The sequence below is a fragment of the Malus domestica genome, chromosome 16, assembly GCF_042453785.1.
Source record: "Malus domestica chromosome 16, GDT2T_hap1".
Lineage (NCBI taxonomy): Eukaryota > Viridiplantae > Streptophyta > Magnoliopsida > Rosales > Rosaceae > Malus > Malus domestica.
In genome coordinates this window covers 33,958,451-34,030,539 of record NC_091676.1, presented here as the reverse complement: position 1 = coordinate 34,030,539, position 72,089 = coordinate 33,958,451, and the positions used below count along the sequence as shown (strand labels likewise).

At 39.8% G+C, this 72,089-nt stretch overlaps 2 protein-coding genes, 1 long non-coding RNA gene and 1 pseudogene across 10 annotated transcripts; 2 read left to right on the top strand and 2 right to left on the bottom strand.

Annotated features, from left to right (window-relative positions):
• The first annotated feature begins 19,657 nt into the window (after nt 1-19,657).
• Nucleotides 19,658-37,910, top strand: LOC103404091 (pentatricopeptide repeat-containing protein At3g58590). 8 transcript variants are annotated; one of them, XR_011577547.1, is made up of 4 exons: nt 19,658-19,794; nt 21,526-23,808; nt 37,217-37,283; nt 37,772-37,910. XR_011577547.1 is itself a non-coding variant. In XM_070815897.1 (3 exons), exon 2 carries the CDS (start codon nt 21,702-21,704, stop codon nt 23,793-23,795), a length of 2,094 nt encoding a protein of 697 aa, XP_070671998.1. In that variant the 5' UTR covers nt 19,658-19,794; nt 21,526-21,701; the 3' UTR covers nt 23,796-23,808; nt 37,772-37,908. The 8 variants fall into 8 exon arrangements, 7 of the variants coding, with proteins under 7 accessions (XP_070671998.1, XP_070672001.1, XP_070671996.1 ...); XM_070815897.1 differs by lacking the exon at nt 37,217-37,283 and having other exon boundaries at nt 37,772-37,908; XM_070815900.1 differs by lacking the exon at nt 37,217-37,283 and having other exon boundaries at nt 21,526-23,804; nt 37,772-37,902.
• On the bottom strand, nt 25,088-37,688 carry LOC139192959 (uncharacterized). Its single transcript, XR_011577548.1, has 2 exons — nt 33,201-37,688; nt 25,088-25,194 (listed from the first exon to the last, which is right to left on the bottom strand). It is a non-coding gene; the product is annotated as an uncharacterized lncRNA (long non-coding RNA).
• LOC103404090 (uncharacterized) lies at nt 37,792-48,746 on the top strand (annotated as a pseudogene).
• A 6,029-nt stretch (nt 48,747-54,775) lies between these two features.
• LOC103404094 (methylesterase 10-like) lies at nt 54,776-55,209 on the bottom strand. The gene is made up of 2 exons (XM_008342952.1): nt 54,955-55,209; nt 54,776-54,892 (listed from the first exon to the last, which is right to left on the bottom strand). Exons 1-2 carry the CDS (start codon nt 55,207-55,209, stop codon nt 54,776-54,778), a joined length of 372 nt encoding a protein of 123 aa, XP_008341174.1.
• Between the last annotated feature and the right edge of the window lie 16,880 nt (nt 55,210-72,089).

The following is a 72,089-nucleotide window of genomic DNA, read 5'->3' as shown; positions in this document are numbered from 1 at the left end:
CAACACAATTGAAATAAGTTTCAAGAGAGATAGTGGGAGTTTAGGGACCATGACTATTGTAGTCAAAGGAGAAGTCAAATGAAGAAGATAAAATTAACTCCAAGGGAACAAACTTTCTTTATGAAAGGATGGACATTGGAAGAGGTATTTGCAAGAAATGTCTTGCAAGTGTCAAGAACACATCTTTCGAAGGTGTTGTAAATTGTTCTTGAATAGTTCAAAACAGTTGGTTCTTCTACTTGAATGCTTGATTCCGTATTAGTAACTATGTTTTACAATCGTTGTAAAAGTGTGACTAATAAGAAGTAGAAGATATATGAGAGAAGAAAAAGGTGCTTCACATTCGGAACGTGAATAAAATAAAGATCTCTATGAAAGCAGATAGTACTTACTTCCTCATATGAACTACCAAAGAAATTGGAAAAGCCAAATATTGTCTTTACATTCCAATTTTAAGGAACTTAATTCCGTCACTATAGTAGAGATGGATGAATGTTTTGTTTGACAAAACATTGTTCTTTATTAATCAATGATTGGATTATAGTAATCTAATTGATTGTCTCTATAGTAGAGATGATATGGTAGTGTTAACTGTTTAGAATACAATGATGCTTAAAACCCAAAAGGTTGCAAGGAAGTGACTAATCCCAACTGAGTTGAAATACCTCTAAAACATAAATTACGAGTTGGTCATAGATGGATGCTTTGGATCGTTAGATCCGGATCCAATACCTTCTTGTTAAAATTGTATAGAGGCGAAATGTTCGAATCTTTATTCTTTTGGAAAGAAGAAAGAATCACAAAGTTGTTGAGGTTAATTCACTTAGATGTTAGTGGCACTTGTCCACAACATAATACTACTCATGTTGGATGACATTCACCGAAGATCACCCTTGGTTGGACTATAGTTTATTTTAAATAAACACAAGTCCGAATACTTTGCAAAAGGTTTCAAAGAATTCAAGAAATGTAAGTTGATGAGTAAGATGTCTAAAGTATTTACCTCCTTAGATTTGATCCAAGGAAAAGAAACACTTTAGATGAGTCTCCTTGAAAGATATCAAGGAAAATAGCATCATAAGATAATGAATTTCTCCTTACGGAGAAGAACGAACTTGAATAAGATTTAGTTCATTGGATATTATCAAGTACCCATATATAGGATATATACTTCTAAGACAATATGATTGTCAATTAGAAGATCTTCCAAATTTTTCATGACTTGATGCGAAATATATAAGCACACAAATTAAACCCTCTTTTTATCAATTGTAGTAAAGTATGTAAGTAGGGATCGTTCTAGGCCGGGGATTATGAGGGATTGCTAAATCACTTGGAAACTGACTTGAAAACGTAAAACAAAGTTTAAAACACTAACTAGACTCAAAGAATGCAAAACTATACTTTAAAACACTAAAACAAACCAAAAGACTCAAAACAGCCCCTAAACACTCAAAACTACCTTAAACACACAATCTGGGAAGTTTTGGGACTCTAACACAAACTTGGACGAATTTTGGTTTTCTAATGAACTAAAACACTTAAAAACATAATCTAAGACAAGTTCTAATTAATATGACTCAAAGAAATAAGATGGGGTTGATTTTGGACGAAAATAATTAAATTAATACAAGAACAAAGTAAACAAATTCTTAGATAATTTAAGTGAATCAAAACAGATTGTAAAATGAATTTGAATGAAACTTATGGATGGAAGGCTAGCTAGGAGGTTCTTCTCCACACATGTCACATTTGCATACAAAACGATTTCCAGTTGCTTTTCGATAAGCTATGAATACTCAACGCCCCAAATTAACCGTGAATTGCACTAATTAACCCTCAGTTTTTCCACAAGTTATTGGATTGGATGATTGCATACGACAACCCAAAACATTCCCTACAAGTTCCCTCCATGAATTGCATAATAGAGATACAAGCAAGAATCATTAAGTTCTATGAAAAACATAAGCATTGACGAGGCACTCGTTACTATGATTTGCATAAAACTTATGCCAAGAATTTACTTAACGTGATTGTGACTAGCAACCTTCACTACTTGTGAATATAAGTTCATAACGATTAGGTGAAACTCCCTTATATTCTAGCGTTAAATTCATGCATGAAAATTAAGCGTGCACTCTCAACCAACATACACAAATCATTTTTTATACGATCGGATAAGTAAATTGAATTCACAACTTATGAATCACAACTGGATGTAATCAAATCATATTGCAAGTATGAACATGGTTTCGAATCACCCCCTAACTAAGAGGGGTTTAGTTCCTCATACTCACAAAGCAAAGATACATAAAATTAGACATTAAAATCAAAGGAAAGAAAACACCTAAAATGCTCCAACTTGGGTAGCAAGTGCATCCAAGAATTCTCCTTTGCTTGCTTGCGGCAGATTGCTTTGTGGACGGATTTTTGGGTAGTTTTATGATGTAGAATGGATGGGGAATGGTATGGAAAGGTTTAGGGTAAGTGTGGAGGAGTGTTTGAGGGTTGGAGGGTGGTGGAGAACTAGGCAAAGAGGGTGGAAGAAGGTGGAGTGGCTGTTATGTTTTCTAGGTGTTTTTGGGGTGTTTTGCTACCTAGGGTGAGTATGGACGAATTTCTGTGATGAATGGTGAATATGAGAGTGTGAACCCTTTGCCAAGGGGTGTAAACATGTATATATAGGCCCCAAAAACCTTAGAGAATCAGGTTAGGCTAGGGAGAATGCACGGCAAAGAGTGTATGTGGTGTGCAATGGTCCAAGGGTGAAAATGAAGTGATGATGCAAAGTGTGAAGGGTAAAATGGAGTGGTCTTGTAGCTAGGGAGCATGAATGATTGTGTACATTGCATAGAGATGGAAAGGGAGGTGAAAATGTGTCAATAAATAGGTCAAAGGTGCAGCAACATGTGGTACACAAGGCATGGGATTCCAAATGTGAATGATGGAGCATCAATTGGTGCATGTTATGGTTGTGAAAGTTGTATAAAATTTTGTGGGTGAAGGGAACAAGAGGTATCAAGCAATTAAGTGTAATAATTAAATGAATTGAAGCATGAAATCAGAAATTATGTAGGGGACAAGAGTGATCAAGCATGGCATTGGAATCCAAAGGGAATTCTATGTTGTTTTGCATGGCAATGAAGGCAAGTTGGGGTGACAAATTTTTGGGCTGAGTTCTTCATCTTTTGGACCATAATTCTTCACATTCTTGGCCTCTTTAGTTCTCAAATTCGTCCATCCACTTTGGCCCAAATATGTGACATGCATTCCAAGCTCCATTTTGCTCCAAAATGCATCTTCTTGCCTACTTTGTCCATAAAATCTGAAAACACACGAAAATGACTTTAAACATTAAAATAACTAAGGAAACACGACATAAATGCACAAGAACAAGCCAACTAAGTCGCATAAATATGCTCCTATAGAATGCCCCCACACTTAGCTTTTGCTAGTCCTCGAGCAAAACAAAGAGATAAAACGAAACAAAGTAAATAAAACACAACCTAAACCTTCCAACATTTGCCTCAGGGATTTCCAATGCACATGACATGTTAAAAATTATTATCCCCACAGATTTGAGTCATCTTCACACTTAAGCACGTACTTAATCATAGTCACCACTTACTTGTTCACAATTAATCGATTAAAATAATGTTTTTGATGTAGTAACATGCCTTAGAGAAATCACTCAATTCCTTACAAGATATGCACTCAATTTTCACTCAGATTTTCTAACTACACACCCTATACTAGTTATATGTGAGAAGATTGATGTAGATATGAAAACGAACGCTCACATATATGTATCACAAAGAAAGCAATTTCTGGAGTTAATAACCATGTTTTAGATATGATCTCATGAATGGAATGCTACTACTTAGATGCGAGAACCAGTGACACCATATGCTCATATCAATTTCAAACTCCACGTATTGAAACGCATGACACTCAAGATGAAGCTAAGGGTTGTAACGGGGCTTGGGGTGATGGCTAACAAATGAAGGATAAGGATAACAATGGTTCTTAAAGCAATAGCAAGTAAAGTAACGAAATTGAAACTTAGAATTCACTTAGATTGCAGAAATCAGCTTTTAGACACGAAGGGAAAATTCAAGCAATATTTAGGGCCGAATTCTATGTTTTGGACCCTTTCTTCAACAAGCAGCACTTTAAAACTCTTTTTCGCAGATTTTTCAACTCCTTTTTTTTTTTTTTTTTCTCAACTCTTCTTTTCTTTTCAACAAGCATAATAACTCACACTTCCCCCACACTTGTTTTCTGCCATACATTAATCAAAAGAAATTCAATTTGAATCATGCTTTACTATGCTTCAAGAATAAGGGTATGGATAGTCCTAAACTAGGCTAGGTAAGGATAATGTGGTTTAACAAAGAATGTAGGCTATCAAGGCTCAATGGGGTTAACTTAAACATATAACGATATGGGATACATGGCAGTTTGGCTTTGGTGGTGGTAACTACACAACTTCATCTTGAATATGTTTTATGCAAATCAATAGCATGCTTTGAATGAAATAGGCATGAGTTCTAGCATTTGGAACTAAATGATGAAACGCCTTCTAAGTAATAACCAAGCAAAGAATAATGAGATCATGCAACGACTTTAGAAAACAAGAATGCACAGATTTTAACTCTCCAAATAACCGTTTAAGCTCAAGTCTCACAAGGTTGTAGCGTTAGTTTGAGTTCTTTCCTTCAAGCATGTTACAAAAACTAATTTTTTCTTTTATGATTACATGTGATTTCATAAGTTATAACCACAACCACGCATAAATAAAGAGTAAATCAAACTTTCAACCATGTTTATAACTCTCTTTAACAGTCATGCAATTACAAACCGAATCCTCATCATTGTGTTGGAAGGTACCCTAAGACACAAATAAGCGCACAAAAACAACTCTTTTTTGGATTTTCAAAAACAATTTTTCAAATTTTTATGAATTTTCGGATTTTTATGTCAAAACACACTGAAACACTCCAAAACAGCTTAAAAAGACTTAAAACAACAAGGAACAACACTAGAAGTAATGGGTGATAAATTTCTACGAATTTCATGCAAAACAATGGTTACCCCCCACACTTAAATCAAACATTGTCCTCAATGTTTCAAGCATATACTCACACCAAAAACAAGCAAATAACAGACGACAAATAAACATGACAAATATGGCAAAGTAAAAACCAGACAGAGTAGAGTTTAAGAACGCAAATCTGGTTTTGGAGATAGTTGATCTTGTTGACTTTCCACAGCTTTGATCTTGAACTGGATTGGAATTGTACGGCGAAGCTTTGCTCTTTGGTGATGTTGCAATTCCTTATTTGTTCTCCAAGCAGATGTGGCAGCTTCTCTAGTTCTTCATCTCAGACTCCTTCTGCTGGGTTGATTGTGCAAGCTGCATTCTTCTCTGCTTGTTTCTTCTGCATGACGGGCAGGCACGAGGTAAAGGTGTTGGTCTGTTTCTTTCTTCAATCTTTCCAAGTGCCCACATCTTGCTTTCTTTCTCCTTGTCCCTAGTTGAGGATGAATCAGCACGTTGTCTCCACATGCTTCGAGGTATCATCTTCACTTCCCTTATACGTGAGAGACGAAGAGAAAACACAAGATGATGAGTACTCGAGAGCATGTGCTGGCTGGAGAAAGGACAGGGAGAAAGCATGATATGAGATACTTGTGCTCTCAACCTTTATGATATGAAATACTTGTGCTCTGGATGGGTTGTTTGCAGGGGTATCCCAGGGGATGAAAAATACAGAGTGACTCGAGAGGGTTTGTTGGAAAGCCATTTCAGAGAGGATGAAGGGTTAAGTGAGGCTGAAAGTTGGGTGAGACTGCTTCACTTTGAAGTTCAACATTTATAGAATTTTCTTAATGGCTGGGAATGCATTGTTCCATTACTCGTGTTGGCAAGCCTGGGATAATTTAACAGTAGTTTTCACGTGCATTCCGCTTCTCCAAAAATTTTCGACAGATTGCGCGTGATTTACGCAACGCAGATGTGCAAATTGACAGATGCTGACACGTCTCGATAAAGCAGAGGCCTCTTTAATGTTCGAAATTTACGCTTCGAGTTCTGAGCTTCGTTGAGGGCAGAGATTGCATGTGACAAGTGCTGACGAGGCTGAGAAAGACAGATGGTTGGAATCGGTGCTTCGACAGACTGCCCGTAATTTTCGCAAAGCTAAGTTGCGTGTGATGGGTGCTGACGAGGCTGAGACAGTTGACACTCTTCGGTATCTGGAATTGGTGGTTTGTGAGCAAGCCCAACTTTTGAGAAAGCTGGCGCCTCTTCGATCTCCGAATGACTTCTTCGATTTCTGAGCTCACCTCTTCGATCTCTGAAATCCCATCGCATGCTGATTTTTATAGAGGTATGCAGGACGTTCAAAGCACTCTTGAATTTCTGCCTGTAAAAACTCCTGTTTTGCACTTCTACGATCTTGACTTGTCCAATCTCCTCTTTCTTTAACACCTCTGAAAAATGTCTGGCCCTTCCGACCGTCGTTTTGACTTGAACCTTGGTGAAGGAGCAGCCTCTCCTTCTCCAGATAACATATGGCGCCCGTCCCTCATATCCCCTACTGGTCCTCGACCGTTGGGGATTCGATGATGAAAAATGACATGACCGCTGCGGTGGTGGCCCGGAACCTTGTCACCCCCAGAGATAACAGACTACTCGCTAGACGGTCTGATGAATTGGCGGTTAAGGAGTCTCTGGCTCTTAGCGTGCAGTGTGCGGGTTCTGTGTCCAACATGGCCCAACGCCTATTTGCTCGAACCCGTCACGTTGAATCGTTGGCGGCTAAAATACAGAGTCTCAAAGAGGAGATTAGAGGACTCAAGCATGAAAATAAACAATTGCACAAGCTTGCACACAATTATGCCACAAACATGAAGAGGAAAATTGACCAGCTGCAGGAAACTGATGGTCAGATTTTACTTGATCACCGGAGGTTTGTGGGTTTGTTCCAACAGCATCTGCCTTCGTCTTCTGGGGCGGCACCGCGTAGTGAAACTTCAACTGATCAACCTCCGATACCTCCTCCTTCCATGGCCCCACCGACTGCTGAGACTCCGCCGACTACTGCGACCTCTCCCAAGCAGCCTTTGTGAAGGCTCCCTCTTGTATTATGCTATGTTTCTTTATTTCCCAGTTTGCTGTTCATTTCCACGAAGTTTAATGTTAAAATCCTTTGCATATTTGTTAATGTTTCAAAATAGAAAGTCACAACCAAAAATAATTAAACAAGTAATAAAATTGACAATCAAGCAGAATAAATTGGTTGCCTCCCTTAAAGCGCTTGCTTTAACGTCTTCCAGCCGGACGATGAACACCTTGATCAACCTTCATGGGAACCCACGGCATAGTGGGTTGTCTCCTCCACATCTTGTTCTACAAAGCTCTCGTACATTGCATCCTTGAACGGAAATGGATAGTGATGTTTGTTGATGGGTGTGTTGTGTTGCCTAAGGTTCACGTTCTTGTGCCCACCGTCGAGGATCTGCTTGGGTATCTGCACCAAAGAAGGGAACCACTTATCAACTTTAATGGGAATTGGATTTGGATTAGGTGGCTTACCTATATGATGTGATGAAGTGGCAGTAATGTGAACATTCTTCCCCATGGTGCTTTCGGCCAATTTGAGCATTGTGAGGGCAGTGGCCGTATGGTCCTTGTACTCCACTCCAATTCCCTCGTCTTGCATGGTTGTTGATGCATCCTTTGTGCTTGGTGCTGAACAATCCAGTCCTATCTTTTCAATTTTATCAATGGCACAACAAGAATGAACAACATTAGGAGTCTCAATGGATTCAGAAATTTTAAAACTAATCATGTCACCACCAAATGCCATAGTGACTCCTTTGGCCACATCAATCTTCGTTTAATCCGTTTTCATGAATGGCCTTCCAAGGAGGATGGGCAATGAAGGGGCATGGTCCGATTCATCCATTTCGAGGACATAGAAATCTGCCGGGAAGATTAAATGATCAACCTGCACTAAAACGTCTTCCAAAACTCCCTTTGGATAAGCGTTAGATCTATCGGCCAATTGTATGATTACACCATCATTTTTCAATGCTCCTAAGTTCATAGATGCATAAATGGAATATGGCATAACATTTATAGAAGCACCTAAATCAAGCATGGCAGATTTGAAACGAGTATTACCAATGACACACGGAATTGTAAAACTCCCCGGATCTTTGCATTTAGGGGGTAGTTTATGTTGCAGGATGGCGGAGACATTCTCACTTACATGTACCACCTCTTTCTCCCGGACACGTTTCTTTGTTGTACAAAGCTTCTTTAAACACTTGGCATACTTCGGGATTTGCTTTATGGCATCAAGGAGGGGAATGTTGACATGCACCTTTCTAAATGTCTCTAGAACATCTTTTTCCTCCTCTTCGTTCTTTGATTGCAAAAATCTGCTAGGAAAGGGGACATTCAAAGGAAAAACATTAGTCGGAATTGAATTTAACACATTCTTACTCTTATTGGACAGATTTGAAGGTTTAGGGGCCATGGACACTTGCAGCATAGGTGTGTCCATCCTTGCCGTGGGTGCGCTTGATTCCTCCTCTTCCATTTGCAACATTTCATCCTCTTTGGGACCTGTTTTTGATGAAGAACCTACCCCAACCTCCTTACCACTTCTTAGGGTGATTGCTTTGGCTGATTCAAACCCTCCCTTTGGATTTGGAATGGTAGAACTAGGGAGCTTTCCTTGGTCTCTAATCTGCCCAAAAACCTCGGCAATCTGTCCCATTTGTTTCTCTAGTTGGTCCACCCTTTTGTTTTGATTTTCCTGCCCATTAGTCAAAGTGATTAGTAACTTAACTAGTGTATCATTATCCAAAGCATTACTTGAAGTATTTGGGGCAGATTGTGGTTGGAATTGAGAGGGTGCGTATGGTTTGTTGTAGAAGCCCGGGGGTTGTTGCCTAAAGCCTCCTTGTGGTTGGGCTTGTTGTGGCTCTCTCCATTTGAAGTTTGGATGGTCTCTCCACCCCGGATTATACGTGTTGGAATATGGATCATGTCTTGGCTGATTTTGGCTTTGAAACCCAATGGCATTAGCGCTCTCCCATCCACCATTCTCAATGAGTTGAGGACACTTTTCGGATGCATGTCCTTGGATAGAACATACGCCACACACCATGGGTCCTTGAATCTTCATTCCCTCGGCCATCTGTGAAACAAGAAAAGTAAGATTAGCTAACTGAGATTGAATATTGGAAGTGGAACTTAGCTCATGCACTTGTTGCCGTGGGGGTCCTCTTTGGCCTACACCCTCGTATTGTTGAGCGTTCAATGCTCGATTAGCAATCAAGATTTTTGCAACCATGGGCGTTTTGTCTACCAATGCTCCACTCGCCGAGGCATCAAGCATTTGACGTTCTAGTGGTAGGAGCCCTTCGTAGAAGTATTGCAAAAGCAATTCCTCCTTCATCTGATGCGGTGGACAAGAAGCAACAAGTGATTTAAATCGTTCATAATATGTAGGAAAAGACTCACATTTATCTTGTTGAATTCCTCTTATTTTTTTACGAAGAAGAATGATGCGAGAAGTTGGGAAAAACTTCTCCAGAAACGCCCTCTTTATACTCTCCCAAGATGTAACTGTACCGGGAGCCAACTCGTATAACCAATCCTTGGCTTTGTCCATTAAAGAGAATGGAAAAGCCTTCATCTTTAAAATACTTCCGTCAACGGTAACCGGAGTCATACTTGAGCACACCACTTCAAATTCTTTCAAATGTTTGTTCGGATCCTCCATGGACAGCCCATAGAACTTTGGAATGTGGTGGAGCAAACTTGACTTTAACTCGAACTCTTCGGTTTTACCTTGAGCAGCCATGAGATATTGGATACACAATGGTGCGGCATTATCCAAACCCGAGGCGGCAAGCTCCTTGAGCGTACGGTTGTCCATGGCTATACCTTCCTCTTCTCCACCCACTTGTGCCATGGCCTTCTCTTCAACCTCAACTTCTTGCTCTTCTAATTCAGGCTCGGGACTAGGAGGATTAGACTCTTGCAATTTCTTTTTCCTTCTCAAAGTCCTCTCAAAATCACCGTCAAAGTCGGAGATATGCTCACGAACAGGTTGTGAGCTACGGGAGTGTACCTAAAAACAAAGAAAACAAAACAAATCAGCAACTTAAACAGAAACTTAAACAAAATACAATAATTCGAAAGAAAACAATCCAAGAGATTAGCAAAGTTGCTAATCCCCGGCAACGGCGCCAAAAATTTGATGCGAAATATATAAGCACACAAATTAAACCCTCTTTTTATCAATTGTAGTAAAGTATGTAAGTAGGGATCGTTCTAGGCCGGGGATTATGAGGGATTGCTAAATCACTTGGAAACTGACTTGAAAACGTAAAAACAAAGTTTAAAACACTAACTAGACTCAAAGAATGCAAAACTATACTTTAAAACACTAAAACAAACCAAAAGACTCAAAACAGCCCCTAAACACTCAAAACTACCTTAAACACACAATCTGGGCAGTTTTGGAACTCTAACACAAACTTGGACGAATTTTGGTTTTCTAATGAACTAAAACACTTAAAAACATAATCTAAGACAAGTTCTAATTAATATGACTCAAAGAAATAAGATGGGGTTGATTTTGGACGAAAATAATTAAATTAAGACAAGAACAAAGTAAACAAATTCTTAGACAAATTTAAGTGAATCAAAACAGATTGTAAAATGAATTTGAATGAAACTTATGGATGGAAGGCTAGCTAGGAGGTTCTTCTCCACACATGTCACATTTGCATACAAAACGATTTCCAGTTGCTTTTCGATAAGCTATGAATACTCAACGCCCCAAATTAACCATGAATTGCACTAATTAACCCTCAGTTTTTCCATAAGTTATTGGATTGGATGATTGCATACGACAACCCAAAACATTCCCTACAAGTTCCCTCCATGAATTGCATAATAGAGATACAAGCAAGAATCATTAAGTTCTATGAAAAACATAAGCATTGACGAGGCACTCGTTACTATGATTTGCATAAAACTTATGCCAAGAATTTACTTAACGTGATTGTGACTAGCAACCTTCACTACTTGTGAATATAAGTTCATAACGATTAGGTGAAACTCCCTTATATTCTAGCGTTAAATTCATGCATGAAAATTAAGCGTGCACTCTCAACCAACATACACAAATCATTTTTTATACGATCGGATAAGTAAATTGAATTCACAACTTATGAATCACAACTGGATGTAATCAAATCATATTGCAAGTATGAACATGGTTTCGAATCACCCCCTAACTAAGAGGGGTTTAGTTCCTCATACTCACAAAGCAAAGATACATAAAATTAGACATTAAAATCAAAGGAAAGAAACACCTAAAATGCTCCAACTTGGGTAGCAAGTGCATCCAAGAATTCTCCTTTGCTTGCTTGCGGCAGATTGCTTTGTGGACGGATTTTTGGGTAGTTTTATGATGTAGAATGGATGGGGAATGGTATGGAAAGGTTTAGGGTAAGTGTGGAGGAGTGTTTGAGGGTTGGAGGGTGGTGGAGAACTAGGCAAAGAGGGTGGAAGAAGGTGGAGTGGCTGTTATGTTTTCTAGGTGTTTTTGGGGTGTTTTGCTACCTAGGGTGAGTATGGACGAATTTCTGTGATGAATGGTGAATATGAGAGTGTGAACCCTTTGCCAAGGGGTGTAAACATGTATATATAGGCCCCAAAAACCTTAGAGAATCAGGTTAGGCTAGGGAGAATGCACGGCAAAGAGTGTATGTGGTGTGCAATGGTCCAAGGGTGAAAATGAAGTGATGATGCAAAGTGTGAAGGGTAAAATGGAGTGGTCTTGTAGCTAGGGAGCATGAATGATTGTGTACATTGCATAGAGATGGAAAGGGAGGTGAAAATGTGTCAATAAATAGGTCAAAGGTGCAGCAACATGTGGTACACAAGGCATGGGATTCCAAATGTGAATGATGGAGCATCAATTGGTGCATGTTATGGTTGTGAAAGTTGTATAAAATTTTGTGGATGAAGGGAACAAGAGATATCAAGCAATTAAGTGTAATAATTAAATGAATTGAAGCATGAAATCAGAAATTATGTCGGGGACAAGAGTGATCAAGCAAGGCATGGGAATCCAAAGGGAATTCTATGTTGTTTTGCATGGCAATGAAGGCAAGTTGGGGTGACAAATTTTTGGGCTGAGTTCTTCATCTTTTGGACCATAATTCTTCACATTCTTGGCCTCTTTAGTTCTCAAATTCGTCCATCCACTTTGGCCCAAATATGTGACATGCATTCCAAGCTCCATTTTGCTCCAAAATGCTCCAAAATGCATCTTCTTGCCTACTTTGTCCATAAAATCTGAAAACACACGAAAATGACTTTAAACATTAAAATAACTAAGGAAACACGACATAAATGCACAAGAACAAGCCAACTAAGTCGCATAAATATGCTCCTATCATGACTCCATAAGATGTAGTTGGAAAGAAAGACAAATCTTAAGCATGTTAAGATTTGGGGTTGTGAGCAAATAAGCAATATTTGTTTGATAACAATCTTGTGGGATATCCTTAAATTAACTTTTGGATATCGCTTCTATAAACCAACTAACAAATGTTGTTTTATTGGGTAGTTCATTGTAATCCTACAATGTGATTTTCCTAAGAGCAAATGAACGAGAGATAGAACTCAAAGAATGGGTTCTTTGAGAGACAAGATGATAATCAACAAATATAAACAACCTAGTTCCTATACCACAAGCTCCAAGGTAGTCAAGAAGGATTTATAAACCGTCTCAGTTGAATGGTTTGAACTTTATGACTATGTCATAGAGTTGCACCTCTTAATTCGAAAGAAATAAGAATGAAAATCCTTATGACTACATTGAGTGTATATATGATATATACTCAAGAAAATGGTAAAGTACCATTTGACCCGAAATAATGAAACCCCCATAGCTAATTGGTAGCTTAAGGTGACTGCAATCAAAGAGAATGGTTGACTTTGAAGAAACCATCTTTGACATAGTCTTGGTTTCAATTAATTCGAAGATTGCTAGCTACAACTAAATGGTGATTCAATGTTTGGACATAATATGGGTTTCCGAAACCATTATTAAGATAGTCTTAATAATATATGTCTAAAACTATGAATCACAAGACATGTAAGTTGAAGAGATCCATCCATCATGAATCTAACCAAGCTAGTGGGAGCTATAAGCATCTTATGAGAAAAGGATCAAATCGTTTGATTTCTCATAAAGATGTAAATGAATCTTTTGTTTACTAGGTTTACAAAAGATTAGTGGGAGTTAATCATGTTCCTAAAATTTAAATATATATTTGATATATTAATTTTAGAAATGAAAAGAAAGCTTCTTCGTTAAAGTTATGACTTTAAACATTCTATAAAGATAGAATGTATATGGGAGACATAGTCTATAAACATGGGATGGAAATCTATAATGATAGATTTTAGGATATAATTGGATTATATCAAGCCCTAAATAATAGACAAGAGATGCTAGGAAGTTTCTCATATGATGATAAACTTCAATCAAAAGGACAACTCTAGTGAGACTAAGAAGTTGTTCTTCTCAAAGAGAACGTACTTTTTGACTCCCAAAGAAATAATGCGTAAATAGAATCCTTTATGCATACGCATAAAGGTGATTTATGTATTTCATATTGTATGAAAAACATTGATATGAGTTGTACCTAGAACGGTACAAGACGATATCAGTGCAAGCCCAGGATCAGAACCATGGCAACTGTCAAGGGAGTCCTTAAGTATTTAAGAAATACTAAAGGATAGATTCCTCAAAGAATGAGGAAGAATTAGAGTAACGTAATGGAAGCGTAAAAGTATTAGATTATGAATCTAATCCATCATTGGATGTTTCTTCATTATGAATGAAGAGATAAACGAATATCTCTTAATTATGACTAAAGAGATATTTGGATGGAAACATTAAAGTAATGACTTTAGTGTCTTCCATTATGAATGCAAAATATATTGCCATATAGAAGTTTACAACAATGTTGTTTGGATGAGAAAGTTCATTTATGAACTCTCTATTCGGTTCCAACCAGAAAGTGTATCTAGTGTACTGACACTATGACACTAATGGGGCGATAGCTCAAGCCAGGGAATCAAGGTCTCATCAAGGTCCGAACTCAAATGAGAGACTGAACCACATGATTGAGAATCATGTATAATGGTGACGTCGTTATTCTCAAGGTTGCTTCTATGGATAACATATAGATATCCATTGTCTAGGCCTACTATTCAGCCATTTATGAAATGACTACATAAGAGGTATCATCACTGATGACCAAGCTGATTGGCTCTAGTGCAAGTGGGAGATTGTTGGAAATGTGCCCTAAAGCCAATCATATGATGATACTTTACGGACATTTCGCATGTTAAACTAATCTAGTTTAACTATAAAGGGCAAAGATTATTGTTTGAGCCGTCTCATATAAATGTTATATGCTTAAACGATAAAGTCCAAGGAATATGTGATTGGGAGAATGCGATCTAAAGAAGTTAGATTCATGAGACCATTCTTTCGTAGACACATCCTAAATGTTCCTGATCATAGGATTGCCAATTGGGCATTGACAGTCCGTTAAGATCAGTACGTACTGTGTCTTCTCTCAGGGCGAGTGACTAGTCTCGAGTCATTGGTGTGTGTGACATCAAGATAAGTACGTAGGTGCTCAATAGAGAATGAGTTCACTGAACACGATCAACGAAGAGTTCTCATATTCATGTCACATGAGAACTCACGGTTGGGATAATGCAAAGTAGTCCTTTGACCTGAGGCATCACAGTTGTCTTGTGGTTAAGTCCTTGATCTTTGATTATGTCAAAGTCACCCCATCGGGGTGTCCACGGCATCATTGGGGTTAAGCCACTTAGTCATGGAGACAAGTGAATGCGCAACAAGGGATCTCTAACCTTCAAACCGTTTGAGGGAGAATACTCTATGATATGATTTAGAACCTCTGGCCAGAGTATGAATAAGATTTAGAAATGTCGTTCTAAATCACATTCAAGGTAATCATATAAGCACACGAATCACATTGGATAGTAGACATGAATAAGTAAACTATCAAACCAAACAATGTGGTCAAGAGTATTAGATTAGAGAAAGACCGTATTGCATTTGTAATCCTAAACTGAATAGGTTCTCCACCTCTTCTGATTAGCTTGGGTAACCATGATATGCTGCTAGGTGTCACTCATGGTTTGTGGAAGCCCTAAACGTGTATAATCACTAAAGGGAGAATTGAAAGTAAGTTTCAATTCACAATCGATGTAAAATGGTTTTAATCGCCCACTGCCTCACTAAAAGGAACCTAATGGATCGCACACCGTGTAAGGTGGAGATTGAAGAAACAATGGAGATGAGTAAGAATGATTAAATGGTTTAATTATTTATTTATAGCAAGGATTAATTAATATGTTAATTAATCAAACGAATAAGTTCGTTAAAGACCTCGGGATAGTTTTGGACCTTAAGGCCCAATGGGCTTCGAACGTCAAGTCCATTGACTTAAGTTGTATGACAACTTAATTCACTAAGACCCAAAAGCCCAAACAACACCCCATGGCCAGCCATTTAGAGGAAGGGTAGTGAACTTGCTTTAATTACAAGTTTGCCACTCAAATGAACAAAGGTATAAATATGACTTTATAGCCTTTTGTTCATTAGGGTTTGTTTTGGAGAAAATTGGAGAGAACATGTCTCTCCATTTCTCTCTAAAGAGGCCGGCCCCTTGGAGGGTGTATCTAACCATACTAACTACTCCAAGGTCACTCATTTCTTCTCCAATCTAACCTTGGTGAAGATACTTAGAGGTTCTCAATTTTGGGAACTTGGAGAAACCTTTTCATCCATCCAAATCCATAGATTTTAGATGCAAGGAATGAAGGCCCTCTCTCTGGGTGATTAGCATTTGCTTATGCAAAGAGGAATCTACAAAGGTATGATTTTAACTCACTTTGTTTTGAGTTGAGTTTTGGTTCACCAATCTACTAGGCTTTGAATTTCATGGGTAATGTTTTGTTTTTGAGTGCATGCAAGCATGATTCCGCCTTTAATTGTTAATTGTATGCTATATGATGTTGCTCAAATGAACATGTTTTCACAAAATCATCCTTCACCTTAATCTTTGGAAGTTAATCCGGATTTGATTTATGATGAGGAACCAGTGACTATCTTGGATTGGAAGGACAAGGTTCTAAGGAATAAAACAGTGAAGTTAGTGAAAGTTTTATAGAGGAATCATTTAGCAGAAGAAACTACTTAGGAGACAAAAGATCAAATGAGAGAGATGTGTTTCAGGTTGTTTTATGGATATTGATGGATTGTAAAGATTGTGTAAGTTTCGAGGACGAAATTTTTTTTAAGGTGGGTAGATTGTGACAGCTCGTCCCTGATTTTAAGAGTTTTTAAAGTTATAATAAAGGATTTGACAAAAATGCCCTTTGAGGCATGCGCATTATTCCAGGTTAATAGTTGTGTCGTGCCATCTAAGATTTGTTTTCTTGACATATCCTCATAGTACTCGTCGCTACGGAAGCGTGGGAGCAGATGGTTCGTGATTTGGAGTTATAACGAAAAAGATTTTAAAGTTTGAAGTTTGGGCATTTTATGAATTTTATTATAAAAATTTGGTGTGCCATTTTGATGGCCCAGATTAAAGGAAATCTGAAATGGATGGCTTAGATGTAAGGGAAAGAAAATAAAAAAATAAAAAGGAAGGTTTTGTGTGTGTATGTGTGTGTGCATGACTGGTGAAGAAGAAGAAGAAAAGATTGGGCAAAACTACCCAACTAGAGGAAAAGAGCAGGAGCTCCGGGAGAGAAATGAGAGAAGCTGGGCGAATGGGGAGAAGAGAGAGAAGCTTCTGGCCAATCGGAACAGGGAAATGAGGAATGGAGAGAGGGTGAGAAGCGGAGGAAAAGAGGAGAAATGGGTTGGGAAGAACCCGTGACCCGTTTTGACCCGGCAGTGCCCACACCCAATTTCGACGGATTTCCGTCCAATTTTCTAGTGTTTTACAACCTTCCACCTCTACCAATCAACTCCTTAGCCTTTCCTCTACCTATTACATCCCAAAATTTGGAAAGTTTGGAGTTAGAAATTGAGAAAAACGCACCGGTGGCGCGATGGATGGGTGTTTGAAATTCTTCCATTTTTGAAGCAATTTCTTTCAATTGCCACCACCCATAGCTTCATCTTGAGGCCTAGAATAAAGCCCAAACAATGGTTGGGATGGCGGAGTTGATTTGAGGACAAATTGGAACTCACCCATTTCCAGGGTTCTTCACGGGTTTGATGGAATTGGAGCCTTTCCAGGCCAAATTGGCCTTGGCCACAGGTATAAAGTTTACTCTACTCATTGAGATCTTCATTTCTATAAATTTTGGTAATTTTTGGAGATAGTTGGATTTTCCGGCGAGCCGGGGCGGCCCGTGGCCAGTGGCCCGCCAATGTCATTCTTAGCATGTGTTTAATGTTCTAGGTTCAGTTTGGATAATTGATTGACGTAAATTGAGTAATTGAATCTAAGTTCGTTACGATTTGTGGTTAGGTGAAAATGTGAATTGACGATCAGACCGTTGGATCGTCACCAAACTTTGATACGTTGTAATACGTAATATTTGAGGATTATAGGAACTTACAGATTGGGAATCCGATTTACGGATCTTCCGGAATTGGAGTTATAAGTTCATAAAATAGAATGTTAACCGTCACTTGGTTTTGACAATGGACGAAGATTCGACCGTTGGATGGTAATTAAATTTTAAGATGTTGTTATAGAGATATATTGTGGACCTCTGGAAGTTATGGATTGGAAATCTGAGTTGCAGATCTTCCGGATTGAACTACGTAGTGACGTGTTTTATATAAATTATATATTCTATCAATATGATTTCTGAGGTTTGATTTGATGATTGTTCTAGGCGCCGATCGTCATGATGCCTTGATGTGTTGTGCTAGGGAGTTGTAGGGCAAACTCCAGGTGAGTGGGCAGTTTTGTTTTCCGTATATACCTATATAAATGAGATTTTTCCCAGGAAATCAATTTAAGTGAAATGTGATATAAAATGCGATATGAAATGCCATGCAACATATATGCCTAATTATTCATGCATTAGTAATTTCATAATGTATGATTGGTGCTGCGGACGCACAGGTAAGTGCTAGGTAAGTTCATAAATTAAATTATGTAATTGTTGAGTTGATATGATTGAAAACTCATAAACCTGCACTAGGGTGATTGTGATTTAGTATAGATGATTCAGGCCTGTATATATATAGTCACCCCCGCACCATATGCTCACAATTGGATCCAATTTAGGTGCCCAATCTTGTCGTACAGACCACTAGAGGTGGTTCCGATTCGTAGCTGACTAGCGATTTATTGCATAGCTATCAGGGGAGGATAGCGTGAGCATAACTATATTCACCCAGTTGTATAGATCTTTTCAGGGGTTCCGACTCGTGTGCAGTGTAGTGCCGTACAGGTCACTTGCGATGACTCCGGCTAGATAAGATTGATGAGATTGATTATAAGCTATAGATTTAGCCGTATAGGCCACTGTAGGTGGATCCGGTTGACATATTATTTTGCATGAGTTACTTATATGATTTGATGAGATATATATTTTGGCATAGCATATAATTCACATATCACTACTTCTGAGTATGATTTTGAGACAAGTATATGTTTTACATATTTTTGGGAAAGTATATGGGTTTTACAGCGAGGGGTTAGCGTTTTGATAATGAGATGATTTTCGAAAAACTTTGTTTTACTGGCCCACTCAATTTTGTTTTACGCCCCTCCAGGTTCAAGATAGCAGAGCTTTGGTGGCCACGAGGAATCCAACGGTGTTCTGATAGAATTCACAAAAGTAGGACACACCATCGGGTGTTACATCTTAGTAATTGTATCTTTAAAGCTTCCGAACTGTGTAAATGGTTACGTCACTCTCACGTGACGGCTAGCATGCCCTCCTTCGGGACGGGGTGTGTCAATATATATAAAGTTAGCACCATAAAATGGTGAAACATTCAAAATACCATAAATTGCTCTTTAAGAATTTCATAAATTACAATTGAACCAAAAGAAGCTAAAATATTTAACCATGTTTTTATTTTGAATGAATTTAATATTTAAAATTATAGAAAAATAAACAAAAACAAAATCTCCCACATTAGTGGGTGGTTTCATGTCTTTAATTCATTTCTTTTTTTAAAAAAAATAATTTTTTAAAAATATGTAAATTCATTATTTAAATAAAAAAATATAAAAAGGGCAATTGCCACACGCGTAGTAACTTTTAAAGTGGGCCCTTATTTGTAATTGTTAGATCAAATTTTAATAGTCCTGATTCTCTGATTTGTTGGATTACGAAGAAGAGATTAGGAAAGAGTCCTTTTCTTTTTAGTAGTGTGGTGAGATTAAAATCGATTTAATTGAAAAATACATAATATTAGAAAATTTTAATTAATTTTTAATATTTAAAAAAAATAAAAAATGAGTATAAAAAAAAAACTAAATACATGTAATTAGATAAGTGTACTTACTCCTAAAAACCATATATATTTTTGGAGATCTAAAAGCCCAGAAAAAATTCGAAACCGTACGGCGGAAAATGTTACTAATTTAGGGTCTTCGTCTCCATTTCCTCACTGTAAGTCGATTCCTCTGGTCGTCTTCCTCCTCCATTCCCTAACTGTAAGTCGATTCCTTTTCTCCTTTGCCAATAATTTGACATTTTCCATTTTCTTTTTTATTTTTCTTCTTCCTCTTCGTTTCTTCTTATTCTACTCTTCTTATTATTTAATTTCTATGACTGTTTTCAAATTTTCATTTTGGGATGTAGGAATTAGGGTTAGTAGAATTAATATGTTACTAATTTAGGGTTCATTGAATTGATTTAAACTGATTTAGGCATCTATTTATGGAGTTGCTTTTTCTGTGGATAGGAAATTGTGAATGGTAATTCTTGATTTAATTTGATTGGGCATTTGGTTTTGTATTCCAATTGACATCTATCACGTCTGAATTCTGTTGGTAGATTGGGCAATTTGAATGTATAATTCGTCAGTGAATTAGAGGAAACTATCACACTGAGCTTGCATTTTGTCCAATGTGAAATTTTGTAAGTATGTTGTTCTTGAGTTAATACTAGAAGTGTTAAGAGGTTATCAATTATTTTGGAAAGTCACGCAAACAAAATAGACTCTGCCGAAATTTCAAGGATGAATATAACCTTCATAACTTGTAGGCAGAAAAAGTGAAATTTGGAAAGGAAAATAAAAAAGAAAGCAATAACGAATTTGTTCATCTAACCATACTTTATGAGAAATTATATGCAGAGTCAAACTGGGTTCTTGGAAATATATTCCAGTATATGCCGTCGGTTTTAGGAACCGGAAAGTTGCTATCTGTATTTCAAACATAGTTTGTATGCTTTTATTGCTAGTTTCTATTATTTTGTTTGTTAACCGATATTCCACCTATATTGATATATCTTTCAAGGGATAGGATCAAGGGACAAAGATTTTGACAAATATTTTTACACTTTTTCTAACCTTTAGATTCTGTAGCACCCATTGGTCCTAATTAAAAGTGATATGGAGGATTTTAATCAATAAATGACAAGAATGATGACATGGAATATAAATAAACATAAATAAATAAAATCTGCAAAACCGTGGGAGGGTGGGATGAAGACCTCCATTGATTTCATGATTGCCCAGAACAACAAAATTTGGTGTGCCTTCATGACAATTTGACCAAAAGAAATAAAAGTGATAATTTTTGGACCGTGCTCTTGCAAATGAAGAGTTAAAAAACCATAAGCACTTTTATAATTAAATTCTACTCTTATGTTTTTTTAAGAAAAATCTATTGGTTTCATTGCATATATATATCTATATATATATATGTATATTAATCAAATATAATCCATGGCATAGAGGGTTTCAGAATATGGAGATTGAAAAAAGAAGAGGAAGAAGAAGCATTGTTGAGTTTTTTCTCTTTTCACGATTTGTTTTGTTTTCTTTTGGTAAAAATAAAATTACTTAAATTAGTTTATTTATTTATTTCCATGTCATTGCCATGTCAACGAGAACAATTTAAGTTTTACTTAGGGACCGCTAGATTAAACTAGATCTAAAGGTTGAGAAGAAGTTTAAAATCGTTGTCAAAATCTTTGTCCCTTGATCCTATCCCATCTTTCAATATTTCTCTAACCAAAATCGAAATTTAAACCCTTGATTATAGTCAGTTTTGTGGTTCAGATTGTGTACTTCCAAGTAACTATACTTTGTTTTTTCTCAGTTCATTTCTGTCTCTGTGACAGTTTTTAGAAATTTGGGAAGTGTGAAAGAAACTAATGAGACTACTGAAATTTTCGCACAATATTTTTTTAATTGGAAAGAAATTTTGTGTCTGAAGGTTCAATCAACCCACTCCATTTTGGAATCGTGGCTCCGTTGCTGATCATTTCCAAGTGCATAAGCACCCATGGAGACTTCCTGCAACAACACAAACGCCTTCTGCAACTACTGCGAGCATGCTCAAGGGTTCAGTCCCTTATAGCAACAAAACCACTCCATGCTCTCTCCATCACAATGGGTCCATCTCCAACCCAACCCATTTTTGTTTACAACAACATCTTGTCCCAGTATTTTTCACTTGGCGAATTGTCAGTTGCACGTCAATGGTTCGACAAAATGCCTGATAGAAATGCTGTATCATATAATATCATAATTAGTGCTTACAGTAGATGTGGGTGCGTAGGGGAAGCTTGGCGAATGTTTTCTGAGATGAGGTGTTATGGTTTTGAGCTAACTCAGTATGTGTTTGGTGGGTTGTTGACATGTGGGTCATTGGAAGTTTATCATGGGGTTCAGTTGCATTCTTTGGTAATAAAGAATGGTTTGTTTGATGTTGATGCTTTTGCAGGGACTTCTTTGTTAAGTTTTTACGAAAGGCATGGGTTGTTAAAGGAAGCGGTTTGGGCATTTGAGGATATGCCTTGTAAGAGCTTGGTCACATGGAATTCAATGATATCCGTGCTTGGGAATCATGGGTTTGCTGATTATTGTGTGGTGTTATTTCGAGAACTTGTGAGAAAGAATTATACTTTGTCTGAAGGTTCTTTTGTGGGTATTCTTTCATCATTTTCATGCCAACAAGACTTGGGATTTGGGGAACAACTGCATTCTTTAGCCATAAAGAATGGGTTTAAGTGTGAAGTTCTTGTGGTGAATTCTATTATGAGTATGTATGTGAAATGCACTGACATATGCTCGGCTGAGAAAGTTTTGGATGAGGTTACTGTTCAGGATGTTGTATCATGGAATACTATCATTGGTGCAGTAGCGAAAACTGAGAGATCTTGGAAAGCACTCGAACTCTTCTCTAAAATGTCGATGGATGGAGTATTGCCTAGTGAGATCACATTTGTTAGTCTTATAAACTGTTGTAACCATTTGGAGATGCCGTGCTATGGTGAGTCCTTTCATGGTAAGACAATCCAAAATGCTTTTGAATCTAATGTTTTTGTAGGTAGTGCACTGATTGACTTTTATACCAAGTGTGATAATTTGGAAAATGCCCATTGCTGTTTTAATGAGATATATGCGAAAAATGTGGTTTCCTGGAATGCTTTGATTTGGGGATACTCTAATATCTATTCGCCTGCTTCTATATTCTTAATGCAAGAAATGCTTCATTTGGGTTACCGACCAACTGAGTTCACGTTTTCAGCTGTTCTTAAGTCGTCGTTGGCATTAGAAGCACAACAATTTCATTGCTTAATTATAAGAATGGGCTTTCAGGAAAACAAGTATGTCTTGGACTCTCTTATAACCTCATATGCCAAGAATGGTCTCATATCTCATCTGCTGGTCTTTCTCACAGCTTCTGCTGATGGTCTGCTTTCTGCTGTTCCTTGTTATGTCATTCCTGGAATTTGTAATGGAACCAAGCAATATGATGATACTCCGAAATTACCTACGGTTCTTGAAAAACTTGACCTTGTATCCTGGAACTGTGTGATTGGAGCTTGTGCCCGCAGTGACTATTACAAAGAGGCATTTGAGCTTTACAAATGGATGCAGTGGTATCAAGTCCTACCAGACAATTATACGTTTGTTAGCGTTCTAAGCGTCTGTGCTAAACTGTGCAACTTTTCTCTGGGCAGTTCTCTTCACTGTTATATCATTAAGACTAATTTCAATTGTTGTGACACATTTGTATGCAACAAGTTAATTGACATGTATGGGAAATGTGGTAGCATCGGCAGCTCAGTGAAGATCTTTGAAGAAATGGAAGACAAAAATCTATTCACATGGACAGCCCTGATTTCTGCACTTGGACTTAACGGTCATGCTCTTGAGGCAATAAAACGATTTAGAGAAATGATTCTCTTCGGCTTGAAGCCAGATGTAGTGACTTTTAGCACTATGCTTACAGCTTGTAGGCATGGCGGGTTGGTGACAGATGGGATCAAGTTATTTGAGCAAATGAAAATGGATTATGGGGTTGAACCAGAAATGGATCATTACCATTGTGTGGTGGACTTACTGGCTAAAAGTGGACATGTTAGGGAAGCAGAGAAGGTGATTTCCGACATGCCCTTCCCACCAAATGTCGTTATATGGCGTAGTTTCTTTAAGGGCTGCAAGAGTTATGGAGCTGATACAAAACAAGCCCTGTAAAGCAAGTTCGTAAGTAAGTTTTTGTTTTACAAACTTCTTCAACGTTGCTTAGAGAAAGTAAATCCAAGTTCATGTCTGCTGTGATATCTTATTTGAGTCATAAACATTGTCACTTACTCACTTACCCCTCTCAATGTGCCCCCTCCAGTCTCTAGGATCTCCCTCCAGCAATCCATTCCCCTCACCTCACCTCCTTTCTCACCTATTGCAAAGTGGCCGTTCATAAGTGGCTACATAGTCATTGTCATTACTTACCTTCTGTACTATTTGAGATTTTTCTCAAGTGATTTTGCATGCAACTTTTAGGAGGTTAACAAATAATAGTGCTAGCAACTTATGTTTTATTCTGCACCTTCATCATTCAGATTCACATATAAAACCAAAAATCTAACATGGTATCAGAGCCTGGGCATCAATTTTGTGAAGTTTTGTGAATTGAGTCACAACAATATCTCATTGCAGTGAAACTTTAATTGTGTAAAGATCTGAGTCTAACATGGCTAGGTCTGGTGGAGGAGAGCTAAGAGCACCGATTTTCAACGACAACAATTTTGATTACTGGCAAATCAAAATGAAGACCATCTTCCGTCCCACGTGGAATCGAGTCGAGAAGGGCTTCAATACTCTGGTGAAGAGGGAGAAGGAGTGCTCGGCAATGGAGAGCAAGCTACTGCAAGAGAATCTTGTCAAGGATGCAAGAGCACTTGGTATTATCCAAGGAGCTGTTTCCGATCAGATTTTTCCACGGATTGCAACTCAGGAGACTGCAAAGGCAGCCTGGGATATCCTGAAGCAAGAGTTCGTCGGAGACAAACAAGTGAGGTCAGTGAAATTACAAGACCTTCGCCGGATTTTGAATATACCCATATGAATGAGGATGAATCCCTGTCTGTGTATATAGTTCGATTATTTGATCTGATTAATCAAATGGAGAGTTATGGTGAATATTTGAGTAATCAGATAATAATGTAGAAATTGTTAATTAGCCTACCTAAGTCCTATGATAGTATTGCATCAGTGATTGAAAGTACTAGGGATTTGGAAACCATTGATGTTCAAGATGTGGTTGCTATCCTGAAAGGATATGAGTAAAGGCTGAATAGACATGGAGAAAGCAGTACAGAAAGGACATTTGCTAGATTGAACATTTCATCTAAGAACAATAGTTTTAGTGGTCAATCTAACATTGCTAACAATGCTAAATATCAGAAGAATTTCGAAGCCAAAGGGAAGCAGTGGAATAACAAACCCATTGTTTTTGTGAAGAATGAATTAATTGGCACTGCAGAAAAGGGGGCATGTAAACATTGTGATAAACTGCACTATGGAGTGTTGCTTCAAGGGTAAACCTAAATGTCACAAGTGCAGTAAATTTGTTCATTTAGCTAAGAACCGCAAACTCCGCCGTGTAAGTTTATCTTACATTGCCGGTCCCAAGCCCGGATAAAGGAGGAGGGGGAGGGCGTCAGGTAGTCGACAGCCGGCACTCCATGATCACGTCGAATCCTTATGAAAATGAATCCAGAACGAAATCGCGCTAAAGCTAGGGCGTCACCCGTAAGTGGCGCGCTGTGTGGCCCGAGCACAGTGATAAGTGAGCAAGGGTCGCTGTATCTCCATCGGCACCCGGATGCAGTGTTAAATGAGCAAGGGGGCTATAGAAACTTCTTTTCGAACGACTCCACTCAAAGTTGTTTGGGAGCATATGCTCCTATCAACTTTACACGGGACACACAAAAGAAGTACTTTGATCCTATTAGACGGGGAAGGGTGAAGAAGCTAGGACAGAAGGGTAGAGTTCAAGAGAGCAAAATGCGTTTAGGAACGTGGAATATAGGAACCTTGACGGGAAAATCTATGGAAGTAGTAGAAGTTATGGTGAGGAGAAGGATAAATATTATGTGCCTACAAGAAATTAAGTGGGTTGGGCGTAAGGCAAAGGATCTAGAAAACTCAGGGTTTAAACTATGGTATTCGAGCACAAATAGAACGAGAAACGGTGTTGGCATCATCATGGACAAGACCTTGACACAAGATGTTGTAGATGTCAAGAGGGTAGGAGATAGAATCATGGCAATCAAGATTGTAATAGGACAAGAACTTATCAATGTGATTAGTGCGTACGCACCTCAAGTAGGGTTGGATACGAGTTCGAAGGAGAAATTTTGGGAAGACCTTGGAGACTTGGTGCAAGGAATTGCTCAGACGGAGAAGTTATTTATAGGAGGAGATTTAAATGGACACGTGGGCAGGGAGACAGGCAACTATGGAGGTTTTCATGGTGGCCATGGTTTTGGGGAGAGAAACGAGGATGGGGAAGCTATCTTGGATTTTGCAATGGCATATGATCTCTTCTTAGCCAACACCTTCTTTAAGAAGCGGGAAGAACATGTGATCACCTACAAGAGTGGGTCGTCAAAAACACAAATAGATTTTCTTCTAATGAGGAAAAGGGATCGTATAACTTGTAAGGATTGCAAAGTTATACCAGGAGAGAGCGTGGCTAATCAACATCGCTTGTTGGTGATGGATGTACATATCAAAAGAGTGAGAAAAAAGAACAAGACTTGGAAGTGCCCAAGGACTAGATGGTGGAATCTAAAAGAAGAAAAACAAGCCATTTTCAAAGAGAAAATAACCACCCAGTGTGTGTGGGATAGAGAGGGGGAAGCTAACCAAATGTGGGATTCCATGGCTAGTTGTATCCGAAAAGTAGCAAAAGAGGTATTAGGAGAGTCCAAGGGCTTTGCCCCACACCAAAAGGAATCTTGGTGGTGGAATGAGGAGGTATAAACAAAGGTGAAGGCTAAGAAGGAATGTTGTAAAGCCTTATACAAGGATAGGACCGATGAAAATGGTGAAAGGTATAGAAAAGCGAAGCAAGAGGCGAAGAAAGCTGTGAGAGAAGCTAAGTTAGCGGCTTATGACGATATGTATAAACGACTAGATACCAAAGAATGAGAGTTGGATATCTATAAACTAGCTAGAGCAAGGGAAAAGAAGACAAGGGACCTAAACCAAGTGAGGTGCATCAAGGATGAGGATGGAAAGGTTCTTGCTACAGAGAACGCGGTTAAAGACAGATGGAAAGGTTATTTTCATAATCTTTTCAATGAAGGACATGAAAGGAGTGCTTCTTTAGGGGAGTTGAGTAACTCAGAAGAGTGTAGAAACTACTCTTTTTATTGTCGAATCCGGAAGGAAGAAGTGGTTGTAGCTTTGAAGAAGATGAAGCATACAAAAGCAGTAGGCCCAGACGATATACCAATCGAAGTGTGGAAAGTTTTGGGAGAGACGGGTATAACATGGCTCACTGACCTTTTCAATAGGATTTTGAAAACGAAGAAGATGCCAAATGAGTGGCGAACGAGCACTTTGGTGCCTATCTACAAGAATAAGGGCGATGTACAAAATTGCATGAACTATAGGGGTATTAAGCTAATGAGTCATACAATGAAGCTCTGGGAGAGAGTCGTTGAGCATAGATTGAGGCAAGAGACACGGGTTTCGGACAACCAATTCGGGTTCATGCCAGGGCGCTCGACCATGGAGGCAATCTATCTCTTACGAAGATTGATGGAAAGATATAGAGATGGGAAAAAGGATTTACACATGGTCTTTATAGATTTGGAAAAAGCATATGATAGGGTCCCAAGAGACATTCTTTGGAGGATTTTAGAGAAGAAAGGAGTACGAGTAGCATATATCCAAGCTATACAGGATATGTATGAAGGAGCAAAGACTGCCATAAGAACTCATGAAGGACAAACCGAAAGCTTTCCCATAACTGTAGGATTACATCAAGGCTCATCCTCAAGTCCTTACCTTTTTGCGTTGGTAATGGATGAGTTAACAGGACATATTCAAGATGATATTCCTTGGTGTATGCTTTTCGCAGACGATATAGTGTTGATAGATGAAACTCAAGAAGGGGTAAATGCAAAGCTTAACCTTTGGAGAGAAGTGTTGGAATCTAAAGGTCTTCGCCTAAGCCGATCAAAGACAGAATATATGGAGTGCAAGTTCAGTGCAAATGGAGGCCAAAACGAGTTAGGGGTGAGGATCGGAGATCAAGAAATACCAAAGAGCGACCGTTTTCGTTACCTAGGATCGTTCTTGCAAAAGAACGGAGAATTAGATGGAGATCTCAACCATAGAATACAAGCTGGATGGATGAAGTGGAAGAGTGCATCCGGCGTGTTGTGTGACCGCCGTATGCCACTGAAGCTCAAGGGAAAATTTTATAGGACGGCAATAAGGCCGGCGATGCTGTATGGCACAGAATGTTGGGCGGTGAAGCATCAACACGTACACAAAATGGGTGTAGCGGAGATGAGGATGCTTCGTTGGATGTGTGGGCACACGAGAAAGGATAAGATTAGGAATGAGGATATCTGGGGTAAAGTAGGAGTAGCCGAAATTGAAGGAAAGATGAGAGAAAATCGGTTACGGTGGTTTGGACATGTGCAAAGAAGGCCTACTGACGCTCCGATTAGAAGATGCGACTATGGGACAGAGGTTCAGGGTCGAAGGGGTAGAGGAAGACCCAGGAAAACTTTGAGAGAGACCCTAAGAAAAGACTTAGAGTACTTGGATCTAACGGAGGACATGACACAGGACAGAACACAATGGCGTTCTAAGATTCATATAGCCGATCCCACTCAGTGACTTGGATTTTCCAAGTCTCCAACCGAGAAGTTGTCCTCGCTCGGGAAATTAAGGGAACACTACCTCAACCTACATGCTCCACTCACAAAGCTCCAACATACAAGCTTCAACAAAAGAAAATTCAAAGAACTTAGCGAAGAAGGCTTTGGTGATTTAACATAATACGTTGAAATGAAGGGAAGCTTATTTATTGATATCCCCGATAAATTACAAATATGTACATATACTTGAGTCAAAATAAACAAACAAGAGGGAGCCTTCACAAAGGTTGCTTAGGAGAAGTCTCGGCAGTCGGTAGAGCCCCAGAAAGAGAAGGCACCGGAGGGGGATCATTCGGAGCCTCAGTACTGGACAGAACCCTAGAAGGAGGAGGCATCAGAGGTTGATCATTTGGAGCTTCATTACGCGGTACAGCCCCAGAAGACGAAGGCAATAAATGCCTTTGGAACAAACCCACAAATCTCTGATGATCAAGTAAAACCTGACCATCAGATTCCTTCATCTGGTCAAGCTTCCTCTTCATGTTTGTAGCATAGTCATGTGCGAGCCGGTGCAACTGTTTATTCTCATGCTTGAGCCCTCTAATCTCCTGCTTGAGACTCATCACTTCAGCCGCCAATGATTCAACTTGGCGGGTTCGAGCAAATAGGCGTTGGGCCATATTAGACACAGAACCTGCACACTGAACACTAAGAGCCAGAGAATCCTTAACAGCCAACTCATCAGACCGTTTGGAAAGTAGTCTGTTATCTTTGGGAGTGAGAAGGTTCCTGGCCACTACCGCAGCGGTCATATCATTCTTCATCACGGAATCCCCAACGGTAAGAGGACCAGTAGGGGAGACGAAGGATGGGCGCCATATGTTGTCTGGAGAAGGCGGGGCTGCCTCTTCAACAAGGTTCAAGTCAAAACGACGGTCGGAGGGGCCAGACATTTTCAAAGATGTAGAAAAGAGAAGAGGTCGGACAAATCAAGATCTTAGAAGTGCAAGAATGGAGCTTCTACTGGTGGATATTCAAGTGTGCTTTGGAACTTAATGTCAGCCTCTATAAAAATCTGCACTCGACGAAGCTTCAGAAATCGAAGAGGCGTTTGCTTTCTCAAAAGCTGGGCTGCTCAGAGACCACGAGGGTCGATCTCAGAAATCGAAGAGGCGTTTGCTTTCTCAAAAGCTGGGCTGCTCAAAGACCACGAAGGCCGATCTCAGAAATCGAAGAGGTTTGCTTTCTCAAAAGCTGGGCTGCTCAGAGACCACGAGGGCCGATCTCAGAAATCGAAGAGGTTTGCTTTCTCAAAAGCTGGGCTGCTCAGAGACCACGAGGGCCGATCTCAGAAATCGAAGAGGTTTGCTTTCTCAAAAGCTGGGCTGCTCAGAGACCACGAGGGTCGATCTCAGAAATCGAAGAGGCACCTACTTTTCCAGCCTTGTCAGCACCTGTCACACGCACACTCAGCTTTGCGGAAATTATGGCCATTCTGTCGAAGATTTCTGGCGAAGTAGAAAGCACATGAATCGTACTGTTCAATCACCCACTTCCCACACGCAACAGTAGCTCATGGGTACCACATATAACTTTGCCAAAGTCCTCTGACAAAGTTGAGACTACTTTTCCAGCCTTGTCAGCACCTGTCACACGCACACTCAGCTTTGCGGAAATTATGGGCATTCTGTCGAAGATTTCTGGCGAAGTAGAAAGCACATGAATCGTACTGTTCAATCACCCACTTCCCACACGCAACAGTAGCTCATGGGTACCACATATAACTTTGCCAAAGTTCTCTGACAAAGTCGAGACACGTGAAGCTTGCAACTCTCACTACATCGCTCTGACCAAGAAGGGTAAAAGAATAGCAAAGAAACAACACTAACAAAGTTTAGACACATAAATTTTGACGGCCTAGCTACCATATTATTACCCACAAGGGTAAAGGAACAGTACCACTGCTGGATAATTGGAAAGTCCCGGTGTGTCAACCTCTGTGCTTCATGGCAAGGTAGACTAGCAAACATGCCCAACCTTTACTCACATTCGAGAAAACACTCCCAACAAGATTGCTTGCCCCAAAATCGAAGAGGCATCGCCCTCCGAATCTCGAGAGCCAGACTCCCAACATGATTACTTTCTCAAAAATCGAAGAGAGGGTAAAGGAACAGTACCACTGCTGGATAATTTGAAAGTCCCTGTGTGTCATCCTCTGTGCTTCATGGCAAGGTAGACTAGCAAACATGCCCAACCTTTACTCACATTCGAGAAAACACCCCCAACAAGATTGCTTGCTCCAAAATCGAAGAGGCACCGCCCTCCGAATCTCGAGAGCCAGACTCCTAACATGATTACTTTCTCAAAAATCGAAGAGAGGGTAAAGGAACAGTACCACTGCTGGATAATTGGAAAGTCCCTGTGTGTCAACCTCTGTGCTTCGTGGCAAGGTAGACTAGCAAACATGCCCAACCTTTACTCATATTCGAGAAAACATTCCCAACTCCCAACATGATTACTTTCTCAAAAATCGAAGACACCGCTCTCCAAATCTCGAGAGCCAGACCCCCAGCATGATTGCTTTCTCAAAAATCGAAGAGGCATCGTTCTCCGAATCTCGAGAGCCAGATCCCCGACAGGATTGCTTGTTCGAAAATCGAAGAGGCACCACTTTCCCAACTTCAAGAGCCGGATCTCCTTGGATAAAGCTTGTCTGTAATCTTCACACGCAACATCAGCTTTCCAGATACCACAGACCACTTTTTCAAAGTGCTCTGACAGAGTTAAAACTTGTGAAGCTGGCAGCTCCCACTACCGTGCTATGACCAAGCAGGGTAAAGGAATAGCATTATTACTTGATGTTAGGGAGACTCCTATATATGTCGACCTCCATTCCCAACGGACAGGCAGATCTGCAAAAATGCTCAACCCTTCCTCTTATCTGAGAGGGCACTCCCAACGAAGCCTTTCGAAATATTCAGCTTTCTTTCCCCCCGATAATACCTCTGTAAACAAGCTATACTAGAGCAAGAATATCTCATATCATCAGGGTTAAAAGCAAGAGTATCCCATATCATGCTTTTTCCCTGTCTTTTCCTTTGGCCTTGTTCTTACCTGCAAGACAAGGAGAAAGAGAGCAATCAGTCAGCACTTGGAATCAAGCTTCCAACCAGGAACTGACTGCCTGGAACCCCTTACCCTGGCATTGCTCTCGAGTACTCATCTTCAACATCTTATGCTTCCAAGGAAGATACCGCATCTGCCTGAGGAACAGATAGGGCAAGTGAAAAGGATACAAGGAAGCATGTGGAGACAAGCGTAACAGCACACGTGCCGATACATCCACTACTCTGTCAAAAGCAAAAGTATCCCATATCAGCAGGGTCGAACGTACTCTAGATTTGATGGACTTGTTTTGACCCTCAAATTCTTCAGTCGGCCTTATACTTTGGAGGAAACCAGAAAACCCTCCAGCCCAGTTCAAGAATAAGCCTGTGGAAAGTTACTTCTTCAAAAGCAAAAGTATCCCATATCATCTCTTCTCATTTTTCTTCTCTTTATCCTTCATGCTGCCTGCAAGATAGGGAGAATGTGAACAATCAGCCGGAGCTCTGATTGCTTACCTTGTCTGTTACCTCTTTCAGCAGATCCCCTAGCTCGGCGACTTGGGGGACTCCTACTACATGGTTTGTATCGCGCTTGACCAAGCCTGAAACTACAAGTAAGCTTCAAGTGACATTGATACATTACCTTGTGCATCTCCACCAGTTACAGATACCACCCCTGGATGGAGGAAGAGTACTTCCAGAGAAGATTCCACATCTACCTATGAGATAGATAAGGAAAGTCAAGCCGATACCACACTCCGGGACTTAGAAGTTTCGTGGTTACGAGATCATTCTCCCACAATATTTCCTAATGTCATTTGTACTAAATCATTCACTTGTACTCCCTAAAGGAGAGCTTGAACCTATGTACTTGTGTAAACCCTTCACAATTAATGAGAACTCCTCTATTCCGTGGACGTAGCCAATCTGGGTGAATCACGTACATCTTGTGTTTGCTTTCCTATCTCTATCCATTTATATACTTATCCACACTAATGACCGGAGCAATCTAACGAAGATCACAAAAAGTGACCGTTTTCGCTACCTAGGATCTATCTTGCAAGAGAACGGAGAATTAGATGGAGATCTCAACCATAGAATACAAGTTGGATGGATGAAGTGTAAGAGTGTATCCGGCGTGTTGTGTGATCGTCGTAGGCCACTGAAGCTCAAGGGAAAATTTTATAGGACGGCAATAAGGCCAACGATGTTGTATGGCACAGAATGTTGGGCGGTGAAGCATCAACACGTACACAAAATGGGTGTAGCGGAGATGAGGATGCTTCGTGGGATGTATGGGCACACGAGAAAGGATAAGATTGGGAATGAGGATATCCAAGGTAAAGTAGGAGTAGCCAAAATTGAAGGAAATATGAAAGAAAATCGGTTCCGGTGGTTTGGACATGTGCAAAGAAGGCCTACTGACGCTCCGGTTCGAAAATGTGACTACGGGACAGAAGTTCAGGGCCGAAGGGGTAGAGGAAGACCTAGGAAAACTTTGGAAGAGACCCTAAGAAAAGACTTGATTACTTGGATCTAACGGAGGACATGACACAAAACCGAGCGCAATGGCGTTCTAGGATTCATATAGCCGACCCCACTTAGTGGGAAAAGGCTTTGTTGTTGTTGTTGTAGCTAAGAACCGCAACCTCAACAAAGTTATGCAGCAGGTCAGTTTTACTGGAAATTTGTTCTATGCCAGTCACTCAAATAATGTGAAGAAAAACTGTGATGTGTGTGGTACATAGAAGTGGATGCAGCAATCATATGACCTCAAGGGAAGACCTGCTTGTGAATATTGACATAAACAAGAATAAGTACAAGTTGGTACAGGAGTCTTGGTTGATGTGAAACGAAAAGGAACACTGGTCATTGACACAATGAAAGGCAAGAGTTACATAAAAGAAGTGATGATGGTACCTGGACTTGCAGAGAATTTGTTTAGTGTTGGACAGATGACAGAACATGGAATTTTCTGTTATTTGGAGACTACAGGTGGATGTGTTTGATGACTAGTCATTGACAAACTTGGTTGTGAGTGTAAAACAAAGGGGAATACGTGTTTCCACTGGTCATCAACTTCCATTGAGAACCAATGTTCATCAGAGTGCTACACTTTGGCATAGAAGATTTGGGCACATGAATTACTGGAGTTTGAAGCAATTGTAAGAACTAGAAATGGTGCTAGGCTTACCTGAAATTCAGGAGACAGATGATTATGCCATGGTTGTGCTATAGGAACATCAAGGACTCATTTCTGAAGGAGTCATCCTGGAGAGCAAAGGAGCCACTTGAGTTAGTGCACTCAGATGTGCGTGGCCTTATGCAAGTTCCAACAATGAGTGGGAATAGGTATTTCCTTCCATTCATTGATGACTGTTCAAGAATGTGTTGGATCTGCTTGAGGAACAAGTCAGATGTGTTTTATCTTCAAGAAACTCTAGGCCATGGTGGAATTACAAAGTGGTTACTTTCTGAAAAGGCTGAGGACAGATAGAGGTGGGGAGTTCACTTCAAATGAATTCCTTGGATTGTGTGAGTCTCTAGGCTTGGAAAGGCAACTCACTGTTGCTTACACTCCACAACAAAATGGAGTTGTATAGAAAGAACAGATCAATAATTGAGATGGCTAAATGTTGCATGAGAAGGATCTTTCATACAACCTCTGGGGTGAAGCAGTAAACACTGTTGTGTATATGCTGAATTGATGGCCTACAAAAGCTCTAGAGAATGTGACACCATTTGAGATGTTCAGTGGGAGAAAACCAGGGATTAAATGTCTCAAAGTGTTTCGTTCGGTGTGTTATACATACACACTAAACAATTTGAGACACAAATTGGAGGAGACAAGTGCTAAAGACATCTTTATTGGCTATGGAACTCATGAAAAAGGCTATGAAAAAGGCTACAGTGTTTAATCCTGCAATACAGAAAGTGACCATCTCTAGAGATGTGATTTTTTATGAGAATGGAAAATGGGACTGGAAGAAACTTAAAGTCAAGGAGATATGTGTTCCGCTCATTTCTACTGATTTTATGGAATTGAGTGAGACTGAAGGAATTGCTATGCCAGTGCAGCAATGTCAACCTTTTGCCACAACTCCTTTGTCATCATCAACACTCAGTGAATCTTCTAGTTGACAAAGTCCAGTTACTAGTTCACAGACTGGTCTGCTAGATTCAGAGAGTTATGATTCAACCCCCTTGAGATGGAGAAACTTAAATGAGATTTGTCAACACTGCAGTCTCTGCATTGTTGAGCATGAAAATTTTGAAGATGTTGCACAATATGATTCATTGACAAAAGCAATGGAGGAAGAAATGGACATGATTGAGAAGAACAATACTTGGGAACGGGTGAACAGACGAATGGATAAACCTATTATTCAAGTTAAATGGGTGTAGAAAACCAAATTCAACCTGTATGGTTCGGTGCAAAAGAACAAGGCAAGGCTGGTGGCAAAGGGATATGCATAAGAGCTAGGAGTTGACTTCATGAAACTTTTGCTCCTGTAGCTAGATTGGACACAATCTGGACCCTCGTTGCTCTAGCTGCACAGAAGAATTGGAAGTTGTTTTAGCTGGATGTTAAGTCTACAAAAGTTTTATGTTGATCTGCTAGAGGGGTTCCTTGTGAAAGGAGAAGAAAACAAGATTTACAAATTGTACAAGGCTCTATAAGGTTTGAAACAGGCACCAAGCGCCTGGTATAGAGAGATTGATTCCTATTTGGGTCAGTGTGGGTTCAAGAAAAGAACTAGTGAAGCAACCTTGTATACCAAAAGTACAGATGGTGCAGAAATTCTCATAGTGTCTATCTATGTTGATGATATCATTTATATTGGAAGCAGTCAGGACTTAATAAAGGAGATGACTAATCTTGGGCTTCTACACCATTTTCTTGGCACGGGAGTAATACAAACTGAGGCAAGCATTTTCATTCATCAAAGTAAATCTGCTTCCTCACTGTTCAAAAGGTTTGGTCTTCAACATTGTAAACCTATGAGCACACCATTAGTTCCTAGTGACAAATTAAGGAAAGAAGATGATAGTGGTGCTGCTGCTGAAGCTCAATATAGAAAGGTTGTTGGTAGCCTGGTATACCTTAATGCAACAAGGCCAGACATAATGTATGTTGCCTGTTTGCTAGCTAGATTCATACGTTGTCCCTCAAACGAACATTTTGGAACTGCAAAGAGAGTTCTAAGATATATTCAAGGGACTTTGGATTTTGGCTTGGAGTAGAAGAAAGGAAAAGGAGCCATACTAATTGGATTCTGCGACAGTGATTGGAGTGGCTCTGAAGATGTTATGAGCAGCACATCCGGTTATGCTTTCACCTTTGGAAGTGGAATGTTTTCATGGGCCTCTGTTAAGCAACATTGCATAGCACTGTCAACTGCAGAAGCAGAGAACATAAATGCTGCAAAAGCTACAACTTAAGCTACTTGGCTAAGGTTTGTTTTTAGAGGATTTTGGAGAAGTTGAAACTGAGGCAACTCAATTGTGACAACACTTCAGCAATATTCATCTCTTAAGAATCCCATATTCCATCAAAAAACCAAGCACATGAATAGGAGGTATCATTTCTTAAGGAAGCTTTGCAGAAAGGAGTGATTGATTTGGTCTATTTCCCAACCAAGGAGCAGGTTGCAGATATATTCACAAAAGCTTTAGCAAAGGGTCACTTCAATCATCTCAGAGAGCTTCTTGGAGTAAAATCAGTCCACAATTTAAAGGGGAGTGTTGGATTATAAATTGATGTACTTATTTATATGTGAAATTAGTCTGTGCTTATATTGGCAGGCTAATCATTTGAATTGTATTTTGCTTATTAAGTCTTATAGGTCTTAGTAACTGTCATGTGTCTTAATCTCTTAAGTTGTAAGATGACTGGTTGAGATTGAGTTGAATTGCAAAACTCTCTCCCTCGAACGGTTATATTTTGTCCTTTCTGAGCTCACTAGCTCAAAGTGATGAATATGATGATTCAATGTTCAGAGTAACATTCTTTCAGATTTGCAAACCTCTCTCTTCATTTTGCTCTTGCTGTCATATCAGTCCAAAATTCTTCTGCACCTTCATCATTCAGATTCACATATAAAACCAAAATCTAACATTTTGGCATGAAAATTACTGTACCAGGGTGCATTCATGGCTTGATTCTTTTTCCTGTTTTTGTGATCCATCAGATTATGTTCCTTTATTTGCATGGCTGAATGATTTGAGCCTGGAAATTAGGCGAAAAATGTCTTTGGGGAGAGAATTTGTTCTGAATCTCTGCAGATCAGTGTCATACTTAGGCTTTGCTTAGAGCTTCTAATGATCATGTAGAGATATAACTGAAGTTTGACTTAGGGAAATCTTTTGAATGGAATTACTTGTGACTTTCTTTATGATTGGGAAGTTTTGTTTCCCCTATTGTCCTGAAAAGGTCATAAATGGTGTCACCATACAGTTTGTCTTTTTAAGTTGTTCTATAACATCAGAGTGCCAGTTTATTGAACTTTCTGTCATAATTTTTGTGATTGTTAACTTTTGCATTACTCACTAAAATGTTGAACTATTAACAACCTAATTCTTATCAGTCTTCAATTTTGTCATGTTCCTTTTTCTTTTTCTTTTTTCTCCTTTTTTCCTGAATTCTGGTGAATGTTGTTTTCAGATCAAAACCATTTTCTAATTTTCTTTTCGGTTGAATATTGAGCTCGGTTCCATAACACCTTGCCAAGGTAATTCTCATGTTCTTGCTTATTGGGTGTTTTTTAATTTCATTTGGACAGTTGTGTTTTGTAATTCCTGGGTCTTTGATGATAGTCTGCATAATCTATTGGAGTTGAGTTTTCTATGTGGCATGTAACCATCCTTTGTAGTTTCTTACTATTTGATATGATGTTATAATTGACCTTAATTCCACTACTGGGATGCTAAGGTAAACCTTGTCATATTTTCTCTTTGGGTAGTGGAAAAATTGGTAGTTTAGAGAAATAATATGGGATTGGATTATTGAAGGGAGATAAAAGAACACATGTGAACAACTTTAACAGCCTTTAAAAGATAGCTCTGTATGGCATATTTTCATTTTCATGGTTCTCTTGTGCATGATTGTTGATTCTTAATTTATGTAAAAAGAAAAAGAATAGATCATTACTATTAATACTATCTGTTATGGAAAGTTAGTCATAAATTGAAGCCCTATGGTCTTTTAATAAAATCACAGGAAAATGAGCAGTGATCTGACGAACCCACCTGGACTGGTCGTATCAACCACCGAACTCATCCTCTCATTCCTCACCTCAAGCTTCCACAAGCCCACACCTCTCTCTTAAACTCCAGCAAATTGCTTCCAATCTCGCCTCCAAAACCAAGTACCGTATTGCATCCGATGCCTCGACCCGACTGCACTTGGCCCAACTCTTCTTTGTCCTCACCAGCCATAAACCCAGAGAAAAGGTGAAACGCAAAACAACCCTGTTGTGTTGTGTTTGGTTTGTAATTGAACTTTGTTATTTTTTCCTGTATTTTCCAGAGATTCCAAAGGAAATGTAATTGTTCTTGTTGTGTTTAGAGTGAGGAGTTGAAGGCTAGACTTAAGAAGCTGGCTGAAGTTTTGGAGAGGAATGCATATGCAGAACATGTGAAGGACATTACAGAAAGAAACCACTGAGCCCTTGTCTTCTTACAAGGATCAACTCGGCTTTGGTAAGATAAAGAGTTTATACATGTCTGACATAATATTTTATTGTTTGTTTCTGAATGGTATTACTTGTGGCAAATGCATTGAGTTTGGACCTTTTCAATTCTGCGATAATGGCGTAAGTTTCTTTAATTCAATCATCTTATTGGGAAGTGTTCAATTTGTAGTTATTGCTTTGGTCCATTGATGAAAATTGATTTTTATGAGGGGAATGCAGGCAGAGAACTCCGCCTATGTCTTACATGGCCGGTCCCAAGCCCGGATAAAGGAGGAGGGGGAGGGCGTCAGGTAGTCGACAGCCGGCACTCCATGATCACGTCGAATCCTTATGAAAATGAATCCAGAACAAAATCGCGCTAAAGCTAGGGCGTCACCCGTAAGTGGCGCGCTGTGTGGCCTGAGCACAGTGATAAGTGAGCAAGGGTCGCTGCATCTCCATCGGCACCCGGATGCAGTGTTAAATGAGCAAGGGGGCCATAGAAACTTCTTTTCGAACGACTCCACTCAAAGTTGTTTGGGAGCATATGCTCCTATCAACTTTACCCGGGACACACAAAAGAAGTACTTTGATCCTATTAGACGGGGGAAGGTGAAGAAGCTAGGACAGAAGGGTAGAGTTCAAGAGAGCAAAATGCGTTTAGGAACGTGGAATATAGGAACCTTAACGGGAAAATCTATGGAAGTAGTGGAAGTTATGGTGAGGAGAAGGATAAATATTATGTGCCTACAAGAAACTAAGTGGGTTGGTAGTAAGGCAAAGGATCTAGAAAACTCAGGGTTTAAACTTTGGTATTCGGGCACAAATAGAACGAGAAACGGTGTTGGCATCATCGTGGACAAGACCTTGGTACAAGATGTTGTAGATGTCAAGAGGGTAGGAGATAGAATCATGGCAATCAAGATTGTAATAGGACAAGAACTTATCAATGTGATTAGTGCGTACGCACCTCAAGTAGGGTTGGATACGAGTTCGAAGGAGAAATTTTGGGAAGATCTTGGAGACTTGGTGCAAGGAATTGCTCAGACGGAGAAGTTATTTATAGGAGGAGATTTAAATGGACACGTGGGCAGGGAGACAGGCAACTATGGAGGTTTTCATGGTGGCCATGGTTTTGGGGAGAGAAACGAGGATGGGGAAGCTATCTTGGATTTTGCAATGGCATATGATCTCTTCTTAGCCAACACCTTCTTTAAGAAGAGAGAAGAACATGTGATCACCTACAAGAGTGGGTCGTCAAAAACACAAATAGATTTTCTTCTAATGAGGAAAGGGGATCGTATAACTTGTAAGGATTGCAAAGTTATACCAGGAGAGAGCGTGGCTAATCAACATCGCTTGTTGGTGATGGATGTACATATCAAAAGAGTAAGACAAAAGAACAAGACTTGGAAGTGCCCAAGGACTAGATGGTGGAATCTAAAAGAAGAAAAACAAGTCATTTTCAAAGAGAAGGTAATCACCCAATGTGTGTGGGATAGAGAGGGGGAAGCTAGCCAAATGTGGGATTCCATGGCTAGTTGTATCCGAAAAGTAGCAAAAGAGGTATTAGGAGAGTCCAAGGGCTTTGCCCCACACCAAAAGGAATCTTGGTGGTGGAATGAGGAGGTACAAACAAAGGTGAAGGCTAAGAAGGAATGTTGTAAAGCCTTATACAAGGAGAGGACCGATGAAAATGGTGAAAAGTATAGAAAAGCGAAGCAAGAGGCGAAAAAAGCTGTCAGAGAAGCTAAGTTAGCGGCTTACGACGATATGTATAAACGACTAGATACCAAAGAATGAGAGTTGGATATCTATAAACTATCTAGAGCAAGGGAAAAGAAGACAAGGGACCTAAACCAAGTGAGGTGCATCAAGGATGAGGATGGAAAGGTTCTTGCTACAGAGAACGCGGTTAAAGACAGATGGAGAGGTTATTTTCATAATCTTTTCAATGAAGGACATGAAATGAGCGATTCTTTAGGGGAGTTGAGTAACTCAGAAGAGTGTAGAAACTACTCTTTTTATCGTCGAATCCGGAAGGAAGAAGTGGTTGTAGCTTTGAAGAAGATGAAGCATAAAAAAGCAATAGGCCCAGACAATATACCAATCGAAGTGTGGAAACTTTTGGGAGAGACAGGTATAACATGGCTCACTGACCTTTTCAATAGGATTTTGAAAACGAAGAAGATGCCAAATGAGTGGCGAACGAGCACTTTGGTGCCTATCTACAAGAACAAGGGCGACGTACAAAATTGCATGAACTATAGGGGTATTAAGCTAATGAGTCATACAATGAAGCTCTGGGAGAGAGTCGTTGAGCATAGATTGAGGCAAGAGACACGGGTTTCGGACAACCAATTCGGGTTCATGCTAGGGCGCTCAACCATGGAGGCAATCTATCTCTTACGAAGATTGATGGAAAGATATAGAGATGGGAAAAAGGATTTACACATGGTCTTTATAGATTTGGAAAAAGCGTATGATAGGGTCCCAAGAGACATTCTTTGGAGGATTTTAGAGAAGAAAGGAGTACGAGTAGCATATATCCAAGCTATAAAGGATATGTATGAAGGAGCAAAGACTGCCGTAAGAACTCATGAAGGACAAACCGAAAGCTTCCCCATAACTGTAGGATTACATCAAGGCTCATCCTTAAGTCCTTACCTTTTTGCGTTGGTAATGGATGAGTTAACAGGACATATTCAAGATGATATTCCTTGGTGTATGCTTTTCGCAGACGATATAGTGTTGATAGATGAAACTCAGGAAGGGGTAAATGCAAAGCTTAACCTTTGGAGAGAAGTGTTGGAATCTAAAGGTCTTCGCCTAAGCCGATCAAAGACAGAATATATGGAGTGCAAGTTCAGTGCAAATGGAGGCCAAAACGAGTTAGGGGTGAGGATCGGAGATCAAGAAATACCAAAAAGCGACCGTTTTCGTTACCTAGGATCTATCTTGCAAAAGAACGGAGAATTAGATGGAGATCTCAACCATAGAATACAAGCTGGATGGATGAAGTGGAAGAGTGCATCCGGTGTGTTGTGTGACCGCCGTATGCCATTGAAGCTCAAGGGAAAATTTTATAGGACGGCAATAAGGCCGGCGATGCTGTATGGCACAGAATGTTGGGCGGTGAAACATCAACACGTACACAAAATGGGTGTAGCGGAGATGAGGATGCTTCGTTGGATGTGTGGGCACACGAGAAAGGATAAGATTAGGAATGAGGATATCCGGGGTAAAGTAGGAGTAGCCGAAATTGAAGGAAAGATGAGAGAAAATCGGTTACGGTGGTTTGGACATGTGCAAAGAAGGCCTACTGACGCTCCGATTAGAAGATGCGACTATGGGACAGAGGTTCAGGGCCGAAGGGGTAGAGGAAGACCTAGGAAAATTTTGGAAGAGACTCTAAGAAAAGACTTAGAGTACTTGGATCTAACGGAGGACATGACACAGGATCGAGCACAATGGCGTTCTAAGATTCATATAGCCGATCCCACTCAGTGACTTGGATTTTCCAAGTCTCCAATCGAGAAGTTTTCCTCACTCGGGAAATTAAGGGAACACTACCCCAACCTACATGCTCCACTCAGAAAGCTTCAACATACAAGCTTCAACAAAAGAAAATTCAAAGAACTTAGCGAAGAAGGCTTTGGTGTATTTAACACAATACGTTGAAATGAAGGAAAGCTTATTTATTGATATCCCCGATCAGCTACAAATATGTACATATACATGAGTCAAAATAAACACACAAGACGGAGCCTTCACAAAGGTTGCTTAGGAGAAGTCTCAGCAGTCGGTAGAGCCCCAGAAAGAGAAGGCACCGGAGGGGGATCATTTGGAGCCTCAGTACTGGACAGAACCCTAGAAGGAGGAGGCATCAGAGGTTGATCATTCGGAGCTTCATTACGCGGTACAGCCCCAGAAGACGAAGGCAATAAATGCCTTTGGAACAAACCCACAAATCTCTGATGATCAAGTAAAACCTGACCATCAGTTTCCTTCATCTGGTCAAGCTTCCTCTTCATGTTTGTAGCATAGTCATGTGCGAGCCGGTGCAACTGTTTATTCTCATGCTTGAGCCCTCTAATCTCCTGTTTGAGACTCATCACTTCAGCCGCCAAGGATTCAACTTGGCGGGTTCGAGCAAATAGGCGTTGGGCCATATTAGACACAGAACCTGCACACTGAACACTGAGAGCCAGCGAATCCTTAACAGCTAACTCATCAGACCGTTTGGAAAGTAGTCTGTTATCTTTGGGAGTGAGAAGGTTCCTGGCCACCACCGCAGCGGTCATATCATTCTTCATCACGGAATCCCCAACGGTAAGAGGACCAGTAGGGGAGACGAAGGATGGGCGCCATATGTTGTCTGGAGAAGGCGGGGCTGCCTCTTCAACAAGGTTCAAGTCAAAACGACGGTCGGAGGGGCCAGACATTTTCAAAGGTGTTGAAGAGAGAAGAGGTCGGACAAATCAAGATCTTAGAAGTGCAAGAATGAAGCTTCTACTGGTGGAGATTCAAGTGTGCTTTGGAACTTAATGTCAGCCTCTATAAAAATCTGCACTCGACGGAGCTTCGGAAATCGAAGAGGCGCCTGCTCAGAAATCGAAGAGGCGTTTGCTTTCTCAAAAGCTGGGCTGCTTAGAGATCACGAGGGTTGATCTCAGAAATCGAAGAGGCGTTTGCTTTCTCAAAAGTTGGGCTGCTCAAAGACCACGAAGGCCGATCTCAGAAATCGAAGAGGCGCTCGCTTTCTCAAAAGCTGGGCTCCCCAGAGACCACGAGGGCCGATCTCAGAAATCGAAGAGGCACCTACTTTTCCAGCCTTGTCAGCACCCGTCACACGCACACTCAGCTTTGCAGAAATTATGGGCATTCTGTCGAAGACTTCTGGGGAAGTAGAAAACACATGAATCTTACTGTTCAATCACCCACTTCCCACACGCAACAATAGCTCATGGGTACCACAGATAACTTTGCCAAAGTTCTCTGCCAAAGTTGAGCACGTGAAGCCTGCAACTCCCACTACATCGCTCTGACCAAGAAGGGTAAAAGAATAGCAAAGAAACAGCACTAACAAAGTTTAGACCCATAAATTTTGAAGGTCTAGCTACCATATTATTACCCACAAGGGTAAAGGAACAGTACCACTGCTGGATAATTGGAAAGTTCCTGTGTGTCAACCTCTGTGCTTCGTGGCAAGGTAGACTAGCAAACATGCCCAACCTTTACTCACATTCGAGAAAACACTCCCAATAAGATTGCTTGCTCCAAAATCGAAGAGGCACCGTCCTCCGAATCTCGAGAGCCAGACTCCCAACATGACTACTTTCTTAAAAATCGAAGAGAGGGTAAAGGAACAGTACCATTGCTGGATAATTGGAAAGTCCCTGTGTGTCAACCTCTGTGCTTCGTGGCAAGGTAGACTAGCAAACATGCCCAACCTTTACTCACATTCGAGAAAACACTCCCAACAAGATTGCTTGCTCCAAAATCGAAGAGGCACCGCCCTCCGAATCTCGAGAGCCAGACTCCCAACGTGATTACTTTCTCAAAAATCGAAGAGACACTGCTCCCCGAATCTTCGAGAGCCAGACCCCCAGCATGATTGCTTTCTCAAAAATCGATGAGGCATCGTTCTCCGAATCAATCGAAGAGGCGCTCGCTTTCTCAAAAGCTGGGCTGCTCAGAGACCACGAGGGCCGATCTCAGAAATCGAAGAGACACCTACTTTTCTAGCCTTGTCAGCACCTGTCACACGCACACTCAGCTTTGCAGAAATTATGGGCATTCTGTCGAAGACTTCTGGTGGAGTAGAAAGCACATGAATCTTACTGTTCAATCACCCACTTCCCACACGCAACAATAGCTCATGGGTACCACAGATAACTTTGCCAAAGTTCTCTGCCAAAGTTAAGCACGTGAAGCTTGCAGCTCCCACTACATCGCTCTGACCAAGAAAGGTAAAAGAATAGCAAAGAAACAGCACTAACAAAGTTTAAACACATAAATTTTGAAGGTCTAGCTACCATATTATTACCCACAAGGGTAAAGGAACAGTACCACTGCTGGACAATTGGAAAGTCCCTGTGTGTCAACCTCTGTGCTTCGTGGCAAGGTAGACTAGCAAACATGCCCAACCTTTACTCACTTTCGAGAAAACACTCCCAACAAGATTGCTTGCTCCAAAATCGAAGAGGCACCGTCCTCCGAATCTCGAGAGCCAGACTCCCAACATGACTACTTTCTCAAAAGCGAAGAGAGGGTAAAGGAACAGTACCATTGCTGGATAATTGGAAAGTCTCTGTGTGTCAACCTTTGTGCTTCGTGGCAAGGTAGACTAGCAAACATGTCCAACCTTTACTCACATTCGAGACAACACTCCCAACAGGATTGCTTGATCCAAAATCGAAAAGGCACCGCCCTCCGAATCTCGAGAGCCAGACTCCCAACATGATTACTTCCTCAAAAATCGAAGAGACACTGCTCTACGAATCTCGAGAGCCAGACCCCCAGCATGATTGCTTTCTCAAAAATCGAAGAGGCATCGTTCTCCGAATCTCGAGAGCCAGATACCACAGACCACTTTTTCAAAGTGCTCTGACAGAGTTAAAACATGTGAAACTGGCAGCTCCCACTACCGTGCTATGACCAAGCAGGGTAAAGGAATAGCATTACTACTTGTTGTTAGGGAGACTCCTATATATGTCGACCTCCATCCCCAACGGACAGGCAGACCTGCAAAAATGCTCAACCCTTCATCATATCTGAGAGGGCACTCCCAACGAAGCCTTTCGAAATATTCAGCTTTCTTTCCCCCCGATAATACCTCTGCAAACAAGCTATACTAGAGCAAGAATATCTCATATCATCAGGGTTAAAAGCAAGAGTATCCCATATCATGCTTTTTCCCTGTCTTTTCCTTTGGCCTTGTTTTTACCTGCAAGACAAGGAGAAAGAGAGCAATCAGTCAGCACTTGGATCAAGCTTCCAGCAAGGAACTGACTGCCTGGAACCCCTTACCTGATTACTTACCTGGCATTGCTCTCGAGTACTCATCTTCAACATCTTATGTTTCCAGGGAAGATTCCGCATCTGCTTGAGAAACAGATAGGGCAAGTGCGAAGGATACAAGGAAGCATGTGGAGACAAGCGTAACAGCACACGTGCCGATACACCCATTACTCTGTCAAAAGCAAAAGTATCCCATATCAGCAGGGTGGAACGTACTCTAGATTTGATGGACTTGTTTTGACCCTCAAATTCTTCAGTCGGCCTTATACTCTGGAGGAAACAAGAAAACCCTCCAGCTCAGTTCAAGAATAAGCCTGTGGAAAGTTACTTCTTCAAAAGCAAAAGTATCTCATATCATCTCTTCTCATTTTTCTTCTCTTTATCCTTCATGCTGCTGCAAGATGGGGAGAAGGTGAACAATCAGTCGGAGCTCTGATTGCTTACCTTGTCTGTCACCTCTTTCAGCAGACCCCCTAGCTCGGCGACTTGGGGGACTCCTACTACATGGTTTGTATCGCGCTTGACCAAGCCTGAGACTACAAGTAAGCTTCAAGTGAAATTGATACATTACCTTGTGCATCTCCACCAGTTAAAGATACCACCCCTGGATGGAGGAAGAGTACTTCCAGAGAAGATGCCACATCTACCTATGAGACAGATAAGGCAAGTCAAGACGACACCACACTCCGATACTTAGAAGTTTCGTGATTACGAGATCATTCTCCCACAATATTTCCTAATGTCATTTGTACTAAATCATTCACTTGTACTCACTAAAGGAGAGCTTGAACCTATGTACTTGTGTAAACCCTTCACAATTAATGAGAACTCTTCTATTCCGTGGACGTAGCCAATCTGGGTGAACCACGTACATCTTGTGTTTGCTTTCCTATCTCTATCCATTTATATACTTATCCACACTAATGACCGGAGCAATCTAGCGAAGATCACAAAAAGCGACCGTTTTCGCTACCTAGGATCTATCTTGCAAGAGAACGGAGAATTAGATGGAGATCTCAACCATAGAATACGAGCTGGATGGATGAAGTGTAAGAGTGCATCCGGCGTGTTGTGTGACCGTCGTAGGCCACTGAAGCTCAAGGGAAAATTTTATAGGACGGCAATAAGGTCAGCGATGTTGTATGGCACAGAATGTTGGGCGGTGAAGCATCAACACGTACACAAAATGGGTGTAGCGGAGATGAGGATGCTTCGTGGGATGTGTGGGCACACGAGAAAGGATAAGATTGGGAATGAGGATATCCGAGGTAAAGTAGGAGTAACCGAAATTGTAGGAAAGATGAGAGAAAATCGGCTCCGATGATTTGGACATGTGCAAAGAAGGCCGACTGACGCTCCGGTTCGAAGATGTGACTACGGGACAGAGGTTCAGGGCCAAAGGGGTAGAGGAAGACCTAGGAAAACTTTGGAAGAGACTCTAAGAAAAGACTTAGAGTACTTGGATCTAACGGAGGACATGACACAAAACCGAGCGCAATGGCGTTCTAGGATTCATATAGCCGACCCCACTTAGTGGGAAAAGGCTTTGTTGTTGTTGTTGTTGTTGTTGAATGCAGGCAGAGCTGTGAACAGATTGGAAGAGAGATGGTCGGTACTAGTTCATCTACTGGAATATGATATAATACAAGGATGTTCTTTTTTATTTCAAACAATTTTTCATTCTCTGAAAGTCTAGAATCGTGACATTTAGAGGGGATAGAATGGTTGGATTGGTATGCTTGACAACGTCAGATTGGTTTGACTGTAACATGATAATTCAAATGGAAACTGAATCCATTCTAAAAGGTTTAATGGATAAACTCTGAGATGTCACATCTCAGGTGTCTTCTTTGGTTTCCATTGCATGTAAATGTTGCTTGATTCCATTTCTATGAGCAGGTCAACCAAATAGTAGTGTTTTACCTTGTAATTTTTATCATGCCCTCGATATGGAATGCGTATAGAAGAAATGTGTGATTTTGTAAGTATCTTTATCTTTTCCATTCTTTACCTGTTCAAGTTTTCTGTCTTAATAACTAGTGTAGATGCCTACGTAAGCGTGAAAGAACTATGTTAAGGGTAAAGCTTGAAATGTTAAGCAAGAAAGAAACCGGATTCTGTCTCAGTGAATACTTTCCATTTGAATGAATACATTTTCCAACTGCTCAAAACATAGCTCTTGAGGTGTATAATGCTTATATGGAATTTCAAAGAATAAAGAAATTCTGGTGAGTCCTAGTATGTATTGTGTGATCTGTACAAGAGTTGTACGTATTAGTAGGGGTGTGCAAAGTACTTGCCTAGAAGATTTGCTTCATGGGAAGCATTTGTGTTGAGAATTTATTGAAATAGTTTGACCACATATTTCATATTTGAATCTCTGTTTAAAATTCATTCTCCTTACTTCGGAATAGAGTTGAGTGGTTTATTTTTCCGTAATTTAAAGCATCTATTGTTATGTTTAGAAAAAAAAAATATATTTCATTATCCCTTTGTTAAGCGAATGATTGATAATCTTTTAATTTCTTCTTTTTTGTTTTGTTCACTATGTAAATTTTCTGTAGAATTTTTATTCGCTTTGAAAATATGTTTGGATGCTCCAGTGCTATAACAGTCAAACTTCCACAGGTTTACATGTTGTGGTGACCATGCTTACCGGATATTTGGTAGGATATGCTGCATTCAGAGCTTTGTTTAACCAGAGTCCCGTCATGGTATGTATCTTCGAGAGGGTAGTTTCTATTTTGTTAAATTATTTTTTGATTTTTGGGGCATTGTAATATGTGATTATTGTTCGGTTCCTATTGTTTATTTCTTGTATTATATAAGTTGATGGCGATTGTATTTTAATCATCTCAGAATGCTGCTGGAGGCATTCTTGGATTGGTCATTGGCATGCTCGTGGAAACATTTGTCTTATTCCATTTCGAAGCTAAAGAAGAATCAGTAGACTTGGTCTTTAGAGGTTCGTATACTTATGTTGAAGGTTTTATTGATAGTCCTATTTGGCGTCCCAAATAGAAAGAGATGTGAGCAATTACAGCAACCTTACATGTAGTATCATTATCGACTTCACACTCCATATTAGCGTTGTAGTGAAGCTAAGGCAGGTATTAGCTAAGTAGTTAACAGATGAGGATAAGCTTCCAATTTAAGGGTGGCATGGCTATCAACAGTAGCAGAATGGAGTAGTTAGCACGCAACCGAAATCGGTTATTCCTTTCGGGAAAACGGGTTGACGTCTGCCCGAGCTCATTTATAATGGCCCTGCTTACCCAGCCTTACTTTAGAAGCTTATCTTAATCTCTCTCAACTTCCCAGCTGTCACTAGTCATTAACAACTGAATTCTTACAACTAATGCATGCTACTAGCTAGCTCTTAACAATCCTGCAAACATGGATGCTGATGTAAATGATGGGTGACATATAAGGTTGCAATCAACGTTGCTCATGCTCGCATTTGACTACTAGCCAAGGCTGGTTCCATTCACTTACAAAGGTTGTGTCTTTCTCATCTTAATTGTCGTCTGTTATCTTGAAATTTACTTTTCCAAGAGGAGGGGATGATGAATCGTAAACAGATGAGAAATGTCTATGTGACCATATTACCCTTTGTAGATATTAGATTATGTTTATACACCGCCTCCCTGCTCTGTTTCCCATTTTGCTCCGGTAGGAAATATATTAGGGATTTTTGGGTGATTAAAGCTTAACATTTTTCTTGTACTGGATTTTGTTTTGAATTAGTTGGAACTCTCATGACGGGGCTGCCCGGTTGAAAGGCTCAATTAGGGATGGGCAACGGTTATGGCGGGCGATTACTAGCGGATATTTATCCATAACTGTTTATTCTCATACCCGCATAACCGTTTACCCGTTGGGTAATTGCCTAAATGGTTATACTCATACCCATAACCGTTAACCGTAACCGTTTAGTACCCATTTACCTATTTATCATTTTTTAACCCGTTTATCCTTTCTTTTCTACCATTTACTTCTTTATCACCTGTCTATGTGTTTTTTGAACAACTTGAAAATTAATAAAGAAAAATTTGTCATAATTTTCTTTTTCTAACAATTAAACACCGTTATAGCCTTATAGATACATTCATCATACATTTCCGTATTTTAATTTCTTAAGCCTTTATACTATTCCAATAATTGAAATAATAGTTTTGTCTGATAGGGAACATGGATTGTGTTAATTTTACATATATAAAATAAATGGGTAAACGGTTATCCGTTTATAACCGCGGTTAATACCCATAACCATCCATTTAAATTTCGCGGATAAACAGTTATACCCATAACCGTTTATTTATCTAAACGGTTACCCATAACCGTTTACTTATCTAAATGGTTATCCATAACCGATGGGTATTTGCCCATCCCTAGGCTCAATCTCAACTCCTTGCTCAAACCTGCAAGTAGCTTCAACAATAGAATATTATATGGAAGGAGGAAGACGATAGAGAGCAATAGCGCTGGGAATTGTTTTTGTAATATTAATTCTTTAATGAAATGACCGTTGCCAAGCTATTGACGTCATTTTTTTTTTTTGTCAAACGATAAATTTTGTCATATTAGATATTAGATTAGCCATCGATAGAGTTTGAATCCACACTGTCATGCAAGAGCTCAACACATTTCCACAGTTGATCTTTATCCAAACTCTCCCACCGACTCAGTGTCGCTGCTAGCTTGCCACTAACTATAACAAACTCAACAACTTATTAAATTACTAATTAATTACTTAATCCTGCTTAAAAGTATCTAAGTCATAACACCACCCTCCCCCAATAGAAAACCTTGTCCACAAGGTTACCATTAGGCCATCTTCAACCGAAGGGCTAGGGTTGAAAAAAATTCTCGAAAATCTCGAACCAACCTAAAAAAATCCCAATCCCAAACCAAAATTCTTGCAGTTTAGGGATGACATACTGTACCAATCCTGAAATTTCGGTACGGGATTCGATATTGTCTCTTCAATTTTTCGGTAATCCTATACCGAACCAAAAATAATATATATATATATATATATATATTATTTTAGTTATAACAGAAGAGTGATGTTATTCCCACCCTAATGTCTTATCTTCCCATCTACCTGTTAATGAATTTTTTAATTACAAATTTGTCCATTTACAAAAAGATTGATAAGGACATTAATTATCTTGTTTTGCTTAATTAAAAAAAAATAAAGGTTGGGCATGGGAGACAATTTGTCTACCTTAAACCCTAACTCATATTTTCATCTTCTTTCATTCAGAGAAAGTAAAAAAAAATAGCAATGGGCTTAGAAGATGACTTTTTCATTGAACAAGTAGAAGATGACGTTTTTACAGAAGAGGTAGAAGATTATGTTTCCATTGAAAAGGTAGAAGAATAATTTGTGTGTAGGTCATTTGAATTTATCCATCGTATTTTTAAATTTGTCGTTGTCGAATTCTTTTGAATTTGGATGCCTCTGTCGTTTCCATTTGAATATACAGACCTTAATGGTTTTCATTTACATATTATTTGTTATATTTTTTTAAGAGACAATTTTATAAATTCATATGTACGTATATATTAAAGGTTATTTTGGGAATAATAGTTGGTGGGAAAATAACATTTTAATTTTTTAACTTTTTAAGGTGGGTGGAAAAATAAGACAATGAGGTAGGTCTAGTAGCTCTTTAGGAGAATTATTTCAGCCATTCATTGTTTGAATCCAACTCTTTAGCCTTCCTCCACCACACAACCATCGCTCTCTCTCTCTCTTTCTCTCTCTCTCTCTTGATCTCTGGGATTCCCTCTCACGTGATTTTCTCTCTCAGACACTTGGAACTCTCGATCCAGCACCGAGTCTCACTCTCATCCCAAATTAGGTAATTAATTTAGAGTTTTGAAATCTAATTTCTGTCTTCCTTTTGAAATTAATTTTGTTTGCAAAGTTCAATTTTGTTCATGTTGTAAATCGTTGTTTCTGATAGATATCTTTCACTTGTTACTGATGCATCATGAGAACAATACTTGCTAGAGTATTCTTTTCACAACAATCTTCTCTTACTGGTTGCGATCGCTTGCTGGTTTTCTTTTGGGAAAAAAAGAAGATAATCGTCTGGTTAGTTCTCTCTTTGGTATTTGGATTTATTTACAAGTGCTGCTCCTCTCATACGTGTTGTGTTTCTCCATTTTTGTTTACTTCCATTCCACGGAGAAGGCATAATTAAGTTGTATATTATGAGCATGATTTTAAAGTTTGTGTTGTCCTCTCTTTAGGAGTACCGTGGTTGAAATATGTGCTTTAATTGACACAGATTGAGAAATATAATCATGTATGGTTCCAAAATTTCGAGATTCCCGATTTGTCCCGTGTTGATGCACAAAACCGGAGGTTTTGGAATAACGTAAATCCGACCGTGAATCTGCAAGAAATGTAAAGAACACAAGATGTATCGTGGTTCAACCCAAGGTTTGGGCTACGTCCACACTGATATGTACTTAGCTGTTTGTGAAGGAAAGAGATGGAGAAAGCTTCTGAGAGTGAGAGAGCTCTTCCATGGCCTAAGAAATTGGCCTCCCTAATTGTGAGGGTGAGGGGTCCTTTTATAGAATAAGAACTCCTCACTTATTACATATTTGCCCATTCCTTTATTACATAATTACATTTAAGTCCCCCGAGTATTTGTACGAGATCGAGATCTTAATACGAGGCCCTAAATATGGTATAAACAGTAGTCCTCCAAGTCTTCAGTCAAGAGAGTCTTTTGGCTGGAGACTTGAAATTCAGTCCATGTGTGTGCCGAAGTAACTAGATGTTGCCTTGAACTGATGCTTGATATGAGGCGGTGCTCAATCTGAAATGATGTTCAACTAGAAGTAACACATGCTGCGAGGTTGCTCGGCTCGTGGCTTATGTTGCCTTGGTTAGCTCGGCTTATGGCGTTGCGATGAGGGAGTCCCTTTTATAGAATAAAGGCTCGCTCCTCAATACATGAATGATAGGCTAGAGTTGATGCTCTTTAATGATGGTAAGGGAGCCCCTTTTATAGAATAAGGGTCCGCTCCTCAATACATAAGTGATGGGTTAGGAGTGATGCTCGTGGCGATGCGGTTGCTCAGATGGCGGCGTTGCTCTCTAGTGAAGGTGAGGGAGTCCCTTTTATAAAATAAGGGCTCACTCCTCAGTACATGAATAATGGGTGCTCTCTAATGAAAGTGAGCGAGTCCCTTTTATAGAATAAGGGCTTGCTCCTTAATACATAAATAATGGGCTAAGTCCCCCAAGTATTTTTCATGAGGCCCAGTTGAGGCCCAATATATGGTACTAAATGTAGTCCCCCAAGTCTTCGGTCAATAGAGTCTGTTGGCTAGAGACTTCAAATTGAATCCATGTATGGGTTGAAGTGGCTGTTGTTCGGAGGCGGTATTTGTATATCCTGCACTAAAGCTTTGTAGGTGAAGCTTTACAAGTGAAGCTTTAAAGCTAGAACTCTGTAAATGAAGATTTCGAAGCTGGAGCTTTTGTAAATGAAGCTTTTGAAGCTAGAGCTCTGTAAATGAAGCTTTTGAAGCTGATTGACATGAGTGATGCTCATGAATGTTTATATTGATTGACATGAGTGATGCTCATGGATGTTGTCATGAGTGATGCTCATGAATGTTAACATGAGTGATGCTCATGAATGTTGACATGAATGATGGTCATGAATGTTTATGTATGATTGTCATGAGTGATGCTCATGAATGTTTATGTATGAATGACATGAGTAATGCTCATGTATAATTTTGGAGTACTAGGCGTACTTTTGATCACCTGGTTGGTGGCATGAAGGGGAGTATGGGTTGTACATTTCATCACCTGGTTGGTGGCATGAATGGCTAGTTGCCAAATGATATTAGAGTATCGGTTGTACATTTCATCCTGGTTAGTGGTAATAGCGGCAGGTTGCCGAATAATTATGGAGTACTGGGTGTACTTTTGATCACCTGGTTGGTGGTAATAGCAGCAGGTTGCCGAATAGTTGTGGAGTACTGGGCGTACTTTTGATCATCTGGTTTGTGGTAATAACAGTAGGTTGTCGAATAATTGTGGAGTACTGGACGTACTTTTGATCGCCTGGTTTGGAGCTATTTTGGGCTTATGGGCCTTCGCCCTTTACACAACATTCCAGCCCATTTATTTTGGGCTTTGCCCTTTTTTTTTTTTACCCTCTGATGGGGTTTATACAGATATTTCCAAAAGATAAGGAAAATAAATTACATCATTCTGGTGGGGTGTTTATTCCTTGCTTTTGCAGTGTCCCCATGTGCCTCCCTTTTGCTTTCTCTTTATCCCTCCCTTTTGCTTTCCTCTTTTCTGCTTTTGTTTCTTTTCCCGTAGCTTTACTGATGTTATCACGAGAGAAAATGATTTTGCCCGGTATGGCAGTGGCAACTTTATGTCAACCGCCTGCATAATGCCTTTGCTAACAAAACTCTTGCCACTTGCGTTAACATCTTCCAAGTCATATGGTTCCACACCCTATGCTTCAGTATCCTCTTCTTTCTTTTAGCATATGGCAGATAATAATAATATAATTAATCATAAAAAACTTATCTTCTTCTTTTAGCATATGGCAGACAACAATAATATGATTAATCATAAAAAAACTTATCTCCTTCGTTGCAAACCAATCAGGTTGGGAAGAGGACCATTGCAGATCCAGGCATCATTGCCGTGACGCTACGCTGTACTGATGCGTAGTCAATATGCCTGTAGCCATTCTTGACTGCAGCGATGACAGCTTGACCGACCACGTCTGGTTCAGCCTTTCATGTTCCAAGACCAACAAATAGGATCTTAGCTCCTGTATTCAAATCAAAACACAAAGTTTCATATTTGTTTTCGCCCATCTTCTTCATCCTTTGGGCATAAACTATTGCCCTGTGGTAGTGCTCCTTCGTTCTCAACCCTAGGTGGGGAATCCTCAGCTCAAATGCCACCTTGGCATTCATTGTGGGACCATATCCAAAGACCCAGAACACCATGGTTGCGTTTGACTAAATGAAGATAGCAGAAATCTTCCCGAGAACAAAGAAAAGGAGATGAAGCTTTTGGAGAAAACCCTGGGCCGGTCTGATTCGATAGATTGAGAAAGTGAAAAGCCATCGACGGTGGTGGTCAGTGACAAGGAAAAAAGAGAGAAACGAAAAGAGAATGAAGCTAAACGCCACGTTTCTCCCTCCTGGTTCGTTCATCTTTACCTCTCTCTTCGCCTTCTCTTTCTCTCTCTCTTCTGGGTTTCGCTAGGTAGGGGATTACAAGCGTCTCCGATGTATGACGATCCAGGTGAAGAAGGAGCTGATGAGGCGAAGAAACCCTGTTTGTCAGAAGCCCGATTGATCCCTACTGAGATCACTTTTGTCGGCGTATTGTATGCCTGCAGTCATTGCGGGATGGTCGATGAAGGGTTTAATTACTTTCGAATGATGAAAAAGGAGTATGGAATTTCACCGAGAATAGAACATTATGGCCACGTTGGAATATCAGTCATTTTGGTTTAACTTGTTGGTTGCTGCTGCCCACTTTGCCTGCCTTGAGAAAGTGAAACGAGGAAGGAAGACGGTGAGCGTGGACTGGTTCCTTCCATGGGCCTGCGCACGTAGACAGCCATGATCTGAGCGTGGGTAATTTCCAGGTAGACAGCCAGGAGCCTGATTTTCAAAAGTGTAGGCGGACCTTGTATGAGGACTCCGGGAAGGGAAGTGTAATGAGGCAAATAGGCTTCTCATCTTCATGAATAGAACCCAAGAACTCCATCAATGGCCAAATGGAAGTGACCTCATGAATCTGGTTGGAATGGATCCCAGAACCCTCGAGGTCCAACGCAGTGACGCGGTGGCCGGCATGTCGGAGTAGGGTAACAAGCTTGTACCAACACCATGCTCCGAGGCAAGTGCCATGAACCAAAACGAAATGCTTTGCATTCTCCATATTCCTTGATAGTCTGCTCTGACGGATTCTTGTTCTCCACCTCGAATTCCTTCAAGTACTTCTCTATTTCCACACTAATGGTGGTTGTTTCGCCATCATGTGAGTAGCAGGTGACTTGGGTGTGTGGCAACTCGCACTGGAGTTATTGGCCTGAATTGGTCTTCTGATATTTCAAGACCCATTTTTTCTTGGGACTTGGGAGTTAGAAAAGTTTTCTTGGCTGAAGCAATTAAGCTTGCTAGGTCGTGTAAATTAATAAATTGGGGCCAGAAAAGAAAAGGAATGCGTGCTGAGGAAATTGAGAGGGTGTCTTGAAAAGAGAAAGACATTTTGCGAAGAGGTGATAGACAAGAGGAAGATTTTCATGTTGTGGAAGTGGAAGAGGTGACATTTGTCTCGAGTTGTACTTGCTACTGAGACGAATCTTTTTCTAGAAGAGCCCAGTGAGGTTCTTGGGTTTCTTGTAGATTTTGTAGAAATTTCAGATCTACGGTGGACAATGTGAGATTTGATGAAAAAAATGAAAGAGAACCGACATAGTTTTTTGTGTTGATTCCCACAGACGACGCCAAATGTTGATGCACAAAACCAAAGGTCTTGGAACAACGTAAATCCAACCGTGAATCTGCAAGAAATGTAAAGAACACAAGATGTATCATGGTTCACCCCAAGATTTGGGCTATGTCCACACTGATATGTATTTATCTGTTTGTGAGGGAGAGAGATGGAGAGAGCTTCTGAGGGTGAGAGAGCGCTTCCATGGCCTAAGAAATTGGCCTCCCTAATTGTGAGGGTGATGGGTTCTTTTATAGAATAAAGACTCCTCACTTATTACATATTTGCCTTTTCCCTTATTACATAATTACATTTAAGTCCCCTAAGTATTTGTACGAGATCTAAATACGAGACCCTAAATATGGTATAAACAAAACTGAAAGCCGAAAACCATGTCCACGTCAAATTCCACTTTTATCCAAAAAGGGTAAAATCGTCAACTCACCCCAACGGAAAAGAAATCACAATGAAAAGTAGGGACGGATCGTCACATAAACTGTTTTCCTAAGTGCATTTTGGAAAGATTTCTTCAAATTGCAAGGTTCTAAGCTTTGCATGAGCTCTGGTTACCATCCCTAGAGTGATGGGCAAATTGAGGTGGTTAATAGGTGTCTTGAAACCTATCTTTCACTAGTTGTCAACCTAGGAAGTGGTTGCAATGGCTTCCATGGGCTAAGCGGAGTTACAATACATCATTTCACACTTCTTCAAGGTTTACTCCCTTCGAAGTTGTTTATGGATACCCCCTTCCATATAGTCTCTTATGAATTGGGATCTGGAAAGATGGATGTGGTGGAGCAAGGACTAATGGCCAAAGGTAAATTGTTGGCAATGCTGAAAACCAATATGTGAATATCACAAAATAGAATGAAGGTGCAAGTTGACAAACATAAGAGTCAAAGAGTGTTTGAATTGGGAGATTTTCTTTATCTGAAGTCGATTCCTTATCAACTGCACTCCCTAACTTCTCATACTTATCATAAACTCCATCCAAAGTTACATGGGCCATTTGAAGTTGTGGAAAAAATTGGTGCACTGGCTATTAGATTGAAGCTGCCTAAAACCACAAAGATACACCTAATTTTTCATGTAAGCTTTCTTAAGAAACACTTGGGTCCTAATGTGAAACCTGTGCCAATATTACCAATTGTTTCAGATGATGGATTGATGGCTCAAGAACCCTTGGCAGTGCTGCAACGAAGAATGTATTAGAAGGGAAGCTTAGCTAGAGTTCAATTGCCAATATAGTGGAAGAATGGCAGTGTTGTAAATGTTACCTGGGAAGACTATGACGAGTCTCTGGCTAAATTCCTGGATTTTAGTCTCTAGGGCCATCTCTAATGGAGAGGGCTAAAGGGCTATAGGGCCAAAATATGGCCTGATTTGGACAAAATCCATCTCCAACTGAAAGGCTAGGCCCAAAATTAGTGGAGCCCCTAGGCCAAAGCATGGCCAAAAGGCTATCAAGCTAACCAAAGTTGACCTGATACCTAACTCGTTTTTTGGGCCCCAACAGCTGCAATTGCAATGAGTTGGACAGATCCAGCGACCAAGGTTGGTACTAATTGGTACTATAATTTACATTTATGTATATTTGTTTAAGAGTGTTATGGGAAGCAGAGCAAGGGTACTAATTAGTACTATCATTAACCCCCTTTTCAGCTCCAAATAATTATTGGTAGTTCAATTAAATTAATTAATTAATTTAAAGAATACATTTAAAACTAATAAATTATTAAAGGGTTATGTTTCGCCTACTCGGTTGGAGATGGTATATGAATGGGTCTTCTAGTTTGACCATTAGTCTAATCTGGTCAATGAAACTTAAACAACATGAAACTTTCGACATAAAAAAAAGAAAAAAAAACACAACATGAAACTTAAAACAAAATTCAACGACAAGTGGCACTCAAAATATGTCCGGAAACCTTATTTTAATATGCTAGTTTAATTCAATTAACCAATAAAATTAAAAAACAAACTTAAAATAATAAATTATTGAGGGGGGGATAAAAAATAGCCCCTTTCGGTTATATATGGTAGATAAACATGGTATGGCACTGTTCATTAAAAAATAATTTCTTGCAATGCTATAATCTGGACGGAGGCTAATTATAACCCTTTCTAGGATTGAATCGGTATGTGATACCGAACCGAAAATAGTATCTCAAATCTCAAACCAAAAATTTTCGAGACAGAAATTTGAAGATCACTCCCGAACTAAAATTTCAGTATTCCCGAATTTTGGGAATCCCAAAATATTTTTGGTATTTCGGGATGTTTGTACCATACTTAGGGCTTCCGTATTTAGATCTCGTATAAATACTCGGGGGACTCAAATGTAATTATGTAATAAATGGAGGGGCAAATATGTAAAAAGGGGAGGAGCCCTTATTCTATAAAAGGGCCTCCTCACCCTCACAATCCTTAGGCCCTCTCACCTTCACAAGCCTCCTCATCCCCAGAGGCCTCACTCTCATCCTCTCAAACCTCTCACTCTCATATTTAGAGCTCTCTCTCCCTCATAAATACAATATCAGTGTGGACGTAGCCCAAACCTTGGGGTAAACCACGATACATATTGTGTTATTTACTTTCTTGCAGATTCACGGTCGGATTTAGGTTGTTCCAAGACCTTCCGGTTTTGTGCATCAACATTTGACGCCGTCTATGGGAATTGATACGAAAAGTTGTGTCGGTTCTCTTTCATTTTTTCACCTCCGCCGTGATTCTGCAAAACCCACAGAGACATAGACACACACACTCTCTTTCATCACTTGGTTTTTGTCCTCTGTAAACATCAAGGGCCAAAAAAAAAACCCAACTGAGAAATAAGGAGATACAATGAGGAGGAGGAGGGAGAAGAAAATCCAAGATCTAAACCCCAAATTCGAAAAAACGTCCATTACTCCAGTCATGAGATATACTAACTTTGCCTGCTTACACACTCTTTCACTAACTATATCACATGACTGGGATTGTGTGCAGAAACAAAAGGTTCAAATTACTCTAGCAGAGAAACCCATCCACGACGACGATTAGACCATCATGATTACCATCCCCAACAGCTCATTTATCTCACTCTCCAGTTTTGATTTCATCACTTCCGACACTTGGCCAGTTGAATCATCTAGCATTGAGGTCATCCTCCCCAGTTTCTGCTTGATTAAGTCGACTTGTGATGCCTCGCCAATAGCGGCGGGTGGCTGCGAAGCTAATGCCTGGGTTCTGGTCTTACCCCTAGACTTCTTAGCAGGAGCAGAATTGGATATTTCACTCAGCTTGCGAAGCTTCGAAGCAGCTGCCAGATTATGAAGCCGGAAAGTGACATTGGCAGCTCCAAACCGACTGTCATTTTGCGAATGGTTGAAGGCTTCTTGTGCATCGGAAAATTTTACAAAGGAAACAAGAGCGCATAAATTGGTATAAAACATCTCTGTTTCTGTTTCGTTCAGCTCTCCAAATTTACCATAAATCTTGATGAGATAGGATTTTGTGGGGAGAGAGGACCCAGGGCCAAATATCACAAAAAGGGATGCCGGTGAAGCTGTTTCATCGGTCTTCTTACGCCATTTCTTCAAATCCGGAGTTCCAGAAGGAGAGTCGCTGGGGGCGGCAGTGCTGCTGGTAATGGAGGTCATGATGCGGCCACTTGGAAAAGAGGGAGAGTCAGAGAAAGAAAGGAAGAAATCCAGCAGACAAGGAAAGGCAAGCCATGTGCTCGCGGTTTCATGCATGTGAAATCATTTTCTGATTTCTGAGAAAGCAAAAGTAATGACCAGGCTGCCAAAAGAGAAAAGATAAAGAAATAGAGTGGGAGAAACAAAAGTAGAAAAGAAAAGAGAAAACGAAAGCAAAAGCAAAAAAAAAAAAAGAAATGGCATTATTCCGTTCTTGTCTACCATCTGCCAAAAGAAAAAAAAAAGAAAAGGTAAAACCTTCAGTAGACGCAATATGCACATGGAAAAAGATCTGCAACAACCCAGTACGCAGTAAGTGCAGTACGCACTAACGATCTGCAACTGTAGAAGCTTTTGTGTCAAAACCTTTGTTTTGAATAATGTAATTTATTTTTCTTATCTTTCGGAGACATCTGTATAAATTCCATCAGAAGGTAAAAAAAAAGGCAAGCCCAACATAATGGGCTGGAATGTTGTGTGGAGGGCAAAGACCCATATGCCCAAAAGAGCCAGGCCTTCTATTATCACCAACCAAGTGATCAAAAGTACACCCAGTACTTCAAAATTATTCGGCTCCCTGCCGCTATTATGACCAACCAAGTGATCACAAGTACGCCCAGTACTCTAAAATTATTCGGCACCCCGCCACTATTATCACCAACCAGGTGATCAAAAGTACGCCTAGTACTCCAAAATTATTCGGCACCCCGCCACTATTATCACCAACTAGGTGATCAAAAGTATGCCCAGTACTCTAAAAAATTATTCGGCAGCCTGCCGTTATTATCACCAATCAGGTGATCAAAAGTACGTCCAGTACTCCAAAATTATACATGAGCATCACTCATGTCAATCCTACATAAACATTTCATGAGCATCACTCATGTCAATCATACATAAACATTCATGACCATCATTTATGTCAACATTCATGAGCATCACTCATGTCAACATTCATGAGCATCACTCATGTCATCATCCATAAACATCACTCATGTCAATCAACATAAACATTCATTAGCATCACTCATGTCAATCAGCTTCAAAAGCTTTATTTACAGAGCTCTAGCTTCAAAATCTTCATTTACAGAGCTCTAGCTTCAAAAGCTTCATTTGCAAAAGCTCCAACTTCGAAAGCTTCATTTACAGAGCTCCAGCTTCGAAAGCTTCATTTACAGAGCTCTAGCTTCAAAAGATTTATTTACAGAGCTCTAGCTTCAAAGCTTCAACTTGCAAAACTTCACCTACAAAGCTTTAGTGTAGGGTATACAAATACTGCTTCCGAACAACCGCCACTTCGGCCCATACATGGATTCAATTTGAAGTCTCCAGCCAACAGGCTCTATTGACCAAAGACTTGGGGGACTATATTATGTACCATATATTGGGCCTCATGAAAAATACTTGGGGGACTCTAGCCCATTATTTATGTATTGAGGAGCGAGCCCTTATTTTATAAAAGGGACTCCCTCACCATCATTAGAGAGCATCAACTCTAGCCCATTATTCATGTATTGAGGACTGAGCCCTTATTCTATAAAAGGGACTCCCTCACCGTCATTAGAGAGTATCAATTCTAGCCTATTATTCATGTATGGAGGAGCGAGCGCTTATTCTATAAAAAGGACTCCCTCACCATCATTAAAGAGCATTGCCGCCTACTGAGCAACCACCTCGCCGCGAGCATCACTCATAACCCATCACTTATGTATTGAGGAGCGAGCACTTATTCTATAAAAGGGATTCCCTCAACATTATTAGAGAGCATCGCCGCCTACTAAGCAACCGCCTTGCCGCGAGTATCAACTCTAGCCCATTATTCATATATTGAGGAACGAGCCCTTATTCTATAAAAGGGACTCCCTCACCTTCAACGCCATAAGCCGAGCCAACCAAGACAACATAAGCCATAAGCAGAGCAGCCTCGCAACATGTGCTACTTCTAGTTGAGCATCATTTCAGATTAGGCACCGCCGCATATTGAGTATCAGTTCTAAACAACATCTAGTTACTTCGGCCCACACATGGACTGAATTTCAAGTTTCCAGCCAAAAGACTCTCTTGACTGAAGATTTGGGGGACTACTGTTTGTACCATACTTAGAGTCTCTGTATTTAGATCTCATATAAATACTCAGGGGACTTAAATGTAATTATGTAATAAATGGAGGGGCAAATATGTAAAAAAGGGAGGAGCCCTTATTTTATAAAAGGGCCTCCTCACCTTCACAATCCTCAGGCCTTCTCACCTTCACAAGCCTCTTCACCCCAGAGGCCTCACTCTCATCCTCTCAAACCTGTCACTTTCATATTCAGAGCTATCTCTCCCTCAGAAATACAATATCAGTATGGACGTAGCCCAGACCTTGGGGTGAACCACGATACATATTGTGTTATTTACTTTCTTGCAAATTCACGGTCGGATTTAGGTTGTTGCAAGACCTTCCAGTTTTGTGCATCAACAAGTTTCATTTTCCTGGTTTTGTATTAAATTAGTACTCGTCACTACGAACACATGAGAGCGTGTTAGACTCGAATCGGATCTGTAACGAAAGAGTTAAGCTCTGTTAAAGTACGTTAACGACAGGTATTTTTGTACACGCACGTACAAATTAACAATGTTGGAAACACTATAAGAAATCAGATTTTGTACATTAAAAATTATACAAAATCTGAAATTCAAATCCAATCCTCCTCTTGATTAGTGGATCCGTGTCCATATCCCTCACACAAACAACCAATCATCTCTTTGAATTCCTCCTCACCACCCAATCAATTGCTTTCCCTCTTTTGGAAGCAACCAATTAGACTTCACTCTCACACTTCACACCCAATCAAATTTCAAAGAAAAATCAAACCTCTCTCTCTCTTCTCTCTCTCCCCGAAGGCTCTCTCACTCTCTTCTCTTTGTAACTCCCTCAAACGACCCTCACACTCAAATGTGACCTGCAACCTACACCATTAAACTCCCCTCAACTCCATGAACAGAACCATGTAACCAGATCGCGATTTGGTTGAGTTTTGACTCACCAACTTAGAAGGTCCAACTCGGTGAGTTTAGGTTCAACAAGTTCCAGGCCAAGTCACATGGTTTTGAAGGTCGAGGAATCTTCTACACAAATTCCTAAGGGTCATAGACTAGGTTTGGATAAGTGTTAATGTCGAAACACAAGGTTTCGAGAAGTCTGAGTTTCAACCGTATCTTTTGAGCCATTTTCAGGCCACCTCTGTCCACTTTTTGGACCTCCAAAAGGTACAATCGTGTTCTTCTCCTCAAGAGCTTCATTTCCATATAAATTTTGTGAAAAATGGTTGAGAAATGAAGAAGATATGAAGGTTTGAAATTATACCCAAAAACTAGCGAAAATTTCCAGAATCTAGCAAGCTCAGACGACGGCGACCGGCAATGACCACCGGAGAAGACGATGGAATATTCCATCAAAGTTGATGGAATATTCTAACAACGTCAAGTAACACCGTTAAACTCTGTTAATTATTTAGCGGAATATTCCGTCAAACTGACAGAATATTCTTGACGGACGTCAGGGGTCTGCCTACGCGTGGTAGCGTGTATGGTCGTGCCTTAGCTGGCGCGTGAGGGCACATCTAGCCTCTGATTTGCTTTCTGTCAATTTGTGTAGGTCCGTGACGCCGAGTAAATCAATTTCATATATTTAAACCCTAGGTTTGAGCAAACTATGCAGGTTTTATTTAAGTTTCTGTTTATGTGTTATTAAAGTAAGTTAATTAGTAACTTCACATATAGGGGAAACGTATGTCGATGATGTACGGGGTCAAGCAAGGCTCATAGGCTTTATTTCGACTGCGTGTTTGTGAATGGGCAGTTTGTTTTTATACTTATACATAGTTATAGTTTCCATAAATGCGTATTTACTTCATTTTTACGCTTATATTGCCAAGTATCGTTATTGTGATATTAATTATGATTAAATGCTGCTATATGGTTGGGATATTACTGTCATGACATTCATACATATTTGTATATGCTTATCTTGTTGCACCTCGGTGTTAGTACTCACCCTAGGGCTAGGGCCAGTCCTTCACGTGTATGTTCACATCCGCACCGTTCGCTTGCCTTGGATCCAAGTTAGGTGCCAGTCCTGTCGTACATATTGCATTAGGCAATTCTGACTCGTATGTGACCCTACTTCGGCATCAGCCTTGACATGATCATAGTACTAGAGCATATTGATTACACCCAGTCCTGTTCGTGTCAGAAATTATCTGTACGAACTCATGTGTCAACTTAGATGGATGAGACTTGTTTATACTTGATTATCACATTATTATATTACTGCGGCATTTGATATATCCTGACTTGGCATATTTTTTGTTATATTGATGTGGTACTGTTGTTTACATGCTTATTTAGTATGTTTTAAGAAAACTATACTTGTTTTACAGCCAGGGGTTACTATGTTAAAAAATAAAGGTTTTCTTACAAACTTTGTTATGTTGACCCACTCAACTTTGTTTTTCGCCCCTCCAAGTTTAGTAGCTATGCTTACGTGTAACCAAGGATTCTGGAAAATCTCAGGAAATGGTTATCTTCAATGGTATAACCCTTATCCTATTTACCATACTGTCTTATGCTCTGATATCATGTGTGAAATTGGTTCAATCTTGCTCACCCGCACACTCTTTTGACTAGGCACTTTTAGGTTTAAATTTATTCACATCTTTTTTTCCACTACACTACACTTTATGACTTCGTCACCCTACAAGTGTGGGCCAGCACAACTCGATTCGGAGTCCAAGTGGACATTCCGGATCAGGGTGTGTCAGTGTCCCTATTACTAACTATTGTATAAGGCATTCCATGCAACTTAAACGCATGCTAAACAAATTCATGAGGGGACAAAAAAGTTGATATATTTAACTTCTAAGTTATATTAAAACATAACAATGTTCTAGATATGTTGGCAAAATTAGATTAACAAAAATCAACCCAATTAAGTTTAAATATTAATGCTCGCAAGTGTACGAATCGTAGTATAATATAGTAGACAAGCACAAGATCGTTCCAACTAAGATTGAATATAATTCTAACTAACTCGATTTAAATTGCACTTGAATTGTAATAGAAAAAATGGAACTTTAACGAAAAACTCCCGGTACTATTCACTTTATCGAAAAACCATATTTTTATTTCTAGTTTGCATCTTTATATTTCATATTCCATATTGACAGCTGTGTGCAAAGGAAGTTGTGTGCTGGCATGCTTGTTCGTGAGGATCATCGATTCGAAAGAGTTCAAGCAAGGACCATGTAAGGCAAGACAAAAGTATTGGGTAGATTCTTGTTTAGTGTTTATCTTCTTGAGTTTTGTAATAGTCCATTCTGAAAATTAAAGATCAAATATGCCCAGTTCATGCTTCCACGGACAACCAACAAACTGGAGGGTGGAATAGAATTTTGGGTATTCATCTCTATTTAATTTTGATAAGCTGCAATTGTGCATTGACTTGCTCATGGAAATTGGGAGAGAAAAGCAAAAAGCTTTTTGTTGGCGGTGAGAACCTTTCACACTGTGTAACTGTCCCTAATTTTACAATATTATTATTTTTAAAGGTGTGAATTTACTAAAATGCCTTTTGAGGCGAAATGTAGACTTTCGTAACCCTCATATCATGAGATGTAGAACCCATTATGTTAGCGTATCCTTATAGTACTCGTTGCTACGAATGCCTAGGTGTGAACAGAACAAAATTCAGAGTTAGGACGATGTTTTTACGAAATTTGAAACATTGAGGATGTTTTGGTAATTTCACGTTTGAGAGATGTTTTTTTTAATGTTTTGTCCTTGGTGGAGTTGTTTTGTGTGCCATTGGGACCCACAAATTTATCTTGTGGTCCCCTCTATGTCCCTCAACTTTCTCTTCCGCTCTCTCATCTCTCTCAACCCTCTCTCTCTTAAGCACTCTCTTCCTCTCTTAGCTTTCTCTCCTTTCTCCCCGCAAACACACAGATACACATACACCATTTATCCACACCGGTGAGCCACACCGCTAGACCACCACCACCATCTGATCTTCTTCGTCACGAACCCCAAGCGAGGACGAGATCATTCTTATTTTTTCACCTCTTATTCTGCACGGTGGTGCCCTCACTATACAACCCTTTCTCCGACCAGTTCTCACCGTTTTCGACAAGGATAAGTCTCGAACTTAGTCCAAATCATCATAGATCATGTCTAGGTTTTCGATTGGAAGGTTTTTTAGTGGTTTTAGTGATGCAGGCACACAAAAAACCTCAGCGAAGTCATTATGCATTTCTGGAAAACCCAAATTGTGGTCGTTTGGCCACTTTCCAATCATTTTTTCGGCCAGTTTCGACCTCTGTTGAGTCTCAAAAGGGTATATATATCTTCCCTACATTTTTAACTTTATATAGGATCTTGAATCACTCGATTTGGTGTGTATCGAGTTAGAAATGAGCTCTGGAAGTTAGCCTTATCACCTGCAAAATCAGTAGGTTTGTGGAGAAAGCGAGTACGACATGCTGTGCTCGACACGTGGAGTACACGAGCCTTCACCGCCGTACATGGTGGCGTTGACTACTTTTTCGACCAACTTTCTGGCGACTCAACTCAGCACGTAGGGTGGCACGTGGTGACCCCAACCACCGCCCCGTAGTGGCGCGTGGGAGAACTCGAGTCTCTCCTTAGGTTTCTCGATGTGCCGAATCCAAATTCGTCTTCTGTTTTCCCAAATTCTATCGTTTTAGTATAATTTTAACAAATGGTCCCTAATTGTGTTTAGGTGCGTTGGTTAGAAGTGACCCCGTCCTTCCGGGTTTGAATGGCTTTTCAGCAATCGAGTATCTGTGAGTGGACCTCTTCTCAAATTTCATGATTTTTATTAAAATACTAGGCTTGCATTCACTAAAAGCATGAATTCATGATTTTACATTTTACGTTTTACTCATTATTTATGATTTATTGAACTTACGTTTTGTAAAAGGTTTACGAACTATTGGTTTTATGCCCTACGAAATATTATGGATTTACGAGTATGATTTAATAATTTCATATCATTAATTTATGATGGTTTATGTTGATGCTTGAGATAGAAAGTTTCTATGGTTTCGAGATCTGTTTATGTTTTCCGTGCTTACTTAGTGGGTAATTATACAACACATACACACAACACAAGTATGTACCTATCTATGTCCATATGACCTAGTTTACGCGTACTGAGGTACCTTATGATTATACTCCCAGCTTCACTGGTGAAACCAGTGTCAGATAACTTTTCTAGCCACGGCTAGTGTTGGTGTGATATGTACCTTTTCTTCACTAGCGTAACCAGTGTCGTACAACTTCACTCTCTGGTGATGGATATGCCTTCGAGTGACTATGATACCCCTATTTAAGTATATTGTTATATGATTTACGAGCTTTTTATGAATTTGCCTTCGGACGACTATGTTACCATTACTGAGCACTGTTTTACACATACACAGTTTACGATGGTCTTATAGCATGTTAGGGTTTCTAGAACACCTACTATATGCTTTCAAAACATGAGGTTTGTATGTTCAAAAGAAAATTGGTCTTACTTAGTATGAGTATTATAAACTTTGGTCCACTCACGCTTTGTTTTGCGCCCTTTTCAGGACTTAGAATCGAGGCATACTGATGCGAAATATATAAGCACACAAATTAAACCCTCTTTTTATCAATTGTAGTAAAGTATGTAAGTAGGGATCGTTATAGGCCGAGGATTAGGAGGGTTTGCTAAATCACTTGGAAACTGACTTGAAAACGTAAAAACAAAGTTTAAAACACTAACTAGACTCAAAGAATGCAAAACTATACTTTAAAACACTAAAACAAACCAAAAGACTCAAAACAGCCCTTAAACACTCAAAACTACCTTAAACACACAATCTGGGCAGTTTTGGGACTCTAACACAAACTTGGACGAATTTTGGTTTTCTAATGAACTAAAACACTTAAAAACATAATCTAAGACAAGTTCTAATTAATATGACTCAAAGAAATAAGATGGGGTTGATTTTGGACGAAAATAATTAAATTAAGACAAGAACAAAGTAAACAAATTCTTAGACAAATTTAAGTGAATCAAAACAGATTGTAAAATGAATTTGAATGAAACTTATGGATGGAAGGCTAGCTAGGAGGTTCTTCTCCACACATGTCACACTTGCATACAAAACGATTTCCAGTTGCTTTTCGATAAGCTATGAATACTCAACGCCCCAAATTAACCGTGAATTGCACTAATTAACCCTCAGTTTTTCCACAAGTTATTGGATTGGATGATTGCATACGACAACCCAAAACATTCCCTACAAGTTCCCTACATGAATTGCATAATAGAGATACATGCAAGAATCATTAAGTTCTATGAAAAACATAAGCATTGACGAGGCACTCGTTACTATGATTTGCATGAAACTTATGCCAAGAATTTACTTAACGTGATTGTGACTAGCAACCTTCACTACTTGTGAATATAAGTTCATAACGATTAGGTGAAACTCCCTTATATTCTAGCGTTAAATTCATGCATGAAAATTAAGTGTGCACTCTCAACCAACATACACAAATCATTTTTTATACGATCGGATAAGTAAATTGAATTCACAACTTATGAATCACAACTGGATGTAATCAAATCATATTGCAAGTATGAACATGGTTTCGAATCACCCCCTAACTAAGAGGGGTTTAGTTCCTCATACTCACAAAGCAAAGATACATAAAATTAGACATTAAAATCAAAGGAAAGAAAACACCTAAAATGCTCCAACTTGGGTAGCAAGTGCATCCAAGAATTCTCCTTTGCTTGCTTGCGGCAGATTGCTTTGTGGACGGATTTTTGGGTAGTTTTATGATGTAGAATGGATGGGGAATGGTATGGAAAGGTTTAGGGTAAGTGTGGAGGAGTGTTTGAGGGTTGGAGGGTGGTGGAGAACTAGGCAAAGAGGGTGGAAGAAGGTGGAGTGGCTGTTATGTTTTCTAGGCACTAGAATGGTGTTTTTGGGGTGTTTTGCTACCTAGGGTGAGTATGGACGAATTTCTGTGATGAATGGTGAATATGAGAGTGTGAACCCTTTGCCAAGGGGTGTAAACATGTATATATAGGCCCCAAAAACCTTAGAGAATCAGGTTAGGCTAGGGAGAATGCACGGCAAAGAGTGTATGTGGTGTGCAATGGTCCAAGGGTGAAAATGAAGTGATGATGCAAAGTGTGAAGGATAAAATGGAGTGGTCTTGTAGCTAGGGAGCATGAATGATTGTGTACATTGCATAGAGATGGAAAGGGAGGTGAAAATGTGTCAATAAATGGGTCAAAGGTGCAGCAACATGTGGTACACAAGGCATGGGATTCCAAATGTGAATGATGGAGCATCAATTGGTGCATGTTATGGTTGTGAAAGTTGTATAAAATTTTGTGGATGAAGGGAACAAGAGGTATCAAGCAATTAAGTGTAATAATTAAATGAATTGAAGCATGAAATCAGAAATTATGTAGGGGACAAGAGTGATCAAGCAAGGCATGGGAATCCAAAGGGAATTCTATGTTGTTTTGCATGGCAATGAAGGCAAGTTGGGGTGACAAATTTTTGGGCTGAGTTCTTCATCTTTTGGACCATAATTCTTCACATTCTTGGCCTCTTTAGTTCTCAAATTCGTTCATCCACTTTGGCCCAAATATGTGACATGCATTCCAAGCTCCATTTTGCTCCAAAATGCTCCAAAATGCATCTTCTTGCCTACTTTGTCCATAAAATCTGAAAACACACGAAAATGACTTTAAACATTAAAATAACTAAGGAAACACGACATAAATGCACAAGAACAAGCCAACTAAGTCGCATAAATATGCTCCTATCAAATTCCCCCACACTTAGCTTTTGCTAGTCCTCGAGCAAAACAAAGAGATAAAACGAAACAAAGTAAATAAAACACAACCTAAACCTTCCAACATTTGCCTCAGGGATTTCCAATGCACATGACATGTTAAAATCATTATCCCCACAGATTTGAGTCATCTTCACACTTAAGCACGTACTTAATCATAGTCACCACTTACTTGTTCACAATTAATCGATTAAAATAATGTTTTTGATGTAGTAACATGCCTTAGAGAATTTACTCAATTCCTCACAAAGTATGCACTCAATTTTCACTTAGATTTTCTAACTACACACCCTATACTAGTTATATGTGAGAAGATTGATGTAGATATGAAAACGAACACTCACATATATGTATCACAAAGAACGCAATTTCTGGAGTTAATAAGCATGTTTAGATATGATCTCATGAATGAAATGCTACTACTTAGACGCGAGAACCAGTGACACCATAGGCTCATGCCAAATTCAAACTCCACAAATTGAAATACATAACACTCAAGATCGAAGTTAAGGGTTGTAATGGGGCTTTGGGGTATTGGTTAACAAATGAAGGATAGGGATAACAAACGTTCTTAAAGAGATAGCAAGCAAAGTAATGAAATTGATACTTGGAATTCACTTTAGAATGCAAAAATCAACTTTCAAACTTAAGGGAAGATTCAAATCTTTTTCTTTCTTTCTTTCATTCTCTTTCACAAAATTTTTTTTTTTTTTTTTTTTTTTTTTGACACCCAAAATATTAAAATCTTTCCCCCACACTTGCTTTCTGCAGAACATTGATCAAACGGAATTCATTTTAAGTCATGCTTCACTATCCTTTAAAAACAAGGGTTTGAATGGTCTTATTATAGGCTAGGTGAGGATAGTGCGGGATAACAAACAATATAGGCTAAACAAGGCTCAACGGGGTTTAAACTCAAACATATAATGAAGTAGGATACACGGCAATTTGGCTTTGGTGGTGGTCACTACACAACTTCATCTTGAATAAGTGTTATGCAAATCAACAACATGCTTTGAATGAAATGGGCATGAGTTCTAGCATTTGGAACTAAATGATGAAACGCCTTCTAAGTAATAACCAAGCAAAGAATAATGAGATCATGCAACGACTTTAGAAAACAAGAATGCACAGATTTTAACTCTCCAAATAAACGTTTAAGCTCAAGTCTCACAAGGTTGTAGCGTTAGTTTGAGTTCTTTCGTTCAAGCATGTCACAAAAACTAATTTTTTCTTTTATGATTACATGTGATTTCATAAGTTATAACCACAACCACACATAAATAAAGAGTAAATCAAACTTTCATCCATGTTTATAACTCTCTTTAACAGTCATGCAATTACAAACCGAATCCTCATCATTGTGTTGGAAGGTACCCTAAGACACAAATAAGCGCACAAAAACAACTCTTTTTTGGATTTTCAAAAACAATTTTTCAAATTTTTATGAATTTTCGGATTTTTATGTCAAAACACACTGAAACACTCCAAAACAGCTTAAAAATACTTAAAACAACAAGGAACAACACTAGAAGTAATGGGTGATAAATTTCTACGAATTTCATGCAAAACAATGGTTACCCCCCCACACTTAAATCAAACATTGTCCTCAATGTTTCAAGCATATACTCACACAAAAACAAGCAACGAATAACAGACGACAAATAAACATGACAAATATGGCAAAGTAAAAACCAGATAGAGTAGAGTTTAAGAACGCAAATCTGGTTTTGGAGATAGTTGATCTTGTTGACTTTCCACAGCTTTGATCTTGAACTGGATTGGAATTGTACGGCGAAGCTTTGCTCTTTGGTGATGTTGCAATTCCTTATTTGTTCTCCAAGCAGATGTGGCAGCTTCTCTAGTTCTTCATCTCAGACTCCTTCTGCTGGGTTGATTGTGCAAGCTGCATTCTTCTCTGCTTGTTTCTTCTGCATGACGGGCAGGCACGAGGTAAATGTGTTGGTCTGTTTCTTTCTTCAATCTTTCCAAGTGCCCACCTCTTGCTTTTTTCTCCTTGTCCCTAGTTGAGGATGAATCAGCACGTTGTCTCCACATGCTTCGAGGTATCATCTTCACTTCCCTTATACGTGAGAGACGAAGAGAAAACACAAGATGATGAGTACTCGAGAACATGTGCTGGCTGGAGAAAGGACAGGGAGAAAACATGATATGAGATACTCGTGCTCTCAACCTTTATGATATGAAATACTTGTGCTCTTGATGGGTTGTTTGCAGGGGTATCCCAGGGGATGAAAAATACAGAGTGACTCGAGAGGGTTTGTTGGAAAGCCATTTCAGAGAGGATGAAAAGTTAAGTGAGGCTGAAAGTTGGGTGAGACTGCTTCACTTTGAAGTTCAACATTTATAGAATTTTCTTAATGGCTGGGAAGGCATTGTTCCATTACTCGTGTCGGCAAGCCTGGGATAATTTAACAGTAGTTTTCACATGCATTCCGCTTCCCCAAAAATTTTCGACAGATTGCGCGTGATTTACGCAACGCAGATGTGCAAATTGACAGATGCTGACACGTCTCGATAAAGCAGAGGCCTCTTTAATATCCGGAATTTACGCTTCGAGTTCTGAGCTTCGTTGAGGGCAGAGATTGCATGTGACAAGTGCTGACGAGGCTCAGAGAGACAGATGGTTGGAATCGGTGCTTCGACAGACTGCCCAAGATTTTCGCAAAGCTGAGTTGCGTGTGATGGGTGCTGACGAGGCTGAGACAGTTG

Bases quoted from the DNA above. Each gene is read 5' to 3' on its own strand.
- LOC103404091 (XM_070815897.1), top strand. From the start codon at position 21,702: ATGGGTCCATCTCCAACCCAACCCATTTTTGTTTACAACAACATCTTG.
- LOC103404094 (XM_008342952.1), bottom strand. From the start codon at position 55,209: ATGGAGAATGCAAAGCATTTCGTTTTGGTTCATGGCACTTGCCTCGGA. The intron at 54,893-54,954 runs GTCCGCCTACAC...ACCCACGCTCAG, and splicing joins TCCCGGAGTCCTCATACAAG to ATCATGGCTGTCTACGTGCG.